Source organism: Pocillopora verrucosa, chromosome 12 (assembly GCF_036669915.1).
Source record: "Pocillopora verrucosa isolate sample1 chromosome 12, ASM3666991v2, whole genome shotgun sequence".
In the NCBI taxonomy this organism is placed as follows: domain Eukaryota; kingdom Metazoa; phylum Cnidaria; class Anthozoa; order Scleractinia; family Pocilloporidae; genus Pocillopora; species Pocillopora verrucosa.
The window spans coordinates 5,397,423-5,467,616 of NC_089323.1; the positions used below are offsets into that span (position 1 = coordinate 5,397,423).

General features: G+C 37.9%; 8 protein-coding genes across 8 annotated transcripts; 3 read left to right on the top strand and 5 right to left on the bottom strand.

The window, feature by feature from the left end:
• Positions 1-13,069: 13,069 nt before the first annotated feature.
• On the bottom strand, positions 13,070-14,314 carry LOC131769547 (adenosine receptor A2b-like). The gene has a single exon (XM_059085266.2). It carries the CDS (start codon positions 14,312-14,314, stop codon positions 13,070-13,072), a length of 1,245 nt encoding a protein of 414 aa, XP_058941249.2.
• A 4,204-nt stretch (positions 14,315-18,518) lies between these two features.
• LOC131769546 (adenosine receptor A1-like) lies at positions 18,519-19,784 on the bottom strand. Its single transcript, XM_059085265.2, has one exon. The coding sequence runs from the start codon at positions 19,782-19,784 to the stop codon at positions 18,519-18,521; it is 1,266 nt and encodes a 421-aa protein (XP_058941248.2).
• An 11,271-nt stretch (positions 19,785-31,055) lies between these two features.
• LOC131769544 (rhodopsin, GQ-coupled-like) lies at positions 31,056-32,063 on the top strand. Its single transcript, XM_059085263.2, has one exon. The coding sequence runs from the start codon at positions 31,056-31,058 to the stop codon at positions 32,061-32,063; it is 1,008 nt and encodes a 335-aa protein (XP_058941246.2).
• Positions 32,064-35,581: 3,518 nt separating this feature from the next.
• On the bottom strand, positions 35,582-36,838 carry LOC131769543 (olfactory receptor 4K1-like). Its single transcript, XM_059085262.2, has one exon. The coding sequence runs from the start codon at positions 36,836-36,838 to the stop codon at positions 35,582-35,584; it is 1,257 nt and encodes a 418-aa protein (XP_058941245.2).
• A 10,340-nt stretch (positions 36,839-47,178) lies between these two features.
• LOC131769542 (melanopsin-like) lies at positions 47,179-48,186 on the top strand. Its single transcript, XM_059085261.2, has one exon. The coding sequence runs from the start codon at positions 47,179-47,181 to the stop codon at positions 48,184-48,186; it is 1,008 nt and encodes a 335-aa protein (XP_058941244.2).
• Positions 48,187-54,345: 6,159 nt separating this feature from the next.
• LOC131769541 (melatonin receptor type 1A-like) lies at positions 54,346-55,353 on the top strand. The gene has a single exon (XM_059085259.2). It carries the CDS (start codon positions 54,346-54,348, stop codon positions 55,351-55,353), a length of 1,008 nt encoding a protein of 335 aa, XP_058941242.2.
• Positions 55,354-58,660: 3,307 nt separating this feature from the next.
• LOC131769540 (beta-2 adrenergic receptor-like) lies at positions 58,661-59,683 on the bottom strand. The gene has a single exon (XM_059085258.2). The coding sequence runs from the start codon at positions 59,681-59,683 to the stop codon at positions 58,661-58,663; it is 1,023 nt and encodes a 340-aa protein (XP_058941241.1).
• Positions 59,684-63,437: 3,754 nt separating this feature from the next.
• On the bottom strand, positions 63,438-64,424 carry LOC131769539 (melanopsin-like). Its single transcript, XM_059085257.2, has one exon. The coding sequence runs from the start codon at positions 64,422-64,424 to the stop codon at positions 63,438-63,440; it is 987 nt and encodes a 328-aa protein (XP_058941240.2).
• Between the last annotated feature and the right edge of the window lie 5,770 nt (positions 64,425-70,194).

Here is a 70,194-nt window from a genome sequence, read left to right on the forward strand (position 1 = left end):
AGGGTGTTAGTGGAGAAGGTAGGTAGGAAGAGAAGCTGTAAGAAGAGAGGGTGTTAGAGGAGAAGGAAGGTAGAAAGAGAAGCTGTAAAGAAGAGAGGGTGTTAGTGGAGAAGGTAGGTAGAAAGAGAAGATGTAAAGAAGAGAGGGTGTTAGTGGAGAAGGTAGGTAGAAAGAGAAGCTGTAAAGAAGAGAGGGTGTTAGAAGAGAAGGTAGGTAGGAAGAAAAGCTGTAAAGAAGAGAGGGTGTTAGAGGAGAAGGAAGGGAGAAAGAGAAGCTGTTAAGAAGTGAGGGTGTTTGTGGTGAAGGTAGGTAAGGAGTGAAGCTGTAAAGAAGAGAGGGTGTTAGAGGAGAAGGAAGGTAGAAAGAGAAGCTGTAAAGAAGAGAGGGTGTTAGTGGAGAAGGTAGGTAAGGAGAGAAGCTGTAAAGAAGAGAGGGTGTTAGAGGAGAAGGTAGGTAGAAAGAGAAGCTGTAAGAAGAGAGGGTGTTAGAGGGGAAGGTAGGTAGAAAGAGAAGCTGTAAAGAAAAGAGGGTGTTAGAGGAGAAGGTAGGTAGAAAGAGAAGCTGTAAAGAAGAGAGGGTGTTAGTGGAGAAGGTAGGTAAGGAGAGAAGCTGTAAAGAAGAGAGGGTGTTAGTGGAGAAGGTAGGTAGGAAGAGAAGCTGTAAGAAGAGAGGGTGTTAGAGGAGAAGGTAGGTAGGAAGAGAAGCTGTAAAGAAGAGAGGGTGTTAGAGGAGAAGGAAGGTAGAAAGAGAAGCTGTAAAGAAGAGAGGGTGTTAGTGGAGAAGGTAGGTAAGGAGAGAAGCTGTAAAGAAGAGAGGGTGTTAGAGGAGAAGGTAGGTAGAAAGAGAAGCTGTAAAGAAGAGAGGGTATTAGAAGAGAAGGTAGGTAGAAAGAGAAGCTGTAAGGAAGAGAGGGTGTTAGTGGAGAAGGTAGGTAGGAAGAAAAGCTGTAAAGAAGAGAGGGTGTTAGTGGAGAAGGTAGGTAAGGAGAGAAGCTGTAAAGAAGAGAGGGTGTTAGAGGAGAAGGTAGGTAGAAAGAGATGCTGTAAAGAAGAGAGGGTGTTAGAGGAGAAGGTAGGTAGAAAGAGAAGCTGTAAAGAAGAGAGGGTGTTAGTGGAGAAGGTAGGTAGGAAGAGAAGCTGTAAGAAGAGAGGGTGTTAGAGGAGAAGGTAGGTAGGAAGAGAAGCTGTAAAGAAGAGAGGGTGTTAGAGGAGACGGTAGGTAGAAAGAGAAGCTGTAAAGAAGAGAGGGTGTTAGTGGCGAAGGTAAGTAGGAAAGAAGCTGTAAAGAAGAGAGGGTGTTAGAGGAGAAGGTAGGTAGGAAGAGAAGCTGTAAAGAAGAGAGGGTGTTAGTGGAGAAGGTAGGTAGAAAGAGAAGCTGTAAAGAAGAGAGGGTGTTAGAGGAGAAGGTAGGTAGAAAGAGAAGCTGTAAAGAAGAGAGGGTGTTAGAGGAGAAGGAAGGTAGAAAGAGAAGCTGTAAAGAAGAGAGGGTGTTAGTGGAGAAGGTAGGTAAGGAGAGAAGCTGTAAAGAAGAGAGGGTGTTAGAGGAGAAGGAAGGTAGAAAGAGAAGCTGTAAAGAAGAGAGGGTGTTAGTGGAGAAGGTAGGTAAGGAGAGAAGCTGTAAAGAAGAGAGGGTGTTAGAGGAGAAGGAAGGTAGAAAGAGAAGCTGTAAGAAGAGAGGGTGTTAGAGGGGAAGGTAGGTAGAAAGAGAAGCTGTAAAGAAGAGAGGGTGTTAGAGGAGAAGGTAGGTAGAAAGAGAAGCTGTAAAGAAGAGAGGGTGTTAGTGGAGAAGGTAGGTAAGGAGAGAAGCTGTAAAGAAGAGAGGGTGTTAGAGGAGAAGGTAGGTAGAAAGAGAAGCTGTAAAGAAGAGAGGGTGTTAGAGGAGAAGGTAGGTAGAAAGAGAAGCTGTAAAGAAGAGAGGGTGTTAGTGGAGAAGGTAGGTAAGGAGAGAAGCTGTAAAGAAGAGAGGGTGTTAGAGGAGAAGGTAGGTAGAAAGAGAAGCTGTAAAGAAGAGAGGGTGTTAGTGGAGAAGGTAGGTAAGGAGAGAAGCTGTAAGGAAGAGAGGGTGTTAGTGGAGAAGGTAGGTAAGGAGAGAAGCTGTAAAGAAGAGAGGGTGTTAGAGGAGAAGGTAGGTAGGAAGAAAAGCTGTAAAGAAGAGAGGGTGTTAGAGGAGAAGGTAGGTAAGGAGAGAAGCTGTAAAGAAGAGAGGGTGTTAGTGGAGAAGGTAGGTAAGGAGAGAAGCTGTAAAGAAGAGAGGGTGTTAGAGGAGAAGGTAGGTAGAAAGAGAAGCTGTAAAGAAGAGAGGGTGTTAGTGGAGAAGGTAGGTAGGAAGAGAAGCTGTAAGAAGAGAGGGTGTTAGAGGAGAAGGTAGGTAGGAAGAGAAGCTGTAAAGAAGAGAGGGTGTTAGAGGAGAAGGTAGGTAGAAAGAGAAGCTGTAAAGAAGAGAGGGTGTTAGTGGAGAAGGTAGGTAGGAAGAGAAGCTGTAAGAAGAGAGGGTGTTAGAGGAGAAGGTAGGTAGGAAGAGAAGCTGTAAAGAAGAGAGGGTGTTAGAGGAGAAGGAAGGTAGAAAGAGAAGCTGTAAAGAAGAGAGGGTGTTAGTGGAGAAGGTAGGTAAGGAGAGAAGCTGTAAAGAAGAGAGGGTGTTAGAGGAGAAGGAAGGTAGAAAGAGAAGCTGTAAAGAAGAGAGGGTGTTAGTGGAGAAGGTAGGTAGAAAGAGAAGCTGTAAAGAAGAGAGGGTGTTAGAGGAGAAGGTAGGTAAGGAGAGAAGCTGTAAAGAAGAGAGGGTGTTAGAGGAGAAGGTAGGTAGAAAGAGAAGCTGTAAAGAAGAGAGGGTGTTAGAGGAGAAGGTAGGTAGAAAGAGAAGCTGTAAAGAAGAGAGGGTGTTAGTGGAGAAGGTAGGTAAGGAGAGAAGCTGTAAAGAAGAGAGGGTGTTAGAGGAGAAGGTAGGTAGAAAGAGAAGCTGTAAAGAAGAGAGGGTGTTAGAGGAGAAGGTAGGTAGAAAGATAAGCTGTAAAGAAGAGAGGGTGTTAGTGGAGAAGGTAGGTAAGGAGAGAAGCTGTAAAGAAGAGAGGGTGTTAGAGGAGAAGGTAGGTAGAAAGAGAAGCTGTAAAGAAGAGAGGGTGTTAGAGGAGAAGGTAGGTAGTAAGAGAAGCTGTAAAGAAGAGAGGGTGTTAGTGGAGAAGGTAGGTAGGAAGAGAAGCTGTAAGAAGAGAGGGTGTTAGAGGAGAAGGTAGGTAGGAAGAGAAGCTGTAAAGAAGAGAGGGTGTTAGTGGAGAAGGTAGGTAGAAAGAGAAGCTGTAAAGAAGAGAGGGTGTTAGTGGAGTTGGTAGGTAGGAAGAGAAGCTGTTAGAAGAGAGGGTGTTAGAGGAGAAGGTAGGTAGGAAGAGAAGCTGTAAAGAAGAGAGGGTGTTAGTGGAGAAGGTAGGTAGAAAGAGAAGCTGTAAAGAAGAGAGGGTGTTAGAGGAGAAGGTAGGTAGAAAGAGAAGCTGTAAAGAAGAGAGGGTGTTAGAGGAGAAGGAAGGTAGAAAGAGAAGCTGTAAAGAAGAGAGGGTGTTAGTGGAGAAGGTAGGTAAGGAGAGAAGCTGTAAAGAAGAGAGGGTGTTAGAGGAGAAGGAAGGTAGAAAGAGAAGCTGTAAAGAAGAGAGGGTGTTAGTGGAGAAGGTAGGTAAGGAGAGAAGCTGTAAAGAAGAGAGGGTGTTAGAGGAGAAGGTAGGTAGAAAGAGAAGCTGTAAAGAAGAGAGGGTGTTAGAGGAGAAGGAAGGTAGAAAGAGAAGCTGTAAAGAAGAGAGGGTGTTAGTGGAGAAGGTAGGTAAGGAGAGAAGCTGTAAAGAAGAGAGGGTGTTAGAGGAGAAGGTAGGTAGAAAGAGAAGCTGTAAAGAAGAGAGGGTGTTAGAGGAGAAGGTAGGTAGTAAGAGAAGCTGTAAAGAAGAGAGGGTGTTAGTGGAGAAGGTAGGTAGGAAGAGAAGCTGTAAGAAGAGAGGGTGTTAGAGGAGAAGGTAGGTAGGAAGAGAAGCTGTAAAGAAGAGAGGGTGTTAGTGGAGAAGGTAGGTAGAAAGAGAAGCTGTAAAGAAGAGAGGGTGTTAGTGGAGTTGGTAGGTAGGAAGAGAAGCTGTTAGAAGAGAGGGTGTTAGAGGAGAAGGTAGGTAGGAAGAGAAGCTGTAAAGAAGAGAGGGTGTTAGTGGAGAAGGTAGGTAGAAAGAGAAGCTGTAAAGAAGAGAGGGTGTTAGAGGAGAAGGTAGGTAGAAAGAGAAGCTGTAAAGAAGAGAGGGTGTTAGAGGAGAAGGTAGGTAGCAAGAGAAGCTGTAAAGAAGAGAGGGTGTTAGTGGAGAAGGTAGGTAAGGAGAGAAGCTGTAAAGAAGAGAGGGTGTTAGAGGAGAAGGAAGGTAGAAAGAGAAGCTGTAAAGAAGAGAGGGTGTTAGTGGAGAAGGTAGGTAAGGAGAGAAGCTGTAAAGAAGAGAGGGTGTTAGAGGAGAAGGTAGGTAGAAAGAGAAGCTGTAAGAAGAGAGGGTGTTAGAGGGGAAGGTAGGTAGAAAGAGAAGCTGTAAAGAAGAGAGGGTGTTAGAGGAGAAGGTAGGTAGAAAGAGAAGCTGTAAAGAAGAGAGGGTGTTAGTGGAGAAGGTAGGTAAGGAGAGAAGCTGTAAAGAAGAGAGGGTGTTAGAGGAGAAAGTAGGTAGAAAGAGAAGCTGTAAAGAAGAGAGGGTGTTAGAGGAGAAGGTAGGTAGAAAGAGAAGCTGTAAAGAAGAGAGGGTGTTAGTGGAGAAGGTAGGTAAGGAGAGAAGCTGTAAAGAAGAGAGGGTGTTAGAGGAGAAGGTAGGTAGAAAGAGAAGCTGTAAAGAAGAGAGGGTGTTAGTGGAGAAGGTAGGTAAGGAGAGAAGCTGTAAGGAAGAGAGGGTGTTAGTGGAGAAGGTAGGTAAGGAGAGAAGCTGTAAAGAAGAGAGGGTGTTAGAGGAGAAGGTAGGTAGGAAGAAAAGCTGTAAAGAAGAGAGGGTGTTAGAGGAGAAGGTAGGTAGAAAGATAAGCTGTAAAGAAGAGAGGGTGTTAGTGGAGAAGGTAGGTAAGGAGAGAAGCTGTAAAGAAGAGAGGGTGTTAGAGGAGAAGGTAGGTAGAAAGAGAAGCTGTAAAGAAGAGAGGGTGTTAGTGGAGAAGGTAGGTAGGAAGAGAAGCTGTAAGAAGAGAGGGTGTTAGAGGAGAAGGTAGGTAGAAAGAGAAGCTGTAAAGAAGAGAGGGTGTTAGAGGAGAAGGTAGGTAGAAAGAGAAGCTGTAAAGAAGAGAGGGTGTTAGAGGAGAAGGAAGGTAGAAAGAGAAGCTGTAAAGAAGAGAGGGTGTTAGTGGAGAAGGTAGGTAAGGAGAGAAGCTGTAAAGAAGAGAGGGTGTTAGAGGAGAAGGAAGGTAGAAAGAGAAGCTGTAAAGAAGAGAGGGTGTTAGTGGAGAAGGTAGGTAAGGAGAGAAGCTGTAAAGAAGAGAGGGTGTTAGAGGAGAAGGTAGGTAGAAAGAGAAGCTGTAAGAAGAGAGGGTGTTAGAGGGGAAGGTAGGTAGAAAGAGAAGCTGTAAAGAAGAGAGGGTGTTAGAGGAGAAGGTAGGTAGAAAGAGAAGCTGTAAAGAAGAGAGGGTGTTAGTGGAGAAGGTAGGTAAGGAGAGAAGCTGTAAAGAAGAGAGGGTGTTAGAGGAGAAGGTAGGTAGAAAGAGAAGCTGTAAAGAAGAGAGGGTGTTAGAGGAGAAGGTAGGTAGAAAGAGAAGCTGTAAAGAAGAGAGGGTGTTAGTGGAGAAGGTAGGTAAGGAGAGAAGCAGAAAAGAAGAGAGGGTGTTAGAGGAGAAGGTAGGTAGAAAGAGAAGCTGTAAAGAAGAGAGGGTGTTAGTGGAGAAGGTAGGTAAGGAGAGAAGCTGTAAGGAAGAGAGGGTGTTAGTGGAGAAGGTAGGTAAGGAGAGAAGCTGTAAAGAAGAGAGGGTGTTAGAGGAGAAGGTAGGTAGGAAGAAAAGCTGTAAAGAAGAGAGGGTGTTAGAGGAGAAGGTAGGTAAGGAGAGAAGCTGTAAAGAAGAGAGGGTGTTAGAGGAGAAGGTAGGTAGAAAGAGAAGCTGTAAAGAAGAGAGGGTGTTAGTGGAGAAGGTAGGTAGGAAGAGAAGCTGTAAGAAGAGAGGGTGTTAGAGGAGAAGGTAGGTAAGGAGAGAAGCTGTAAAGAAGAGAGGGTGTTAGAGGAGAAGGTAGGTAGAAAGAGAAGCTGTAAAGAAGAGAGGGTGTTAGTGGAGAAGGTAGGTAGGAAGAGAAGCTGTAAGAAGAGAGGGTGTTAGAGGAGAAGGTAGGTAGGAAGAGAAGCTGTAAAGAAGAGAGGGTGTTAGTGGAGAAGGTAGGTAGGAAGAGAAGCTGTAAGAAGAGAGGGTGTTAGAGGAGAAGGAAGGTAGAAAGAGAAGCTGTAAAGAAGAGAGGGTGTTAGTGGAGAAGGTAGGTAGAAAGAGAAGCTGTAAAGAAGAGAGGGTGTTAGTGGAGAAGGTAGGTAAGGAGAGAAGCTGTAAAGAAGAGAGGGTGTTAGAGGAGAAGGTAGGTAGAAAGAGAAGCTGTAAAGAAGAGAGGGTGTTAGTGGAGAAGGTAGGTAGGAAGAGAAGCTGTAAGAAGAGAGGGTGTTAGAGGAGAAGGTAGGTAGGAAGAGAAGCTGTAAAGAAGAGAGGGTGTTAGTGGAGAAGGTAGGTAGGAAGAGAAGCTGTAAGAAGAGAGGGTGTTAGAGGAGAAGGAAGGTAGAAAGAGAAGCTGTAAAGAAGAGAGGGTGTTAGTGGAGAAGGTAGGTAGAAAGAGAAGCTGTAAAGAAGAGAGGGTGTTAGAGGAGAAAGTAGGTAGAAAGAGAAGCTGTAAAGAAGAGATGGTGTTAGAGGAGAAGGTAGGTAGGAAGAAAAGCTGTAAAGAAGAGAGGGTGTTAGAGGAGAAGGAAGGTAGAAAGAGAAGCTGTAAAGAAGAGAGGGTGTTAGTGGAGAAGGTAGGTAAGGAGAGAAGCTGTAAAGAAGAGAGGGTGTTAGAGGAGAAGGAAGGTAGAAAGAGAAGCTGTAAAGAAGAGAGGGTGTTAGTGGAGAAGGTAGGTAAGGAGAGAAGCTGTAAAGAAGAGAGGGTGTTAGAGGAGAAGGTAGGTAGAAAGAGAAGCTGTAAGAAGAGAGGGTGTTAGAGGGGAAGGTAGGTAGAAAGAGAAGCTGTAAAGAAGAGAGGGTGTTAGAGGAGAAGGTAGGTAGAAAGAGAAGCTGTAAAGAAGAGAGGGTGGTAGTGGAGAAGGTAGGTAAGGAGAGAAGCTGTAAAGAAGAGAGGGTGTTAGTGGAGAAGGTAGGTAAGGAGAGAAGCTGTAAAGAAGAGAGGGTGTTAGTGGAGAAGGTAGGTAGGAAGAGAAGCTGTAAGAAGAGAGGGTGTTAGAGGAGAAGGTAGGTAGGAAGAGAAGCTGTAAAGAAGAGAGGGTGTTAGAGGAGAAGGAAGGTAGAAAGAGAAGCTGTAAAGAAGAGAGGGTGTTAGTGGAGAAGGTAGGTAAGGAGAGAAGCTGTAAAGAAGAGAGGGTGTTAGAGGAGAAGGAAGGTAGAAAGAGAAGCTGTAAAGAAGAGAGGGTATTAGAAGAGAAGGTAGGTAGAAAGAGAAGCTGTAAGGAAGAGAGGGTGTTAGTGGAGAAGGTAGGTAAGGAGAGAAGCTGTAAAGAAGAGAGGGTGTTAGAGGAGAAGGTAGGTAGAAAGAGAAGCTGGTAGGAAGAGAGGGTGTTAGAGGAGAAGGTAGGTAGGAAGAAAAGCTGTAAAGAAGAGAGGGTGTTAGAGGAGAAGGTAGGTAGGAAGAGAAGCTGTAAAGAAGTTCCTATCGCCTTTTTGTAGTAGACTTTGAGTTAAATTGGAAGAAGAAAATTTATGTTGATCACTACTTGGAATGAAAGGGTTAGTTTGAATTCTTTGTGACATTTGATTACGCATTATATCTTCCGCGATGTTATTAGAACTTGATCAAAAAGTTTCACTTTCAATAATGCAGTGACTGAAATGATCGTTATTTTTACCAGTCTAAGGCAGATTATGGCAATTTCACCTTCTATATCAACACTTTTGGGATCATATAATCGGATTAACTCCGCCGAAGGAATATGGAAGTTATTTTCAATGAAATACATAACTTACCTGACCAAATTCTTGCTAAATCCCTTTTACGCAAATGGATCAAATCATAAACGCTGAAAAACGAAAAGAGGAGAGGAATAGTCAAGGAAAGTCAGCAGGTTATTATTAACAACCGAAAGATGACGTTTTTAGTGTCCTGATCGAATCGTTGACAATTTAAGTTAAAACAAAAAAGCCGAAATAAATTGATACACGCCAAACAAAAATAAATCCTAATGTCTATGCATAAATGCAGGCATTACAAGTCGAGCCTCGTTCATTGACTTTCCTTTATGACTAAAAAACATCGTTCAAGATTTAAGCTTAAACTTGTTTAAACACTCCAACTAGTATTTGCTCTTTTATATTTTTTTGAATAGGCGAAACATTTTTGCCAAAATTTGGTAACTACCTGTTAAACTTGCTACGCAATAATGCTGCAGGAGAAATGTAATGAAATGTTTGCCTGATCTTTAAGGAACTAATAAAAAGCAAATTGAACAAAAAATACTAGTCGACGAGTCATCTTCTTGGAAGTTACAATGCAGTGATCATGAATTCCAAAGCAGTCGGTGAATCCAAATAATGTTTCTTTTCCAAGAGTGATATTTTTAGAACACAGTTTGAAACAAGTAGTACAAACTTATAATGTGGTATTGTTATATGAAAAATTGATCGAGTTTTGATTCTTTTGATGATGCGAACATAAAAAAATATATATCATTCGATCCTTTTCATAATAAAGGCCTAAAAAAATATTAGCCAGCGATTTGTCATTCACCCTAAGTTAATCACAGATTTCATTGTTCAGTGAATCTGATTTCAGGTCACACTCAACATCAATATGTTACATGTTGGTCTTGCAGATGGGCTTTACTGTGTAAGTAATATGCGCGGATCAAAAAAAGATATTTGGCTATGTAGAGCCGTCAGTTTATATTTGAGGACAGAAGAGTGCCGTCGTTTCCAGGGTCATGAAAGTATGAGCAATGAAAACAAAAGGAAGAATCTGAAGCAAAGCTAGTCACATCTTTAAATAAATAAATTCAAATGATACGTTGAGGACTCAGCAAAACCTCGATTAGACAAATTTGCAACAAGACTCGAGATCAGTTGTATAAAATTTATGTGACCGACAAACTACTTTTTAAGTGTAAGGCTATCCCTTTTTAAACCAGTATTTACTGAATTAAGATTCTTGGCAATGCGTGACGTTTGAGCTCGTGTTTGGTAAACAAGTCAATCACCTGGCCATGCCACAATGCTGCGTGACAAATTGACGAATTTTGGTCTTAACTCTTTCGAAATAAAACAATTCTTAACTGTAATCATAGCCGTCATTGAAAAATTAAATCCCGGTCTTCTTAGAGATTCCTTAGAGTCTTCTTTTTAGATGAGTTTAACGAGAAATTTTTCCCTAACGCGCCAAGACACCTGCTTTGTTGATGTGATACATACGCTTTCGCGAGCGCGTGATAAACTCACATCAGAATAAACATTTTTTTGTTTACGCTACGTGCACATTACACTTCTGAACTAAACGTGCTGTTGAAGAATTTTTTAACAACTTTTAGTCAATATGAATCTAGAAAAAAAAACCGATTTCATCAAGAACTTCGCTCAAAATCAAATTTGTGAGCGAACGACTGAAACAATTTTGCTCCACCAGGTTCTTTAGATTTTATCTTTTATATTTCGGCTACTGTAGCTTCTTTGGTATAAAGATGGGGACTGAGTCATTTAATTTCTAGTGGAGGGTGTACGAAGATGTCGGATTGACTTTGCTAAACACTCCTTTACTGAGAAATTGACTTTGAATTGCGTGAATCAAGTTTCGAATCCGAATACGCCAAATGACTGTAAATTCTTGAATTTGCGAATCCTTTCCTTCTCCACTTCAGCTACTATTTATTTTTTTTGTAAAATAGAAAAGAAAATCAGGAATTGAACTTACCACGAAACTCCTTTGAAATGTCCTCGCACAAGTGAATCGAATCTTAGCTTTTAAAAACCATCAGGGATGAACATCTGAAATTTCTGGATGTAAAAACATACCGTTGTGTTGTAAATTTGATTTTATGACTGATGAAACTGAAAGGACGAAACTGAAATAACATTTTCCCCGCAAAACAAAGGTAATGCAAATAGCAACCGAGATTAAGGAGAAAACTGATTAAAAGAGAAACAGAGATGAAGGTTTGATTAGAATCAGTTCTCCTCGCATGAAATAATTTCGTCATTAACTTTCCGTTCATGTTAGAAACGTATGTTTTTTAAACTCGTCTCCTAATGTAATGTTTTTCACTACGGAGGAAATATTTCATTTTCAAGCTCCCCCTTTTGACTCTAGAGGTGAAATTTGCGTCCGTTACTCTGTTGACTAGCTCTTCCTGAATTGGGTCAGCAATGTAGCTGTTCTTTTTTCTTTAGTGAATGCTCGAAGCTCTACGGAGCACAAAAGCTATAAGGATTTCGGTGTTTTTCGTTTCAGGCTCAGAATTTCGTTTCAGCTAAAGTGTCCCCTTCACCTTCGCCGGGCTTGATATATTTGCTCTGTTGTAATTTAAGTCCACCACTAAAGGCGCTTTGATGTTTGCCTGGAGAGTGAGAGTACTGGTATCTAGTGAAGGTTGTTGTAAAGTGCCCAGTTAAGTTCAAAAAACGTCACTTAACAAAGGCTTTGATTTAACCTTGAAGTCTAAAGTAGTTCGAATTTGGCTCAGAGCTACTTATGGAGGGTATGTTTGTAGAGCCCGCTGACTGCTAAGCGCTGATTATCAATTTTCCATTCCACTTGCTACAAATATCTCTATAAACTATGTCGGAGAATTTGGTTTGAAATAAAGATTACGCTTCCAAGCTGATAGATTTAACTCGTAGGATTTTGTCTTAACACGGAAGAGAGTTTAAAATATAAACAATATTATTATATTCCAACTGCACTAAGTAAGGTGAAAATTCCTCGTGAATCGAGAACGGGTTTTTGGACTGTTGATTCTTTTTAAGTGAAAAAAAAAACTGTTTCACAGATTGGCTACGCTTGTACGGATTGTTTTGTTCGCTTTTCCCGCCTTATGTGAAATGCATATAAATGAAGTTCGCGACCTACCTTTCAACCGATCAAAAATAAAACTGAATATAATCGCTGCTTGCTTCTCACTGATCTTGGATCTAAAACTCTCTGTTAACGTTATAAAAGTTTATTTATATTTACACAGTCAAAACGCAAGAACTTTAACTTTTGCTAGTGTGATAAATCCTGCTGGGATTTAGGCTTGTCAGTTTAGAAATAGATCTATGGTAACTCCTAAAATGTTTAGTTTAGTAAGTTATCTGCTGACGGTTAAGGGTTCTTGATACTAAAAATGAAGAGCAAGCACCCGTCGCCGTCCGTCGCCATTTAGGGAAATAATCAGTAGAACCCACTGAAAATCTTAAATTCTGTATAAAATTCAAATATAAGAAACTTGACGTACTGGACATCTGTTAAAGCTGAGAAGAGGAAATCACTTGCAATCAGTGGGTTAGCAGATTTCAGATCAATTAGCGATAGCAAGATGGACACAGATGTAAAGACAAACTATATACAATACAAATCTGGAGGACTTCACGAAAGCGATCGATCTTCTTTTGAGAAGTCTGTTTTATTTTATTCAGAGAATACTTCAGGTACTTCGTCAAAAATTCACGTAATCAGTGAAAAATCCACACAGTTGTGTTTCTACATACGATCTTTGCCTTTTTCGTGAATGCGATTCCGTCGATCCTTAGGTTACTGTTATCAGAGTGATCTATAAATGGAGGCGACGTTATCTCCAAGCAAGAGAGCATAGCTCTTTTTCTGAACTGACACCAAACTAGCAGAGTATCAAATTCTACTTGACAGTGTTGTTAATACTTGAAAATGAGTATCCCAGTTTAGGCTCACAAGTAAATCGCGCGCTGCTTTCACAAGACAACTAAACATTTCATGACATGTATGCAAGACAAAGCGATCACAAACTTACTGCCACCGAAAAAGGAATGAATTTTGTTTTATAAATTTCAGAGGTTCGCCTTTCAATTTGAAAAACCATTTTTGTGCTAGTTTTATTTTTTTAGTATTAATGAAAACGCTGTAAATTCGAAGCTTCTTCAGAATGAAAAGCGGCCGTGATTTAGACGTTTGGGCAAAAAATGGTCCGGAAATTAAGATCGATCTTAAGGCAAAACCCTATAGGTTTCCTACATCTTGATACTCAGTGATTTACAGACGCTAGCGTAAGTTTCCCATGAATATTGTGTAGCTTGCAAAATGCATAGGCCTGAAATTTGGAAAAGTATCATTTTCATTTATCTCTTACAGTGCAAACATTTGCGTACTTTGAAGAGGTTTCATGCTTTCGCCACATGAAAATTAAGTATAAAAAAAATATCAAGGTCCCATCGTTTTTACTTCAAAATATAAACTTTATGGATGAGAATTCCAACTGATGAACTTGAAAAAAATTATTAGAGAAAAGTTATAGTTTGAAATGTTATTTAACACAAGATGACTTGTTTCCAGAGTTTATCTTGATTGCTTCTCTTAGTTTTTCAGGTTCATTGCCCGCAGCTTTTAGAGAAATTTTCAAATGAGGGTTAAAGTTAGGGATTAATTAGGTTTTCTATCTTTTCGCTGTGAAATTTCTTCAGAAAACTCATCACTTTTTTTTTTTTTAAATGTGTCACCGCCTCCCTGTACTTTATCTTACTGTTACCACGAGCCGTTGAGATTAAATTTATACAGATTGTATGACGCTAAGTCTTAAGACATTTTTTAACATTTTTATTGGATATTTTTTTCTGGAAGCACTCTTAATCGTTAGAACTCATATGGCCGGATTTGCATATCTGAGACCTAACTTTAGCTTATTTGTGCCGATTGCTTGTGGAAAAAGAAAGGTGTTTTCTTTGAAAGACTTTTCTCTCGCTACTATGCAGCTGAAGGAGTTCTAATCTTGTTTTTGCTTCTCTTTTCTGGGTGTAAGTTCAATCTGTACTGTGATAGTTTGTGTAACAGGTTGAATCACCCCACGCAAGTTTCCATAGCTTAGTACGGGTGGACATGAAAATCTTCGCTCCATTGCTGACTTATTCTGCATTCCGGGCATGATACTCAAGCGTCCATGTGTATCCGCTGCCCAAGACTGTGAGCGTGAGAGACATTGAGTTCTTTCAGTGTCACAAACGTATTTTTCATCTACAGGTACAAAGGTATCTCGACGCCACCTTGTACAAGGACTCACTGACTGAGTTTGCAAAGGCATTCGGAATCTTAGCAGTTTAAGTGCAGCTTTTCTGTATCGCCTGTTTCTATAGAAATAGAGCACAGGATTTAAAAGAGAGTTTAAGTAAAGGGGAACTTCTGACCATCGGAAAACTGAATTAGCGCGAAGAATGGGCCAAAATTGCACTGTAGCGACAACAACGGGGATAGGAAGGCTAAAAATGAAAACGGCAGCGGTTAACAGAAACGCTGTAAACGCAATTCTGTTTTGGATCTTGGCAGTTCTTTGGCTGATTTGGCTTCGGCTCTGTTTTCGTGCTTTGCTATAAACCATACTGTAAAAATACACCAACGCCATAAAGCCGATGAGCCAAACAACACCTTCAATAAAGTATAGAGCGAATAACAATTCATGAGGAAGAGCGATGGCTTGTAATGTCATCACCAACACGTAGCCTATAATAATTGTAATCCAGACTATTCCTGAATACCTCTTCATCCTTCCTTTTCTCACCAAAACTTTGTACTTCATAGGTTTTGCAATCGCAATATACCTCTCCCAACCCATTAGAATTAAATGCATATATGAAGCGCTGTAAGCAATGTACTGCACAAATGCTGCACTGTGATTTATTTTGCATACAATACTCTCTGGTACAGTTCCTCGAAGAATTAATGCATCTACTGTGATGATCAGAGGCGTTGAAACTGCACCAACCAACAGATCAGTAATGGCTAAACTAGAGATCAGAATGTTGGAGTTTGTCTGTAACTGTCTTGTTTTCTGGATGGTGACGATGACTAATGTGTTCAAAAAAGTGGTAAAAGGAGCAGCGATTGCAGTGATGGCGATTGCCAGCTGAAGGGATACTTTGTTCTCCAAGTCCCAAATAAATAGTGGATCCCTTGGACAAAAGAACACTGCTTTGGAGGAGGTAACAAACGAGTCCCCACTGTTACTCACACTCATGTTGACAACTGTGACCTGCAAAGGCGATGGCTCTTTCAGCGCAAACCAAATAGCACGTTCCTTATAAGATATTCTAGGAAAATAAGTTTTAAGTGCTTCTCATCTTGAATAAATTCTTGAAGAGATTGATTTGCGATTACGATAACAACTTTCCGGACGATAATGAAAGGTCTTGACGCGTTTTAATAAGTGTTCCATCAAAGAAATGTTAAAAGATAGTTTTTCGTCTCGTGGGGAGCGTTGGACAAAGAAAATATTCTGAGTTCCCATAAGGATTCTGAATCCTGATGGGGACTCAGAAATTTTTCTTGTTCCACGCTCGTGAAGAGACGAAAAAATTATCTCTCATTGTTTCTTTACCTAGCTCTAAACTTACCATCTTTCGTGTTCTATTTACAAAGAAATGTTGTTTTGTTGCTGTGAAAAAGCGATTTAATTTTGAAATACTGAGTGAGGTTGTATACAGTTTCATTGATCTCTTTCGAAAGCTTTTAATTTTCTATGAGATTTAATTTAGATGCAATTAGTGAATTATTAACGCTAAAGTTTCTATTAGTGATGAGGAAAAAGGCCTCGATTTTGGCAATGATATATCTGAAAAAGAAATCTGAAAAGCTGATTTTCGAAGAATATTCCACTTAATCAAATCAATTAGTAAACTATTTACTTTTTTCGGCGAATTTCGTTTTTGTTTTATTCAGATAGCTTAATGTGTCGCTAAATAGCCATTATCAAATTGGTTTGCAAATTGAGACGTCAAGAACTCGCAGCTAATGAAGGGAAGATAACAGAAACTCAGAACCAGACGGTTAATAGCCTTTAGTTATCTCTTCTTTTCCGATGATGTTTTCAAACAAATCTAGTTAGTGCTCGACATTCGCACGACCTAAAATTTAAAGTGCCTACAACACGAAAAATTTTTTTTGCTTAAATACATAGCTTATCATATGTAGAAATTAATTCCGATAGAAGAAAAATTTTCAAAACATTTGAAACTCCGTTTTTTGGGGCCTAGAGTGACATTATTTTGTCTCAAAAGTGTCCTCTAGACTGATAACGAGTTAGCGGGTGATGACGTAGAAAACTGTGGAAACTCTCAGTTGACAACTTACAAATCTCTCATATCTCTTGTAATTTTGTATCAGTCAGCGTTGAGATACTCTTGAAGTAATATATGATAGCGATACGTACCCACTTTCGTCAACCTCTACCGAGAGTTGTGAAAGATCGTACTCAAGTTGTAAAGAAGAAATAGAAGTTGCGAGGTAGGTAGGTAGAAAGAGAAGCTGTAAAGAAGAGAGGGTGTCATAGGAATGTTGATAAATACTCGAAGCTTTACGGAGTATAAAAGCTTAAGAATTTGGGCCTTTTTCGTTTTAGCTCCAAAACTTCTTTCTAGCTTTCGCCAGGCTTGATTTATTTGCTCTGTTGTAATTTAAGTCCACCATCCGAGGTGCTTTGTCGTTTGCCTGTAGAGTGAGAGAACCGATATCTAGTGAAGGTTGTCGTAAGGTGCCCAGATAAGTTCAAAGAACGTTACTTAACAAAGACTTTGATTTAAGATTCAAGTTCAAAGTAGTTCGAATTTGGCTCAGAGTCTAATTATGTAGGGTATGTTTGTACAGCCCGATGACTGCTAAGCACTCTTTATCAATTTTCCCTTCCACTTGCCACAAATATCTCTATAAACTATGTCGGAGAATTTGGTTTTACATATAAAGATTACACTTCCAAGCCGATAGATTTAACTCTCAGGATTTTGTCTTAACACGAGACTGAGAGTTTAAAATATAAACAATATCATTTTATTCTAACTGCAGTAAGTAGAGTGAAAATTCCATGTCAATCGAGTACGGGATCTGACAGATGATTATTTTTAAATTAAAAAAAAATGTTTGACAGATTAGCTAAGCTTGAGTGAATTGCCTTGTTCACTTCTCCCGCCTTAAAAGAAATGCGTGTTCTTATGACCTCCCTTCAACTAATCAAAAATGAAACTGAAACTAATCACCGCTTGGTCACTCTCATTTTCCTGCGCTTCATTTGACTATGAGCTCTCATTGATCACGTGTGATAACTCTCTGTGCACTGATTGGCTGTTGCTTATACTATAACTAGTCTTGGATCTCAACTCTCTGTTAACGTTAAAAAAGTTTATTCCTATTTACACAGTCAAACGCAAGAACCTTAACTTTTTCTAGTGTGATAAATTTTGCTGGGATTTAAGCTTGTCAGTTCGGAAATATATCTATGGTAACTCCTACAATGTTTAGTTTAGTTAGTTATCTGCTGACAGTTAAAAGGTTCTTGACACTAAAAATGAGAAGCAAACACTCGTCGCCGTCCGTTGCGATTTAAGGAAATAATTAGGAGAACCACAAGTATATCTTTAATTTTGATAAAACTCGAATCTAAGAAACTTGACGTACTGGACATCTGTTAAAGCTAAGAGGAGGAAATCACTTGCAATCAGTGGGTTAGCAGATTTCAGATCAATTAGCGATAGCAAGATGGACACAGATGTAAAAATAAACTATTTACAATACTTCACGAAAGCGATCGATCTTCTTTTGAGAAGTCTGTTTTACTTTATTCAGACAATACTTCAGGTACTTGATCAAAAATTCGCGTAAGCAGTGAAAAATGCACACAGTTCTGTTTCTGTGTGGGATATTTGGCTTTTTCGTGAATTCGATTCCGTCGATCCTTAGGTTACTCTTATCAGAGTGATCTATGAATGGAGGCGACATTATCTCCAAGCAAGAGAGCAAAGCTCTTTTTCTGAACTGACGCCAAACTAACAGAGTATTAAATTCTACTCAACAGTGACGTTAATACATGAAAAGAAGTATCCCAGTTTAGGCTCACAAACAAATCGTGCGCTGCTCAGTTTCACGTGACAACTAAACGTTTCATGACATGTATGCAAGACAAAGCGATCAAAAACTTACAACCAGAAAAAAGAGACTGAATTTTTTTGTAAATCTCTGAGTTTCGCCTCTCAATTTTGAAAATTCATTTTGATGTTAGTTTTCCTTTGAATTATTAGTGAAAACGCTGTAAATTCGTAGATTCTTCAGAATGAAAAGCAGCCATTATTTGGACGTTTGGGTTAAAAAATGGTCCGGAAATTGAGATCGATCTTAGGGGAAAATCTTATAGGTTCCCTACATCTTGATACTCAGTGATTTTCAGATACCAGCGTAAATTTCATACTAATACTGCGTAGTTTGCAAAATGCATAGGCGTGAAATTTGGGAAAGCGTCATTTTTATTTATTTCCTACAGTGCTAACATTTGCGTACTTTGAAGAGGTTTCATGATTTCGCCACATGAAAATCTTGTATAAAGAAAAATTATGAAGGTCCCATCGCTTTTACTTCAAAATAAAAATTTATGGATGAAAATTCCAACTGATGAACTTGAAAAAAACAACTCAGAGAAAGTTATACTTTGATGAAGAAATGTAAAATGGTTTCCGTGTTTACATAGCCTGATGTAAACACGCTGGAGGTTGGGAGAACACGAGATAAGCGTAGGAAACCACGGCGCAAAGCGGAGTGGTTTCCAGCTTATCGAGTGTTCTCCCAACCTCCCAAGTGTTTACATCAGGCTATGTAAACACGGAAACCATTTTACATTTCTTTTATAAAATAACTAAGGAAAGAGGAACGAAAACCGTGTTTACATACACTCATGTAAAATGGTTTTATGGCCAATCAGAGCGCGCGTACTATTTGAATTATTTTATAAAAAGATGACTTGTTTCAAGAGTTTATTTTGAATGCTACTCTTAGTTTTCCAGGTTCATTGCCCGCATTTTTTAGACCAATATTCAAATGGTAGTTAAAGTTAGGGACTAAATAAGTTTTTTATCCTTTCGCTGTGTTATTTTTTCTAGAAAACTCATCACTTTCCTTGTTTCTTTTAATGTGTCACCGCCTCTCGGTGCTTTTTCTTACTGTTACCACGAGCCGTTGAGACTAAATTTATACCGATTGTATGACAGTAAGTCTTAAGACATCCTTTAACATTTTTGTTGGATAGTTCTTTTTTCTGGAAGCATCCTTAATCGTTAGAACTCATATGGCTGGATTGCATCTGTGAGACTTAACTTTAGCTTATTTCTACCGAGTGCTTGTGGAAAAAGAAAGGTGTTTTCTTGGAAAGACTTCTCTCTCGCTACGGTGCAGCTGTAGGAGTTCTAATCTTGTTTTTCATCACTCCTCGCCAGTTTGTTTCTGGGTGTAAGTTCAGTCTGCACTGTGATAATTTGTGTAACAGGTTGAATTACTTCATCCAAGTTACCATAGCTTAGTAAGGGTGGACATGAAAATCTTCGCTCCATTGCTGACTTATTCTGCATTCCGGGCATGATACTCAAGCGTCCGTGTGTATCCGCTGCCCAAGACTGTGAGCGTGGGAGACATTGAGTTCTTTCAGTGTCACAAACGTATTTTTCATCTACAGGCACAAAGGAATCTCGACACCATCTTGTACAAGGACCCACTGACTGAGTTTGCAAAGGCATTCGGAATCTTAGCAATTTAAGTGCAGCTTTTCTGTATCGCCTGTTTCTATAAAAATAGAGCACAGGATTTAAAAGAGAGTTTAAGAAATTGGAAACTTCTGACCATCGGAAAACTGAATTAGCGCGAAGAATGGGCCAAAATTGCACCGTAGCGACAACAACGGGGATAGGAAGGCTAAAAATGAAAACGGCAGCGGTTAACAGAAACGCCGTAAACGCAATTCTGCGTTGGATCTTTGCAGTTGTTTGGCTGATTTGACTGATTTGGCTTCGGCTCTGTTTTCGTGCTTTGCTATAAACCATACTGTAAAAATACACCAGCGTCATAAAGCCGACGAGCCAAACAACACCTTCAATAAAGTGAAGAACTAATACGAATTCATGAGGAAGAGCGATGGCTTGTAATGTCATTACCAACACGTAGAGTATGACAATTGTTATCCAAATTATTCCTGAATATCTCTTTATCCTTTGTTTTCTTACCAAAACTTTGTACTTCGTTGGTTTTGCAATCGCAATATACCTCTCCCAACCCATTAGAATTAAATGCATATATGAAGCACCGTAGGCAATGTACAGCACAAATACTGCGCTTTCATTTATACTGCATATAATGCTCTCTGGTGCAGTTCCTCGAAGAATTAATGCATCTACTGTGATGATCAGAGGCGTTGAAACTGCACCCACTAACACATCAGTAATGGCCAAACTAGAGATCAGAATGCTGGAGTTCGTCTGTAACTCTCTTGTTTTCTGGATGGTGACGATGACTAATATGTTCAAAAAAGTGGTAAAAGGAGCAGCGATTGCAGTGATGGCGATTATCAGCTGAAGGGATACTTTGTTTTCCAAGTCCCAAACAAACAGCGGATCATTTGGACAAAAGAAGACTGCTTTGGAGGAGGTAACAAACGAGTCCCCACTGTTACTCACACTCATGTTGACAACTGTGACCTGCAGAGGCGATGGCTATTTCAGCGCAAACCAAATAGCACGTTCCTTATAAGATATTCTGGGATACTACATTGTAAGTGCTTCTCATCTTGAACAACCTCTTGAAGAGATTGATTTGCGATTACGATAACAACTTTCCGGACGATAATAAAAGGTCTTGACGCGATTTTAATAAGTGTTCAATTAAAGAAATGTTGAAAGAAGGGACAAAGAAAAAATTCTGAGTTTTCATGAGGATTCTGAGTCCTCATGGGAACTCAGAAATTTTACTTTGTCTCACACTCGTTAGAAGACGAAAAAAATATTTCTCACTATTTCTTTACCGAGCTCTAAACTTACCATCTTTCTTATACTGAGTTTGGTTGTACACAGTTGTCAGTGATCTCTTTCTAAAGCTTTTAATTTTCTATGAAATTTAAATTCGAAAAATCCAAAGTCAAAATGCAATTAGTGAATTATTAACGCTAAAGTTTCTATTAGTGATGAGGAAAAAGGCCTCGATTTTGGCAATGATATATCTGAAATAGAAATCTGAAAGGCTGATTTTTCGACGAATATTCCACATAATCAAATCAATTAATAAGATTTATTTTTTTCAGTGTATTTCGTTTTTGTTTTATTCAGGTAACTAAATGTGTCCCCAAATAGCCATTATCAAATAGGTTTGCAAAGTTGAGACGCCAAGAGCTCGCAGCTAATGAAGGGAAGATAACACAAACTCAGAACCAGACGGTTAATAGCCCTCAGTTTCCTCGTCTTTTTCGATGATGTTTTAAAACAAATCTATTTATTGCTCGACATTCGCACGACCTGCAGTTTAAAGTGCCTACAACACGAAATTTTCTTTTGCGTAAATATATAGCTTATTATATGTAGAAACCCATTCCGATAGAAGAAAAATTTCGAAACATTTGAAACTCAGTTTTCTGGTGCATAGAGTGACCTTACTTTGTCTTAAAAGTTTCCCGTAGAATGGTAACGAATTAGTGGGTGATGACGTAGAAAACTGTAAAAACACTCAGTTAACACTCACAAATCTCTTATATCTCTTGTAATTATATATCAGTCAGCATTTGCAAATCTTTTCATTCTCCACTTCAGCCACCTTAAATCGCCTTGTGAAATAGTGAAGAAAATGTGGTTTTAAACTTACCGCAAAACTCCTTTGAAATGCCCTCGTACAAATGAATCGAATCGTTATGAAAGTTAATGAGGAAGAGCCCTAGCTTTTAAAAACCATCAAGGATGAACATCTGAAATTTCTGGATATAGAAACATACCATTGTGTTTTAAATTTGATTTTATGATTAATAAAGCTGAAAGAACGAGACTGAAATGACATTTTCCCCGCAAAACAAAGGTAATGCAAATAGCAAGATTGAGGAGATAACTGAAGCTGATACGGATTAAAACAGAAACAGAGATGAAGGTTTGATTCAAATCGGGTCGCCTTGCATGAAATAATTTCATCATTAACCTTCCGTTCGTGTTTTCAGGGTATATTTTCTAAACTCGTCTCCTAGAGAAATGTGTTTCACTAAAGAGGAAATATTTCATTTTCCAGCTTCCCTATTTAACATAAGAAGTGAAATTTGTGTCCGTTATTCTACAAACTAGTTCTTCCTGAATTAGGTCAGCAATGTAGCTGTTCTTTTTTTCCTTTAGTAAATGCTCTCAGCTCTACGGAGCATAAAAGCCATAAGGATTTCGGTGTTTTTCGTTTGAGGTATATATTTGCTCTACGGAGCCCTGTAAGTGCCATACGTGTGTGCGTACAGCATCATACATGTGTACGTACAGCATCATATTCTGGCGCACACTTTCTTACCTGCGGCGCAACTTTATTTTTGCTGGCGTGACTTTTTTTTCTCGCGCGACTTTTATTTTGCTGGCGCAACTTTTTTTTTGCTGGCGCGACTTTTTTTCGCTGGCACGACTTTTTTTTTTTTGCTGGCGCGAATTGTTTTTTTAGTGCTCATTTGTAGACCGCTGCTAGTTTTATTGCGGGCTCAAAGTACGAGCACGTGTTGTCGTAAGCAAGATGGCTGACTCGTCTGACTCCGATCTAGAGAAGGTAAGTAGTATTTAATTTAGTTCTGAATACTGTCGTATTCGTTAACGAATTGAGAAAATGAATAGAGGGAAGGTAGCTAGTTTTATTGTTTCGCTTTTTTTCTGTGTTGACAGTGTAAATTATCCGTCGAAAAACACAAAACCAGGCTATGCTCGAAAACCACAACACACAGAACAAGCTTGGTCCTTACTTTATTTTACACCGACAAGAAAATTCAAGTATAGTAATACTCTTAAAAAATCGTTTTTCATTTCAAGTTGTAAACGCGAAAAAAAGCTAAATCAGGAGGAGGATCTCTCAAGATCTTACCTAATCAGTGCGAAATCTTGTTAGTAATGTACATTATAAGATCTCGGAAGATCTTAGTGAGATGTTCAACCTTAGGCCAGTTGATTTCTGGTGGGCGCATGAATAGCGATTATATAAAAAATAATATTTTCATGAAATGCAGTCTGTTTTAAACAATACCAAGCTGTACTTTAGTTTTTATCTAATGATGTTGTTGATGCATTTACAGGTTTGTAACTTTCTACGACAACGAGGAGTGGAGGAAAGTGTAGTTGAGAAATTTGAGGAAGAAAAGGTTAGCATTTGGTCGTTTCATACCTAGCACCCCTCCAGGCCAGGTTCTGTGGTATTTGAGGGTGCATTGAAACTAACTCCTAAGCAGGTGCCTATGAGTTGTCATAGCAAGCCAAAATCACTGGCTAGTAAATTAACTTTAGCTGGCTACCTTTGTGTCATTTTACCATCAACAGCAACATGTTTACAGAAAACCATTGTTTAAATCATCACGACCCCTTACTATTTCTTATCAGCCTTCCACTTCAAAGTTGTGCACTGATCAATAATATTGATATCTCAATCTCCCCTCCCCCTCACAAAGAGAAGGTAAGTAGTATTTAATTTAGTTCTGAATACTGTCGTATTCGTTAACGAATTGAGAAAATGAATAGAGGGAAGGTAGCTAGTTTTATTGTTTCGCTTTTTTTCTGTGTTGACAGTGTAAATTATCCGTCGAAAAACACAAAACCAGGCTATGCTCGAAAACCACAACACACAGAACAAGCTTGGTCCTTACTTTATTTTACACCGACAAGAAAATTCAAGTATAGTAATACTCTTAAAAAATCGTTTTTCATTTCAAGTTGTAAACGCGAAAAAAAGCTAAATCAGGAGGAGGATCTCTCAAGATCTTACCTAATCAGTGCGAAATCTTGTTAGTAATGTACATTATAAGATCTCGGAAGATCTTAGTGAGATGTTCAACCTTAGGCCAGTTGATTTCTGGTGGGCGCATGAATAGCGATTATATAAAAAATAATATTTTCATGAAATGCAGTCTGTTTTAAACAATACCAAGCTGTACTTTAGTTTTTATCTAATGATGTTGTTGATGCATTTACAGGTTTGTAACTTTCTACGACAACGAGGAGTGGAGGAAAGTGTAGTTGAGAAATTTGAGGAAGAAAAGGTTAGCATTTGGTCGTTTCATACCTAGCACCCCTCCAGGCCAGGTTCTGTGGTATTTGAGGGTGCATTGAAACTAACTCCTAAGCAGGTGCCTATGAGTTGTCATAGCAAGCCAAAATCACTGGCTAGTAAATTAACTTTAGCTGGCTACCTTTGTGTCATTTTACCATCAACAGCAACATGTTTACAGAAAACCATTGTTTAAATCATCACGACCCCTTACTATTTCTTATCAGCCTTCCACTTCAAAGTTGTGCACTGATCAATAATATTGATATCTCAATCTCCCCTCCCCCTCACAAAGATACACACACCCAGAAAAGGTAGAGATTTGACTTGACATTGTCACAAATGTTAATAAACTCCTACGCCACTGGGGCATGATAAACTTCTAACTTCATAAAGTCGCGCTGGCAAAAAAAAGAAAGTCGCGCCAGCGAAATAGATGTCACGCCCACACAAAAAAAAATCGCGCCAGCAAAAAAAAAAGTCGCGCAGGCAAAAAAAAAAAAGGGGCAGAAAAAAAGTCATGCCAGCAAAAAAAAAGTCGGGCCGCGGTTAAGAAATTGTGCGCTAGAATATGATGCTGCACGCACACATGTATGAAGCTGTACGCACACATGTATGGCACTTACAGGACTCCGTACTGCCCTGTTGCAATTTAAGTCCTCCACTAAAGGTGCTTTGACATTTGCCTGGAGACAGAGAGTACTGGTATCCAGTGCAGGTTGTTTTAGTAGGTTGTTTTAAGTTCAAAGAACTTTACTTAACAAAGACTTTGATTTAAGCTTCAAGTTCAAAGTAGTTCGAATTTGGCTTAGAGTCTAATTATGTACAGTATATTTGTACAGCCCACTAACTGCTAAGCACTGGTTAAAAAGTAAAAAGCCAGAACCTTAACTTTTTCTAGTGTGGAACGAGTGATTTTATGCCGAGGATACATGGTTTTATATTAAAAGTTTGATCTCGTTCAATTCTAATATCTTTGTCTCTCTCCTAAGCAGTTTCTATCTGAGTGCAATTTCAATCTGTAGTATGACAGATCAAGCGAAAGGTTGAAACACTTCAAGATGGTTTTCATGCCTTGTCAAGAGTGGACATGACATTCTTCTGTCCATAATTGCGACAACTGGCTCTCCAGGCATGATCAGTGTTCCAAAGACCATGTGTGTGTCCGTTGCCCAGGACTGTGACCGTGTGAGGCATTGAACTCTTACGGTATCGACACACTCATTAGCATCTACAGACGCACAGAAATCGCACTGACATCTTTCAAGGTGTATAAATGTACCAACTGCTGGTTTTGTATCAAAAGTTTAATCTCGTTCAATTCTATTATCTTTGTCTTTCTCCTAAGCAGTTTCTTTCTGGGTGCAATTTCAATCTGTAGTATGACATCTCAAAATAAAAAGCAAGTAGTTGTCGCCGTCCGTCGCGATTTCACGAAATAATCAGTTCAACTCACACAAAATCTTCAATTTTGAATAAAATTCGAATCTAAGAAACTTGACGTACTGGACATCTGTTAAAGCCGAGAGGAGGAAATCACTCGCAATCAGTAAGTTAGCAGATTTCAGATCAATTAGCGATAGCAAGATGGACACAGATGTAAAGATAAACTATTTACAATACAAATCTGGAGGACTTCACGAAAGCGATCGATCTTCTTTTGAGAAGTCTGTCTTACTTTATTCAGAGAATACTTCAGGTACTTGATCTTTTCACTTTTTCGTGAATTCGATTCCGTCGATTCTTAAGTTCGTCTTATCAGAGTGATCTATAAATTGAGGCGACATTATCTCCAAGAAAGAGAGCATACTGCTCTTTTTCTGAACTGACGCCAAACTAGTAGAGTATCAAGTTCTACTTAACAGTGCTGTTAATATATGAAAATAAGTATCCCAGTTTAGGCTCACAAGCAAATCGTGCGCTGCTCAGTTTCACATGACAACTAAACGTTTCATGACATGTATGCAAGACAAAGCGATCACAAACTTAAAACCACCAAAAAAGGAATGAATTTTCCTTTTTTACAAATCTCTTAATTTCGCCTCTCAATTTTGAAAAATCATTTTGATGTTAGTTTTGTTGCGAAATAGTAATGAAATCGCTATAAATGCGTAGATTCTCCAGAATGAAAAGCTGCCGTGATTTGGTCGTTTGGGCAAAATACGGGCCGGAAATTGAGATCGATCTTAAGGCAAAATCCTATAGGTTCCCTACATCTTGATAATCAGCGATTTCCGGACGCTAGCGTAAGTTTCCTATGAATATTGTGTAGTTTGCAAAATGTATAAGCCTGAAATTTGGAAAAGTGTCATTTTCATTCATCTCCTACAGTACTAAGATTTGCGTACTTTGAAGAGGTTTCATGCTTTGGCTACATAAAAATCAAGTATAAAGAAAAATTATCAGGAGCGAAGATGCACATACCTAGTGTCCCATCGTTTTTACTTCAAAATACAAACTTTTGGACGAGGATTCCAACTGATGTACTTGAAAAAAATTACCTAGAGAAAGTTATAGTTTGAATTGTTATTAAACACTAGATGAAATGTCCTGCCGCGATTTTAATAGCTGTTCACTCAAAGAAATGTTGTTTTGTTGCTGTTAAAAAAGGGGAAAGAAAACAAAAAAGCGATTGTATTTTTAAAAATTTTAAAAAACTGAGTTTGGTTGTACACAGCTGCTAGTGATCTCTCTTGAAAGCTTCTTTTCTTTGAAATTCAAACGTGAAAAATTCGAAGTCAAGTTGCAATCAGTAAATTATTAACGCTAAAATTTCTATAAGTGATGAGAAAAGAGGCCTCGATTTTGGCAATGATACATTTGAAATACAAATCTGAAAAGCTGATTATTTTGATGAATATTCCGTTTAATCAAATCAATAAGTAATATTTACCTTTTTCGGCAAATTTCGTTTTTGTTTTGTTCAGATTAGTTAAAGTGTTCCTAAATAGCCATCATCGATAGGTTTCCAAATTGAGACGTCAAGAGCTCGCCGCTGATGAGCGGCAGTTAACAAAAAGTTAGAACCAAACTGTTCATAGCCATCAGTTTCCTCGTATTTTACGATGATGTTTTCAAACAAATCTCGTTAGTGCTGGACATTCTCACGACCTGCAATTTGAACACAGAAAAAGGTCTTTCTCTTTTGAAATATTACCGAAGATCGTTAAAAAAAACTTAGGAAACTGAGTGCTATGAATTCTCTAATTATAGGCTCATGTTATCTTGAAACTCGCTCTATGAGTGAAGGTTTCAGATCACTTTAAAATTTCATTGCTTGGATGAAGTAAGCAGTAATTTTCTTAAAAAATGGATCGCTTTTCCGGCCAAATTTGTCCTAGTGATATTTGTTGTCAAAGTGACTGTGACACTAGTTTTTGCGTTTTCTAGTTGATGGCTGTATTTAAGATTTGAAATAATCGACCTCACCGCCTAGCAAGTTTCCTTGACCATTTTTCGTGCATTGAAAGTACGATTTTGCTGTCTAAAAGTGACCCCTTTAAGCTCGCGCTCCTATGAGCAATAGCAAGATTTTCAATGGAGTGACAAAATTGATCCAGTATTACATTAGTTTTACTTTAGCACGCTCTGTGATTGGGCGCCCACGTTTTCCCGCTTCTTTGGTTCTACTTCGAGCTCTCATTGGCTCTTGATGACATTTTCTTTTCTTCGGATCGGCCTTTGTGTTACTTTGGTTTTGATTTTTCGAAATTCAATCGAAAACCGCTCTAAATCTCAAATTGCAATTTATCACTTTGGCTTTATTTCACAGTTGAATCAACGTGATAGAGATGTCATGTTTAACGTATCTTGGGATTGTTTCACCATGTAGGTTCCACCAGACAAGAAACTTTTTTTCACGAAAGAGGTTGCAACCTTCAAAGCTTATTTATATGTCTGAATCGCCTTGCCATGATCCTCTAGGTCTTGATCGTCGAGCTAAAATTGATGTCGAAGTGACTATGGCCATCACCATTTGTCTCGCAGCCACATTCATAATCTGGCACTGACTGATATACTTTGCATGCACTGGCAACGATAGGCATGCCATTCTGGATAGCGAGCCTGTATACGGGAACTTAGAATTTCGCGGAGTGGGGTGTCCGGTGACAGGTTCAGTTATGTTCATTGTGGCTTATGCATCTCTCTTTACGCTGGCATTGATAGCCTTTAATCGTCAAATTAAGGTTTTAAAACGCAGCCTGTATAGAAAAGTATTCCCACAAAAAAGAGCAGCTCGGCTGTATCGTGTTCTCGTTTGGATGGTTGCCATTTGTTTGTTTATACTCTTACTGGGTGGGTAAGGGCGTCATATCATCCGAAATTTGGCTTTTTGTGACCGACTTATACACCTTAATGTTTGCGGGAGTTCTTGTCACGGAATCATGATCATAATATTTTATCGAGACAAATTTTGTCGGCGGTATACGTTTGAAAATTTGTCCGCTTCAGCCAAAATTTGTCAAGTCGCGACGAACCATCCGTACTTGTAAAATGCTTGTGATGCCAGAAAAATTTGTCTAAATAAATAACTTTGTGGCTAGTGCAGAAAGATCCTAAGTCGACATTTAGAAAACAAAACTAATATTCAGGGCTGCATTCCGAGAAACAAGCAGTGTGGCTTTATGTTATTTGGGCTTCAGTTTTCAGGTCAACAACTTGGAGCCGTACTGGCAACGAAAACTCGACAAATAATTTCGTTCTTCTTATACATAGTGTAACATATGAACTTTAAATCTCTATTTAGCATTAAATGAAGAGAAAATAATTACACGATAAGAAGGAACAAGATTAACTACAAGATATAAAAGCCCAAGAGCAAAAGGCTCGAATGGGACACTGACTCATACAAGACGCCCACCCAAGAGAATTGACGTTAAAAAAATATACAAATACACAGATATAAAAAAGCTAGGAAATAAAATTGACGAATGTGACATAAACATATATGAATTTTAACTCCCATTCGACATTTGTTCCCGTACATTGCCTCTTTCGAGAAGGAAACTGTTTTACTTCTTAATTCATAATCAGCTACTTGGAGAGCTTTGATTATTAGTTTTTAATACTGATGCAGCGCACGGAACATAAATCTTTTCATATCGACAGTTTCATTAGCCCCATTTGGACCTTTTAATGTTGTTCCGTGAGACTTTCCCATTGCAAAAACAACCAAACGCTTTATGATCCTATAATCGACGATTAAGATGCACACGACCTAGAGGTCTCTATACTTAACCAACATCTCACCAATGAAATGGGTATTAAATCCTAAAGACAAAATTAAATTATATATGAAAGGAAGTGGAAGTGCTGGAGAGAAGTGAGGTGACGTAGATAGTTTTAATAACCGAACGCAATAAAGAAATCTAGTGACCATCATTTGATTGATGAAGTTAGGAAATTGCGAAATGTAAGTGCATTTCTTTTACCTTGGATCTTCGTTCTAGAGTTTCCCGCAAAATGTAAGGGGTTTGTCTGGCAAGGTCCTATTCGTTGCGTTCTGTTACCTCCAACCGATACCAGGGAAAATGACAACCTTGCATTTACTTGATTGATTTCCCAAATGGTAGCCGATGATAAGATGTCGCCGTAAAATTGCATGCATTTCCAGACAATTTGGAAACAAAAGTCTGTCAAATTTGTAATTCTGATATTTTTTATCGGTAAGTTTTATGTCCCTTTTCTTATCACTAATGAAGATACTAACGTTAGTAATTCACCAAATTGAAGTGGTCTCTGTCATCCTTGACAGATGTTCTTAAATGTTGTGAATTTTGCAATTAATTTTTATAGAAAATTAAGGATTTGATTAGGATTTTTACTGGTTACTTCCTCAATTTATCACTTTCGCTGAACAGAACCAAAATTCGATCATTTTCGATAACAACAAAAGAAAAATTTGCTAATTGAGAGTTTAAAAGAACGGCAAGATGAGCCATTATAATCAAGACAGGTTATTGTCTTAACGACAAATTAAATTAGTCTCCTAAAGTGAGCATTTCAAGACGAGAAACCTATTTCCTAGCCATTCATGCAAGATACAATTTTTCAGGATGCACCAAACAGAACAAAACACAGCCATCACCACTGGATGTTGGTTTACACGAATGTGAGTATCTGGGAAGAATCGTTTTTTAAATTTTCCCCCAAATTTATTTTTTTTTCAGAGTGATCGGTAGTTTATCTAAGACGTAAAAACAGAATTCCTTCGGGTATAAGATTGATCCTGTGGGTGTAAGAGTGATCATGAAAATAAGGGAAAAGAGGAGAATAACGAAAAAACTCTAAGATACTGATCACTAGTCTGGTACAATTAGAGTATAGGTCCTTAACAATCATAGAAAATAAAATTTGTACCAGTTGCAAAGAATTTCTTGATGAAAAACGAAAAGACTTCGCTGATTTTCTTATTTTACGTCAACGAATTCAAAGTGGCTCACTCTGTGACAGATACAGAAAAAGTATCTCTTTTTTTACAGTACAAGAAAAACAACAAATCTTATATTTGGGTTCATCGAGATTAAAATATTTGTGGACATTTTATTTATGAATGAATTTATGAGTGCTGCAACTCGTAACATTTCCAATTTGTTGCGCCGGATTTGCATAATATTTCCTGTTTGTGGTTTTTTTTTTGCTGTTCACACCCCAATTTGAGCGTGGTTTGTACTGTAAACGTCCAGTATACTAGTGGTTCAATTTTGTTCATCTTGTCGAATCCCTGATGAAGTATGTGTGATCAGACGAAACAAAACTTTGTTTAAAAATATCATAATCGCGGGCGCGAGACCTACGTATTTCCAAAAGAGCTACCTTGACAAAAATCCTTATTTAGAATCTAAATAAGCGTGTAATCCTTCAAAACTTGCACAGTCCATTTCGTTTTGTGTTTGGGGATTTTCGTCTCTGCTCGCGTTTAAATAACGTCAATTACGGTGCTGGGCATGGTTACAAACATTTGCTTGGTTCTTCTGTTGCTAGTTGCCTGCTTGTTTAAGCTTGTTCGAAATTACAAAATAGAAAATGGCGTGACGGCTTTAGCTGACCTCCGTTTTTGGTACTCTAATAGAGCATGCTCTTTCAACCAATGACAACGCGGGTAATATCCGAACTTTATAATAACTGGTTTTAAATTAACATTTAAATAGATTTTTGAAGTCCAATAAGGAAATCCTGAGAAACATTAAAGGCCAAGTGCTGCGACATTACTAAAGTGCAATTTTGTATGGTACTCAAAACTTAAAAAAATATAAAAAATGAGTTAATATATAAAATGAGTTTTCGAAAATATAGCCTCAATAGAAAGAGATTAATATATATTACACCGAAATATCATTAAAAAAAGAAATTTTTTTGGTGTTTTTAAAAAGTAACTGAAGGTGACAGTCTTTTAAATAAACAGAGGTTTATCAGCGATACATTTGCTGCATTTTTATGAGAGGGAAATTGCTTTGCTTTTCCTCCACCACGTTCTAGAGAATTCGGGTTAATTCATTGACCACTGAAATGCGACACCATAATCAATCTGAACTTGACTTCAAATCTGAATCTACTACAATCCTACTCTCGCTTAACTTAAGAGTTGAATCACCATGATGCAAATGCTACATATAACAAAGGTTGTCTGTCATTATTTACCTAGGTTTTACTGGACACTTTTCTTTCCAAACCGAATGTAACCTTGCAAGCTGAAAAACATGTCTGAATCACCTCTACATGATCCTCTTGGTCGCTCCAGAACTGAAATTAAAGTGGAAGTGGCAGTGGCAGCTCTCGTCCTGCTCTTAGCTATGTCTGGTAACATGCTGGTTGTTTATGTTATCTACAGAGATTCCAGGCTCCACAAGGTGACTTACATGTTTATTCATAATCTAGCATTGACTGACATCGCCATGGCAATGGCAAGTATGCCATTCTGGATAGCGAGTCTGTCTACGGGAACTTGGAAATTCGGCCAAGTTTGGTGTCGGGTGGCAGGATCAACATCACATATTTTGGCATGTGCATCTATATTCACGATAGCATTGATAGCATTCAATAGATACATAAAAGTCGTAAAACCCACCCTGTACAGAAAAGTATTTCCCAGCAAAAGAGCAGCTCGGTTGTATTGTGTTTTGGTTTGGCTGATTTCCATTTTTCTGGCAATGCCTTTTCTTTTTGGATGGTTAGGTGTATCATTTCATGAGAAACTTGTTATTTGTGTCCCAGAGAACAATGTATACAAAAACACTAGTACAGGAGTGATTGTCAACGGACTTACGATCATGATATTTTATTGTAACTTCAAAATCTATAAAGCTGTCAGAGAAAGCACGAGAAATTTAAACGCTCACGCTGAAGGAAACGGAGTCCGCTCCGCAAATGATTCACACCGCTCCAATATGACTGACGTGAGTGTTTTAAAGACATGTTTCACCGTAGCCTGTTTCTTTGTGGTAACATGGTCTCCAATCTCCATTATCGCCGTCATTTGGACCTTTGGGTTTGATATTCCTCCAAAATTTTATACAACAAGTGTTTACTTGGCGTTCTCCGGTAGCCTGGTAAATCCAATTATATATGGATTTATTAATCCGCAGTTCAAAGTGGCTTTCAAAAAGGCACTGAGTTTTAGTCGCTTTGGTAGCGTGAACACAGATCAGAATCACTCAAGGAATGGAGTAAGACACGAGGTTGCAAAACGATTAGGGACTGCGGCATAATGGAGATTTTTTTTATTTTCTAACCTGAACCGCACTCGCAGCTTCCATTTCTTCTTTACTACTTCAGTACCATGTATCACAGGTCTCGGTAAAGCTTTCTTGAGGCAGGTATACATCGCTATCGGAATTTATTTTAAGAGCTTTTTAACGTTGACTGCAACAAAATTACAAGAGATGTGAGAGATTTGTTGGTGTCAATTGAGGGATTTCACAGTATCCCACGTCATCAGCAGGCAACTCGTTACCAGTCTAACTCATTAAGACAAAATAAGGGAACTATAGGGCCTGAAAAAAAACCGGGTTTTGATATTTTTTAAAATTTTTATTCTGTCGGAATTGGTTTGTTCATATGATAAGGTGAATAAATACGAAAAAAAAAAAGTTCATGTCATAGGCACATTAAGTTAGAAGTCATTTTTCCTATCAATAGTAGAGCTTCTTATTATTGGGATAACACGCAGACGTTTTTAATTTAGGATATGAATGTAAGTTGATAGTTGATAGTTGTCTGCAGAATTAAAATGGAGCAAGAAGCAAACATGTGATTTTTGAATTCTTATTTCCTTTCCTAAAGTTTTCTTTTTTTATCATCATTATTCAAATATTTATAAAGCTCGTGAAACAAAATCTTAAAAAAAACAACTTACCTCGGTTACTCTCATGCATGCTATGTTAAATTTTAAAAGTTCTTTCGTGTAATCGATAGATTTGTTCAGCCAGTAAATATTTACAACAGTTAAAATATACGAATATAAAAAAACCTTTGTTTTTCCAGGCGATGAAGCTCATTAAGAAACTATGTGGTTATTGGGGAAAGATATTTTTGGTCTTGTCACAGACATAGGAAAAAAAAAATATTCTGAGTCCCCACAAGGAATCGAACCTCAGAGCATCGATTCTTTACCATTGAGCCACAAAGACTCTATGGTGAGCGAGGTCTATTATGAAGTTCGTAAGACACGCGTCTCACATACTGCTAAGATCACCAATGTCGATAGCTTCCTGTTTGTAAATAGAATGAGAGAGATGGAAAGTTTTGAGCTTGGCACAGAAATAGAGAAAGATCTTTCTCTATTTCTTTCGTCTTGTCACGAGACAAGACAAAAAACATGTTTTAACAGTGTTAACAACTGAGTTGAAAACGTAAATTGGCCACCGAGAAGAGTAAAAAAAGCTGACGTTTCGAGCGTTAGCCCCTCGTGAGAGCGATTGGAGGAATTGTGGGTTATGCAAAAAGTGGAGCTGCGCTATTGGTGGGAGTATGGTGACGAGAAAACGAGAAAAATTAGCTGAATGAAAAGCGCTCGTTGATACCGAGGGAATTAAGTGCCGATTTGGAAGATAAATATTTTTTTAGTGTTTTGTGGCCTTCCGAACTGCCTCGATGTTAGGAAAGGCCGCAAACTGTAGGTTTGTAGTAAAACACTTGTGCTTAAACCGTTGCCTTCAATTGAAATCTTGATGTCTAGAAAAGCGACTCTAAAGAAGAGTCGGAAATTTCCCAGGGATATTTAAGAGCCGGGTGAAAGGAATTGATGGCGGTTATACATTGAGTGAGCTCCTCTCTGGCAGAGGAGGTAGCGCCGATGCAGTCGTCAATGTAACGGCCGTTGAGTTCAGGTTTGGGGGCCGTGGTATTGACTAAAATACTGATGTTCGATAAAACCAACGAAAAGATTTGCGTAGCTGGGTCCCATTTTAGTACCCATGGCCACGCCATTAGTTTGTTTGTATTAGTTACCACTGAATGAAAAGCAATTGAGTGTAAGTACTAGTTCGGTCAAACGGAGTAGTGTTTGAGAGCTAGGTTCCTCAACAGTGCGATGATCGAAAAAATGTCTGAGGGCCAGGAGACCTTCATCGTTGGGAATGACAGTATGAAGATATTCAATATCCATTGTGAAAATAAGTTTGTTTTGGTCAAGGAAATTAAAGTCACGGAAATTTCAAGTGCGTGTTGGCTGTCCTTAATGTAAGATGGTAAAGTTTTGACGATAGGTGCCATAGTTTTGTCGAAATAGCTGGAAATAAGTTCGGTGGGACAACTGCAGGCGGAGACGATGGGTCGAATTGGGTTGTTAGGTTTGTGGATTTTAGGTAGAAAGTAATAACACGAAGCTCTTGGAGTGGTGATGGTGAGATTTTTAGCAGTGGCCGGCAATTCATGTTTAGCTATGAGATGATTAATTGCATTTTTGACAATGTTTTGGTTATTAAAGTGAGATCTTTGTCTACTTTAGCATAAAAGGAGGTGCCAGAAAGTTGCCGCAAAGCTTCTTTTTGACAGAGGTCGGCCCGCCAAACAACAACTGCGCCGCTTTTGTCGGCCGCTTTAATGACTATGTCTTTGTGTTTTTCCAAGTCATTCTCAACAACATATGGAAGTTTGCGGCCTTTCCTTACATCTAGGCAATTCCGAAAGCCGCAAAACACAAGAAAAAAAATTTATCTTCCAAATCGGCACTCTTAATCCCCACGGTATAAACGAGCGCTTTTCATTCAACTAATTTATTCTTGTTTTCTCGTCACCATACTCCCACCAACAGCAGAGCTCCACTTTCTCATATAAACTCACACACAACCCGCAATTCCTCCAATCGCTCTGACGAAGGGCTAATGCTCGAAACGTCATTTTTTTTCGCTCTTCACGGTGGCGAATTTGCTTCTGCAACTCAGTTGTTTACACCAAATTACCTGCTATAATCTCCCACCGACGCAGCAGCACAGTTTCTTTAGAAACTTAGCCCCCACATTCATTTAGCATCAAACCATGTCTGATTGTCCACCTGGTTGCCATGTGAACTTTAATATAGAATATTGTGTAGTTTGCGAAATGCAAAAGCCTGAAATTTGGAAAAGTGTCATTTTCATTCATCTCCTGCAGTGCAAATATTTGAGTGCTTTGAAGAGGTTGCGTACTTTCGCCACATGAAAATGAAGTGTAAACAAAAATTATCAAGGTCCTATCGTTTTTACTTCAAAATATTAACTGTATGGATGACAATGCCAACTGATAAACTTCAAAAAAAATTACCCAGTAAAAGTCATAGTTTCAAATGCTATTTAACACTAGATGACTTGTTTCCAGAGTTTATCTGGAATGCTACCCTTTCTTTTTCAGGTTCACCGGCCGCAGCTTCTAGAGCAATTTTCAAATGAGAGTCAAAGTTAGCGATTAATTAGGTTTTCTATTCTTTCGCTCTGTAATTTCTTCAGAAAACTCATCACTTTTCTTTCTTTTTTTTTTAATGCGTCATCGCCTCCCTGTGCTTTTTCTTACTGTTACCACGAGCCGTTGTGATTAAATATATACAGATTGTACGACAATGAGTCTTAAGACTTACTTTAGATTTTATTGGATATTTTTTTCTGGAAGCTCTCTTTATCGTTAGAACTCATGAGGCTGGATTGTATCTCTGAGACTTAACTTAAGCTAATTTCTGACGTCCGCTTTTGGATAAAAGAAACGGTTTTTCTTCGAAATACTTTTCTCTCGCTATGCTGCAGCTGTAGGAGTTCTAATCTTGTTTTCCATCACTCCTTGCCAGTTTGTTTTCGGGCGTAAGTTCAGTCTGCACTGTGATAGTTCGTGTAATAGGTTGGATCAACTCAGGAAAGTTTCCATGGCTTACTAAAGGTGGACATGAAAATCTTCGCTTCATTGCTGGCTTATTTCGCATTCCAGGCATGATACTCAAGCGTCCATATGTATTCGCTGCCCAAGACCGTGACCGTGAGAGACATTGAGTTCTTTCATTGTCATCAACGCATTTTTCATCTACAGGTACAAAGAAATCTCTATGCCATCTTGCAGAAGGAGCTACTGACTGATTTTGCAAAGGCATTCGGAATCTTAGCAGTTTAAGTGCAGCTTTTCTGTATCGCCTGTTTCTATAAAAATACAGGACAGGATTTAAAAGAGAGTTTAAGTAAAGGGGAACTTCTAAACATCGGAAAACTGAATTAGCGCGAAGAATGGGCAAAAATTGCACTGTACCGACAAAAACGGCCATAGGAAGGGTACAAATGAAAACGGCAGCGGTTAACAGAAACGCCGTAAACGCAATTCTGCTTTGGATCTTCGCAGTTATTTGGCTGATTTGGCTTTGGCTCTGTTTTCGTGCTTTGCTATAAACCATACTGTAAAAATACACCAGCGCCATAAAGCTGATGAGCCAAAAAACACCCTCAATGAGGTGTAAAACTAAAAAGAATTTATGAGGAAGAGCGATGGCTTGTAATGTCGTTTGCAACGCGATGGCTGTGACAACTGTTATCCAAACTACTCCTGAATACCTCTTTATCCTTCCTTTTCTCACCAAAACGTTGTACTTCATAGGTTTTGCAATCGCAACATACCTCTCCCAACCCATTAGAATTAAATGCATATATGAAGCACTGTAAGCAATGTACAGCACAAATGCTGCGCTTTCATTTATGTTGCATACAATGCTCTCTGATACAGTTCCTTGAAGAATTAATGCATCTACTGTGATGATCAGAGGCGTTGAAACTGCACCCACGAACAGATCAGTAATGGCCAAACTAGAGATCAGAATGCTGGAGTTCGTCTGTAACTCTCTTGTTTTCTGGATGGTGACGATGACTAATGTGTTCAAAAAAGTGGTAAAAGGAGCAGCGATTGTAGTGATGGCGATTACCAGCTGAAGGGATACTTCGTTCTCCAAGTCCCAAACAAACATCGGATCCCGTGGACAAAAGAACACTGCTTTGGAGGAGTTTACAAGCGAGTCCCCACTGTTACTCACACTCATGTTGACTCTTTTCACTCTTTGGCTCTTTTCAGCGCAAACCAAATGACACGTCTCTTATAAGAATCTTTGGGAAACTTAGTTTGTAATGTTTCTTATCGCGAACAACTTCTTGAAGAGATAATTTGCGATTGCGACAACAACTTTTCCGGACGATAATGAAAGGTCTTGCTGCGATTCTAATAGCTGTTCACTCAAAGAAATGTTGTCTTGTTGCTGTTAAAAAAAAAGAAACAAGTGATTAAATTTTATAAAAAATGAGATTGGTTGTAGACAGCTGCCAGTGATCTCTGTCGAAAGCTTTTAATTTTTTTTGAAATTCAAATGTGAAAAATTCGAAGTCAAGTTCCAATCAATAAATTATTAACGCCAAAATTTCTTTTAGTGATGATATATTTGAAATACAAATCTGAAAAGTTGGTTTTTTTTATAAATATTCCGTCTAATCAAATCAGCTAGTAATATTTACCTTTTTCGGCAAATTTCCTTTTTGTTTTGTTCAGATAACTTAATGTGTACCCAATTAACCATTATCAAATAGGATCGCAAATTGAGACGTCAAGAGCTCGCCGCTGATGAGCGGAAGTTAACAAAAACTTAGAACCAAACTGTTCGTAGCCATCAGTTTCTTCGTATTTTGATGTTTTCAAACAAATCTCGCCAGTGCTGGACATTCGCACGACCTGGAATTTAAACACAGCAAAAGTTTTTTTTTTCCTAAATGTTTGAAATATTACGAAGATCGTTAAAAAAACTAAGGAAACTGAGTGCTATGAATTTTCTAATTATAGGCTTGTATTATCTTGAAGTTCGCTCTGTGAGTGAAGGTTTCAGATCACCTTACACTTTCATCGCTTGGATGAAGTAAGCTGTAATTTTCTTAAAAAATCGATCGCTTTTCCGGCCAAATTTGTCCTAGTGATATTCGTTATCAAAGTGACTATTAGGCGAGTGTTTCTGCGTTTTCTGGTTGATGGCTGTATTTAAAATTTGAAATAATCGACCTCAGCGCCTAACAAGTTTCCTTGACCATTTTTCGCGCATTGAAAATACGATTTGGCGGTCTAAATGTGATCCCTTTAACTCGCGCTCCTATGAGCGATAGCAAGATTTTCAATGGAGTAACAAAATTGATCCAGTATTACATTAGTTTTACTTTAGCACGCTCTGTGATTGGGCGCCCATGTTTTCCCGCTTGTTTGGTTCTACTTCGAGTTCTCATTGGCTCTTAGTGGTATTTTCTTTCCGTCGGATTGGCCTTTGTGATTACTTTGGTTTTGATTTTTCGAAATTCAATCGAAAACCGCTCTAAATCTCAAATTGCAATTTATCACTTTGGCTTTATTTCATAGTTGAATCAGCGTGATAGAGATGTTACATTTAACATGGATTGGGATTGTTTCATCACGTAGTTTCCACAAGACAAGAAACTTTTTTTCACGAAAGAGGTTGCAACCTTCAAAGCTGATTAATATGTCTGAATCGCCTTGCCATGATCCTCTAGGTCTTGATCGTCGAGCTGAAATTGATGTCGAAGTGACTATGACCATCACCATTTGTCACGCAGCCACATTAATAATCTGGCATTGACTGATATATATTGCATGCCCTGGCAACGATGGACATGCCATTCTGGATAGCGAGCCTGTATACGGGAACTTGGAATTTCGCCCGAGTGAGGTGTCGGGTGACAGGTTCAGTGATGTCCATTGTGGCTTATGCATCTCTCTTTACGCTGGCATTGATAGACTTTAATCGTTATATTAAGGTTTTAAAACGCAGCCTGTATAGAAAACTATTCCCACAAAAAGAGCAGCTCAGCTGTATCGTGTTCTCGTTCGAATGGTTGCCATTTGTTTGTCCAAAATTTTACTGGGTGGGTGAGTAAGGGTCTCATATCATCCGAAATTTGGCATTTGGTCTTTTGAGACCGACTTATACACCTTACTGTTTGCGGGAGTTCTCGTCAACGGAATCGTGATCATAATATTTTACTGAGACAAGTTTTGTCGGCAGTATACCAGTTGCAAAGAATTCCTTGATGAAAAACGAAAAGACTTCGCTGATTTTCTTATTTTACGTCAAAACAACAAAACTTGTATTTGGGTTCATCGAGATGAAATATTTGTGTACACTTTATTTATGAATGAATTTATGAGTGCTGCGTTTAGACCAAAACCGCGCGAGCAAAAATATTTGAATATTTGATGGATATTTAATTTTTAAATCAAATATCCAATTTTTTTTAATACAATTTTTTAAAAATTTTTTTTAAATAATTTTTTTTTAAAAATTAAAAACTAGTGAGCAGCACACAGCAAGAATTCTTGTCAACTTAGTTTACAATCCGACCGGTTTCATCAGATCACACAGACTTCATCAGGGATTTAACAAGATGAACAAAACAGAACTACTAATATACTGGACGTTTACAGTACAAATCACGTTCAAATTGGGGTGTGAACAGCAATTTGACGTTAAATCGAGAGCCCCAAAAATAAAAAGTAAAAATAAACATTGCTAAATTTGTTACGCTGGATTTGCGTAACATTTCCAATTTGCTGCGCTGGATTTGCGTAACATTTCCTGTTTGTGGGTGTTTTTTGTTGTTCATACCCCAATTTGAACGTGGTTTGTAATGTAAACGTTCAGTATATTAGAGGTTCAATTTTGTTCATCTTGTCGAATCCCTGATAACGTATGTGTGATCAGACGAAACAAAACTTTAAAATATCATAATCGCATAATAGTCACTTTGATAACGTTTAAAAATATCATAATCGCGTTTTGGAAGTATTTTCTAGACTGAACCGTACTCGCAACTTCCACTTTTTCTCTTTATTACTTGAGTACGATGTGTCACAAGTCTTGGTAAAGCCTCCTTAAGGTAGGTATACATCACTATCATCAAGAGCATTTCAACGCTAACTGATAGAAAATTACAGAGATATGAAAGACTTGTTGGTGTCAACTGAGAGATTTCTCAGTTTTCAACGTTATCACCCGGCAACTCGATACCAGTCTTCAGGACACTTTAAAGACAAAATAAGAGGACTCTAGGGCACGAAAAAGGGGTGAGTTTTGATATTTTTAAAATTTATCTTCTATCGGAATTGGTTTGTTCATATGATAAGTTAATTAAATACGCAAAACAAATTCGTGTCATAGCCACATTAAGTTGGAAATTCTTGTTTCCTATCAGTAACAGAGATTCTCAATTTTTATTAGATAGTGCAGTCTATTCCTTTAAAATTGTATCAATTTTCTCTGGATTTACCTATGCAATAAACAATGATTATTTTACCAGTCAGGGTGCTCGTTTTTATTTTCAGTTATTTTATATAATTATAAGCTAATAATTTCCTTATTACAATCTCTTTCCGTATTTTTCGTAGCCAGAATATATTTTTGTAGATGTCGGAAGTTTTATATGTGTATTTTTCAATAATATAGTCGATGTTGTGTATTTGAACGTTTTAAATGATTAATTCCTTGTTTTTCACCGTCGCCGACTTGAAACCAAAATTCAGTCATTTCAAAATGACAGAAAAGCACTAAAAGTTAGTAAAGATCTCTCATTATCACCCAAATAAGAAGCTCATTGCATTGTTATCGCTACTGTATGTCTTAAAAATAGTTTCTCAAAACGAAACACAAGTATTTCTAAATCATTCTAGTTAGCGACGAGTCGTTCAGGATGCATTGAAACAAGCGTAACACAGCCATCACCACTGGATGTTCGTTGAGATGAGTGGGAGATCTGTGAACAGTTTTTATCTTTAATTCCTCCAAATCAGAGTTCGTTTCCCCAAGGGACCTGCACTATGAGTTCTCATTGGCTCTTAAAGGTATTTTCCTTTCTTCTGATTGGCTGATTGGCTGTTGTGATTACATTGATTTCGATATTTCAAAACTCAAACTCTCTAAATTATAATTTGAAAATTAACACTTCCGCTTTATTTTACAATTGAATCAACATGATTGAAGTGTTATATTTAACGGAACTTGGGAATGTCTCATCACATAGGTTCCACGAGGCAAATTTTTTCCGATAGAGGTTGCAACCTCACAGGCTGATTAACTTTTCTGAACCGCCTTCCCATGATCCTTTCAGTCGCTCCCGAGCTGAAATTGATGTCGAAGAAACTATGACCATCTTCGTTTGCCTCGCAGCCAAGTCCGGTAAGTGGCTCGTTGCTCATGTTATAAACAGAGATCCCAGGCTTCATAGCGTCGCCAATATGTTCATCAATAATCTGGCACTAACTAAAATCGCTATGGCAACGATAGACGTGCCTCTTTGGATAGCGAGCCTGTATGCGAGAACTTGGAATCTCGCCTAAGGAGGTTGGGGTGATAGGTCAATTATGTCTTCCCAGTTGTGGTCGCTATGGTAACGGAAAATTCAGACAAAAACCACTCAGGGAATAGAGTAAGACACTAGAAGTAAGTAAGATGTTGCATGAGGAGTAGAGAAAACATTTCTATCATAAATAAGGCGGCATTTAGAAAGCAAAACTAATCTGCAAGGCTGCATGCGAAAAAACAATCATTGTGGCTTCAAGTTATTTACTTGTAAACGCAGCATCAGGAATTGTCTAGAAACGGGCCCTGGAAAAGGCATTCATCACATGACAGACTAAAACTGGAAAAAAGAAAAAACGCAGAAGACACTATCTTAGATTATGGTCAGTACTTAAATTTCAGCGAAACCGAATAAGCATAACTCATATACTTATTTCATTAAGATGTTCTGAGGTTACAAGTCCAAATGTTCAACCTGACAAATTTTTTAAACGCTATAGTCAACCAATACCGCTCCAATAAAATGGGTATTGAATCCTTAAGTCGAATTAAACTTTATATGAAAGGATGTGGAAGTGCTGGAGAGAAGTAAGGTGTCGTTGGTAGTTTTAATAACCGTAACCAACAAAGAAATATATCGAGCGTCATTTGACTGAAGAAGCCAGTAAATTACGAAAGTTAAATGCATTTCTACTGACTTGGATCTTCTTTCTAGTGTTTCCCGCAAAATGCAAAAGGTTTGTTTGGCAACGTCCTATTCGTTGCGTTCTGTTACCTCCAACTAGTAGATGAGGGAGTATCTGGGAAGAATCGTTCTTAAATTCCCCCAAAATTTATTATTTTTTCAAAGTGATCCGTAGTTTATCTAAGACGTAAAGATAAAAGTCTGTCGGGTATAAGATTGATCCTGTGGGTGTAGGAGTGATCAAGAAAATTAGGGAAAAGAGGAGAATGACGGACAAACTAACATTCTGATCACTAGTCAGGTACAGTCAGAGTCCAGATCCCTAATAGTTATTGAAAATAAAATTTGTATCAGTTGCAAAGAATTTCTTAATGAAAAACGAAAGGATATCTCGGATTTACATATTTTACGTCAACGAATTCAAACTAGCTCAATATGTGAGAGATACAGGAAAAGTGTCTCTTTTTTACAACAAAAGAAAAACAACGAAACGTGTATTTGGGTTCATGGAGGTTAAAAAAGTATTTTTGGACATTTTATTTATGAAAAGAGTGAGTGGACCAGTTGCAAATATTAACCAATTTCATATGATACATTAATAATAGCCTAATAAAAACGCATATTTTTCCATGGATATTATCTCTTCCAAATTGTCTTTCCTTGTTCAAAACGCTAATATCAATAAGAGAGCAAACGTTAGTCTTACTTAGCTCCCTGAGAGTTTATTTCAAGTCTCTGCTACACGACCACTAGACTTAGCTGCTCAATTCTTGGAGGAAATACCATCTCGTATTTCGTTGGCAAACCTGTAAACCTCCGAAAATTGAACAAACATGGACAACAGCAGTTACCATTTGTATGACTCTTCCGCTTCAGCTGCGCATTGAAGAGAAGAGCAACGGCAACGGTTATCAGAAATACCTTAAAGGTAATTCTGCTTTCGATCTCGGTGGTTATACGGTTGATCTGACGTCGGCTCTGTTTTCGTTTTTTTCTGTAAACCATGCTATAAAAAAAAACCCGCAGGGTAAAGTCGATGAGCCAAACGACACCGTCAATGCACTGTAGAACTATAAACTTTTCACGAGGAAGAGCGGCGACTTTTAGTGCCGTTTCCAACACGTTGACTGTAAACACTGTTATACAAACTATTCCTGAAAAACTCAATAAGCCTGTATCATCTCCGCCCTACGAGTAAAAGGTTCAGATCATAGAATTACCGCCAAACTGTAAAGAAGAGGATTGAATAAAGGTGGTAGGTTTCTAAAGAAACCTTGTTGCAGCGTCGGTGGGAGAGTGTCACAGGGTAATTTAGTATTATCAACTGAGTTGATGACATAAATTGGCTACCGCTAAGAGGCTAACCTCAGCCTTTAAACTCTTTACGGTAGCCAATTTACGTTATCAACTCAGTTGATAACACTAAATTAACCTGCAAAGAAGAGGGTTTTTTTTACAATATCTTCAACGCTTGAAACAATTCTCGTTAGTGCTTGGTATTCCTACGATCTAAAAGTACACGATGAAACTGGAAAACAGACTCTGAGCGCTCGACTGAGAATCACATCTATATTTGCAAATCCTTTTGTCAAAGTTAATTTTGAAACACATCCTTATCGAGATAACAGAGCCAGAATATAATCTTCGAAAAAGGCAATCACAAGCATTTTACAAATTTCATTGCTTGGATGAAGTAAACTGTAATTTTCTGAAAAAGTCGATCGCTTTTCCGGTCAAAGTTGTCTTTGTTATATTTATCATTAAGTTAAAAGTCCTTTTTTCCTATTACTCATAGAAATTTTAATTATTTGGAGAACACGACAAAAGTTTTTTAATTACTAGCCGGGGAATATTGATATAAAAACTTCTCAAGTGTTCTCTCAACATCCCACATAAGTTATTACCCCTAAAAACTGATAGAAAGTGTGGTATATTTCTTTTAAACTAATTCAATTTTCTATGGATTTACCGATGCAATAAACGATTGTTATTTTACCAGTCAGGGTGCTCGTATTTTTGTTTTTCAGTTACTCTGTAAAAGCTAATAATTTCCATACTGCAATCGGTTTCCGAATTGTTGGGAGCCAGAACAGATGTTTGTAGATGTTGGAGGCTTAATATGTGTATTTTCAAGAATAAAATGTACCAAAAGGTATTTTGTGATCAATTCCTCGATTGTTTGCCGTCGCCGACTTAAAACCAAAAATATCTATCATTATCAGCCAAATAAGTGGCTGATGGTATCGTCGTCGCTGATGAGTGTCTTAAAGAGAGTCTTTCAAGACGATAAACACCTATTTTAAAATCATTCTGGTTAGCGACGAGTCGTTCAGGATGCACTGAAACGAGCATGACACAGCCGTATCCACTGGATGTTCGTTTACATGAGTGTGAGTACCTCTGAATAATTTTTTTTAAGATTTGAATCCCCACGATTTTCTTAATGGAAAATGAAAAGAATTCTCTGATTTTCTTATTTTACGAGAAGGAATTCAAACCGGCTCATTCTGCGAGAGACACAGAAAAAGTAACTTTTTTCCCATAATCAATGAAAAACCACATAACTTGTATCTGGGTTGATCGGAGTTAACAAAATATTTTTGAACATTTCATTTATGAAAAGAGTAAGTGGACCAGTTGCGAATATTACCCTATTTCACATGTTACATAAACAATAGCCACTATTTGGCGCAAAAATATATATATGTTATTTGCCGGCTGGGAGGTTTGTATGGTGAAAAACTGTGACCGAGGTCTTGAAAATACTGATGAGGCCGTAGGCCGAGGGCAGCATTTTCAAGACCGAGGTCACAGTTTTTCACCATACGGACCGACCCTTAGCCGGTAAATAACATATTTATTGTTTTTAAACTTGACGAAATTCTTTCCGAAAGAACCCGAATGATTTATGGCCGTAAATACGGCAAGATCTTCCATAAGCTGAAAAATTTTTGAGTGAGTAAATAGTAGTTAAAATAGAGGTGATGCAAATTTAAGAGAGATGCCTCAGCGAAACATTTTCATTTCCGTAACGATAAAGGTGATTTAAAAGGCTTCCAAACAAACTTTGAAATATTATTTTTACAAGTATCTGTCACAATCTGACACCTGTCAATTAGAGAGCGCGCAAGAAAAAAAAAAGCGTAGGAACATTTGAAAACCAACAGAACTAGTTTGGCAAGGACTGTCACGACAATGTTTTCCTCAAAATCAGTTAATGATCTAACGGAAAGTATTATTCACTCTCATCGACCATTTGTTCATGTACGAAGATTTACCTCTGTTCATTAAGTAAACGGCGAGGAAAGTAATTGTGAGTAAATTCAATTTTTTTATTTTGAAGTTGTGAGAGTTTGCTCGTTTGTTTGCTGTAATGGCGTGTTTAACTCTGATCTTTCCTTCACAAAAACTAAATTCGAACGGCACACTCCGACGAGACCCAAGGGAATATATTGCGGCCTTTTATCAAAAAATTCCTTCAATTTCTGTTGTGCAATTTAAGGTACAAATGTCCAAATTGAACGGAATTGGAAAGACTCACCAGGAGCGTATATTTGTTGTAGAACTTAAATTAAAACTTCGCTCGCTCTTTCACTATGAACAAATTGCTCGAGAAAATTCAGATATTAAATGAATGAAAGTTCCATCTTTCAGTTTAACTGTAACCAAATACCTCACGTTTCAACTTTCTGGGTATTTTTTGTGAACGATTAAAATTAATTGCAGACGGTTTTTAGGCCGCTTGTCAACCAACGTAATGACACTATCGTTTATACAAATTCATTCTGAAAGCAATATTTTTCTGTCAACCAAAGTGATTTGATAGAGAGAAAAGAGAGGATTCATAAGTTATTTATCGGCTTGAGGTAGTGACCGACGTGTTTGCTTAAAAATACTGCCCAGCCGGAAAACGAGGTATATTTATGAAAAATGACAACGAAAGTTGGGATGTACTCGGCGACTCACGAAAGCGTTACCGTGGCCCGTGGGCAGAGATAGGAAAATACTGACCGGGTAAAGAACCAATCAGATTGCAAGATTCGTTACCGTGCCCTCTAAAAAAACAATAATTACGGATATTTTACCGCGGACATTATCTGTTCCAAGATGCAAACAATTTTCTGAGAGTGAAATGTCCGGTGAAATCGAGCCAAGTTTTTCCAAATGACAAATTGTAAACAAACTGCTCGAGGCTTGTGTTTTATGAATGAACCAAAGCCGAGAAGATTGCTCAGGATGACAGCGCCGTAAAACTCGGCTGGTGTGATTGATGTGGCCTTCGACCCAAAGCGTCGGAAAGGATATCAGAGCAAGCTGTTAGTTGTTCACTCGAGGGGTGACCGATGTAACTTCTGAGGCTTGCTTCACTGCGATGACGGGAGATCGCCATGATGAGCTAGCCGCGATGGTTCTCAGCAAGATTCGTATTCCATCTGACACCGTCATGATTTGTATGAATTTTAACAGTTACGCCAGTTTGGTTATATTTTCATCATTCATGTTTTTTTTTTTCTGTTTTATTTTTGAACACGAAACTATATATATATATATTTATACGATTGTTAGTTAATATCGCAAGTAAGCTTAGAATCTAACTGAGCGTGAAAACCTTCAAAACTCGGACTGTCCATTTAATTCGTTTTCTCTTTAGGGATTTTCGTCTCTGCTCACGTTATAATGACGCTAATTACGCCGCTTGGTGGTAGTTTGGCTCTTCTGTTGCTACTTGTAGGCTTGCTTGATCCAAAATTTCAACTTCAATTAACGAATAAAAGTTAGAGAGAGGTCCCGGAAAAGGTTGGACATAATACAACTTGGTTGATGGCGTGACAGTTTTACCTCAGCTCTATGCTTTGAAGTCTGATAGAGCATGCTCTTTTAACCAAGGACAGCGCGCGTCACATCCGAACATTATTATAAAATCTGTTCATTGAATTTCCTATGTCTAATAGGTAGATTTTACATAGAAGGTTCACGCATATAAAAATTAACTGAGGATGACAGTCTTCTGGATTATTGTGGGGAAATTTCGCAATGAGAAAAGAGGTTTATCAGTGACATATTTGTTCGATTTTTAGGAAAGGGAAATTGCATTGCTTTTCCTTGACCATGTTCGCTGATGAGTCTAGAGAATTCGAGCTGGTCCATCGACCACCAAAATGCGAAACCATAATCAATCTGAACTTGTCTTTAAATCTGAGTCTACTATTTGCCTTCACCCTTAACTTTAGAGTTGAATCACAATGATGTAAATGCTACATATATAACATAGTTTGCCTGTCATTTTTTTACCTAGGTTTTACTGGTCAAGTTTTTTTTTCCAAACCGAACGTAACCTTACAAGCTGAAAAACATGTCTGAATTACCTCTACATGATCCTCTTGGTCGCTCCAGAACTGAAATTAAAGTTGAAATGACAATGGCAGCTATCGTCCTGCTCTCAGCTATGTCTGGTAACATGCTGGTTGTTTATGTTATCTACAGAGATTCCAGGCTCCACAAGGTGACTAACATGTTTATTCATAATCTAGCATTGACTGACATCGCCATGGCGATGACAAGTATGCCATTCTGGATAGCGAGTCTGTCCACGAATACCTGGAAACTCGGTCAAGTTTGGTGTCAGGTAGTAGGATCAACATCACATATTTTGGCATCTGCATCTATATTCACGATAGCATTGATAGCATTCAATAGATACATAAAAGTCGTAAAACCCACCCTGTACAGAAAAGTATTTCCCAGCAAAAGAGCAGCTCGGCTGTATTGTGTTTTCGTGTGGCTGGTTTCCATTTTTCTGGCAACGCCTTATCTTTTTGGATGGTCAGCGGTATCATACCATAAGAAACTTGCCATCTGTATCCCAGAGAACAATGTATACAAAATAACTAGCGCAGGTGGGATTCTTATCGGACTCACGATCATAATATTTTATTGTAACTTCAAAGTCTACAAAGCTGTCAGAGAAAGCACGAGAAATTTAACCGCGCACGCTGAAGGAAACGGAGTCCGCTGTGCAAATGATTCTTGCCGTTCCAATATGGCCGACGTAAGTGTTTTAAAGACATGTGTCACCGTGGCCTGTTTTTTTGTGTTAACATGGTCTCCAATCTCCATTATCACCGTCATTTGGACTCTTGGGTTTGATATTCCTCAAACGTTCCATACAACAAGTGCTTACCTGGCGTTCTCCAGTAGCCTAGTAAATCCAATTATATACGGATTTATTAATCCGCAGTTCAAAGTGGCTTTCAAAAAGGCACTGAGTTGTAGTCGTTTTGGAAACGGCAACACAGATCAGAATCACTCAAGGAATGGAGTAAGACGGGAGGTTGCAAGAGGATTAGAGACTGCGGCATAATAGACATTTGTTTTATGTTCAAGACTGAACCGTACTCGCAACTTCCATTTGTTCTTTACTACTTCAGTACAATGTATCACAAGCCTCGGTAGAACTTGCTAAAGGCAGTTACACATCGTTATCGGAATTTATTTTAAGAGCATTTTAACGTTGAATGCAACAAAATTACCAGAGATGTGAGAGATTTGTTAGTGTCAATTGAGGGTTTTCACAGTTTCCCACTTCATCACCTCATTAAGACAAAATAAGAAGGCTGTAGGGCCTGAAAAAAACCGAGTTTTGATATTTTTTGAATTTTTGTTCTCTCGGAATTGGTTTGTTCATATGATAAGGTAAATAAATACGCAAAGAAAAAAGTTCATATCATAAGCTTATTAAGTTAGAAGTCCTTTTTTTTCTATCGATAATAGAGATTCTAATTATTGGGACAACACGACAGACGTTTTTAGTTTACTTTATGAATGAATCCATTTGATAGTTGTCTGGGGATTAAAGTGAAGCTAGAGGCAAACATGAATTTTTTAATTTGTATTACCTTTCCTTAAGTTTTTTTGTATCATCAGCTTTAATTAAATATTTATAAAGCTCGAGTAACAAATCTAAAAAAAAAAAAAAGAAAAAACTTGCCTTCGTTACTCTCATGCATGCTTGTCATTTATACAAGTTCTTCTGTGTAAGGGATAGATTTGTTTGGCCAATAAATGATTACAGCAATTAATACAAATGAATATAAAAAATGTTTGTTTTTCTAGGCGATGATGCTCATTTGGAAACTATGTGGTTTTTGGAGAAAGATATTTTTCGTCTTGTCACAAGCGTAGGACAAAAAAAAATTCTGAGTCCCCACGAGGAATCTAACCTCAGACCATCGATGCTCTGCCATAGAGCCACAGAGACTCTTCGGTGAGCGAGGTCTATTACGAAGTTCATATGACACGCGTCCCACATACTGCTAGGATCACCAATAGTCGATGGCGTCCTGTTTGGAAATAGAATAAGAGCTCGGTAAAGAAATAGAGAAAGATGTTTTTCGTCTTGTCTAGTGACAAGACGAATGACGTATTTCTCTATTTCTTTCGTCTTGTCTTGTAACAAGACGAAAAACATTTATCTGTATTTCTTTACCGAGCTCAAAACTTACATTCTCTCTTATTATATGTTTACCTATAATCTGGCATCGATTGATATTGCCACGGCAGCGATGAACATGCCATTCTGGATAGCGAGCCTATATACAGGAACTTGGAATTTCGGCCAAGTGTGGTGTCAGTTGTGCGGATCTGTTTTTCTATTTTGGTTCATGCCTCCATATTTACGATGAGATTGATAGTCTTTAATCGATGCATAAAAGTCGTAAAACCCAGCTTGTACAAAAGGGTATTCCCCAGTAAAAAAGCAGTTCGGCTGTTCTGTGCTCTCGTTTGGCTGTTTTCTATTTTTCTCGCCACACCTTATCTTAGCGGATGGGCAAGGGTATCATATCATACGAAATTTGCCATTTGAAACCAAGAGCCCGATGGAGCGAAACGCGAGATTGGACGGAGATTAGAGACTGCGGAGAATGCGGAGACGACATTTACGCATGAAAACTAATCATCAGTGCTGCTTGCTAGACTAGAGACTACGGCAAAACTGACATTCCTTTTTTTTTAACAAGATTAAATTAAGACAACAAAACTGATTATTAGGACTACATAGGCAGTAGCTGTAAGTTATTCCAGTTTCAGTATTCAAATCAAAAATTAAAGCTGAAAGTGTTTTTCTGCTTTGTTGCTGCAAAGAAAATGCTATGAATGATTTCGACTTTGTGGTACATAGTGTGAGAAAAGCCTGTCAGCTTACTTTCCATAGCTTTTATTTGTTTTGAGGCTGCAAACATTTTAATCTCTAAAGTTGTAGTCCCTTTCTAGAAGTGCTATGTTTATTATTATTTAAATATTTACGCAGAGCGCGGGAAGGAATATTTACAAACAATTTACGAAACTTACACGTGTCGCAGTCGAATACTTTCATATCAAATCGTTGCTTAATGGTAGCATATTACTAGTTTTTCACATATCCCGTGCCAAAAAAAATAAATAAATAAAAAAAAAAAAGATTTATATATATATATATATATATATATGTATATATATATATATATATATATATATATATATATAACTTATCGCCATAAAACGCTTCCGAAATATAATGTCTTTCCAGCCACTTTTGGCTTCAAAATGGTTGCAAAAACCGATTAAATATGACCGAAATTATTTTGGGGTAATTTAGTGTTATCAACTGAGTTGATAACGTAAGTTGGCCACCGTAAAGAGTTAAAAGGCTCACGTTTTGAGCGTTAGCCCTTTCGATCAATCGCCCTGACGAAGGGCTAACCCTCGAAATGTCAGCCTAAATTACCCTGTTATACTCTCCCACCTACGCAGCACCACAGTTTATTTAGAAACTTACCCCCGAAATTATTTTGGATAACTGGCTAGGGATTTCTATCAAGATGATCCTTGATCAGTGTTATGGAAAATGTTTTTGTACATCTTCACTGTTGTGCATATAGTTAAAGATTAATTTAACCGCTCGTTTCAAGTCAGTAGAGTTTCCCAGACGAGCTACTTTCAGTTGAGTGTCAAAAGTCATTCACGTTTGCAGTGTACACACGATGATTGGTCTGAAGAATTGTCACCAACATCTCGATCAACAGAGTGTAAAAACCAAAATCAATTGCATTCAAAGTCAATCTACCATTCCTTCCTTTAGTTTAACCTAAGAGTTGAATCATCATGATACGCTCAAACTTACATGATAAGTTTGAGCGTAACCCTACAAGCTGACGAACAAGTCTGAATCACTTCCTATGATCCTCTTGGTCATTCGGAGCTGAAACTGATGTCGAAGTCAATATGGCCATTCTCTTTTGCCTCACAGCCATCTTCGGTAACTTGCTCGTCGTTAGTGTCATTATCACAGAACCCAGAGATTCCAGGGTCCAAAACGTCACCGTGGCGTGGATCTTAATTAAAAAAGAGTACAATTTGTTTGTTTGTTTGTTCTGATATATTTCTTTTACAACGAATAATAAATGCAGGTTAGTTAAGTTCGCAAATCAAATGCGTATTGAAAACTTAAAGGTTAAAATATCATATTACATAAATTGGCGGTGAAGTGCTGTAGACAAGTGGATGCACGGGGGTGTCGCAGATGGTTTTTATTACCATACGAAACAAAAAAATTGGGACTTGAAGTTAGGAAATCGAGAAAAATTTATATAGTATCTCAGACTTCGGATCTTCATCGAAACGTTTACCGCACGAGGTGAGAGGTTTGTGACACCGTCACATTAAAATATCTCCGTGCTACTTTACCTCCAGCGAATACCAGAAAAGTGTTGAAAAACCTTGAACTTACTTAATTGAAAATCAAATTTAAAGAGAAGAAGAGGGTTTCGTCGTAAGAATTTTCCTGAATTTAATTAACCAAAAATCCACGTGCAATTGCGGAAAAATTATGTTTCTAAAGCGGGAACTTTTATAAAATTTTATTTGTAACTTTTTTTAACGACAACATAGCTGAAAAAATAATCCAACATAAGCCAAAGGCGAATGTTAAATGTTCATAAGCCTCTTTGTGAAAGTAAGGCGGAAATTCTGCGATAATTTTGTCGTGCACATCCTAAGAAACATTTAATTTTAGTAATTCCGTGAACCCAGCGCACACTTTGCTAATGCAGCAAAGATATTCAAAGACTTGAGTCAGACAGCTCAGAACACTCGCTTTTGTTAAGTTTTTTTCTATAATGTTTTTAACGCATCAAAAAAACCTCAGTTTTTGATTGGAAAATTTAGTAAACAAACTGTGATCCCCGACTGAGAATAACATTGCCTACATTTGCAAACCTTTTGTTGTTATTAAGTAGGGATACTTTAAGATATCTAAGTAGTCTTTGAAAAACCCCTAACATCTGTCCAGAGTCTAGTTTCTTTTATATTAAATTTTATGGAAAATTAAAGATTTTAAGAGGGTTTTACCAATCATTTCTTCGATCTCTAACAGTCGCAGGCGAGTGAACCACCACTCAATCCTTTTTCAAAGGTAAGAAAAAAAGTATTGTGAAATGTCAACCTTTCAGCCTTGAGAAGCTGAAAGGATGGCAATATAAGTCATTGTCGCAAGGATAAGATGCAGTTTTCAGTGTAAATCAGTCTCTCGAAGATATTTTTCCCTGAGATAACTTACGAGGATTTTACTAAAAACTTCTTCAATCGTTAACCTGCCGAGTGGAACCACAATTCAACATTTTTCTAAGGTAACGAAAGATAATCTCTTGAATTTTAAAGTTAATCACAGTGCTCTATGAGCAAACTCGTGAATTGACACATGATTTTTTGGATTATGTTTAATGTTATCTGGTTTAGGGAATTTTGTGGTTGATTGTCGTATCTAGAGTACAAGCAGTAGTTCAGCGTTCGCTAATGTAGCAAAGAAACAAAGTAACGTCGGGATAAGAAGGCATTACAATTGAAATGGTCATGCTAGTACATTTGACAAGGGTGGATGATGCCATGTGTTTTAAACGTATATCATTTTTGTTTCTGGTTCAAAAGAAAAGGTTGGAAGTAAATGTGGGTGAAAAGTGAAATTTACTGTCTATCATTGCAAATATTAGAAAATCAAGGCAATACTGTCTTAGGTTTTAGTCACGTGCTAGGCAACTTATAATCGATAACAAGATAGAATTTCATTTCAGGTCTATTCAATTTTGTGGTGTATAACTTTCGCATTTTAGTACGTAATACGTAATTTGAATCTTCGAATTGTCTTAAAAATTAAAAGAAAATTGTTCGTTGAAAATTCACTGAAAATCGGTAGCTAAAATTGTTTGTTTTAGTGTTATTTGATTTTCGTGTTAACTTGTAATTTCGTCAGTCGCCGGCATCTTTTGTTGCTTCCCACAGGAAAAACTCACGATACGAAAGGTAATGATCGATTTTGTCCTCAATCTCACGCTATAACAGAAAAAGCTTTTGAACATCTGTAAACTCTGTGCACTTCGCAGTAAGTGATATTTTCAATGAATCTTCGGATTGTTTTCAAGTTCAAGGATTGTGAATTACAATTTTATGAAAAACGAAGGTTGTTCTGTTATTTCAGTGTGAATCCTTGCATGCCTGCCAGTCGCTAGCGCCGCTTGTTGAAACTAAAACGAAAAAAAAAACACTCTTTTAAGATTATCATTGGCTTCTTTTTCACCCCACCACTATTCTTAGCAACAAAGGTCGCCATTTCGTTTGTTTATTGCTCGCCAAAAACTATCAAATGCACTCAAAAGCCTAAAATCGAAAAAAAGTTTACAGGAATCGACCAATCGAGCGAGCGAGCGCTATTCCCTACATCGTATCTATAACTCGTTCTTGCGCATGCGTGCAATTCACGAGTTAGAAAGGGGGAAGGATAAGTCATTATAGTCCTCTTAAGTTTCAGTTTCCAATGCAAATCAGTTGCTCGAAGAGATCTTTTTTCACAAGCTGGCAGCAAACCACGAGTTCTTATAAATATTCTGAAAAGCTTAAGAGCAAATAATGCGATCACCGCTAAATATCCTATACAGAATCGTTTGTTAACTCCTGATACGACAACAATTCGTGAGTAACTACGGTATTTACACTAGATGGAAATGTACTCTCTTTAAATCATTTATCTTAAACATATTTTGTGCTAATTCATGTCCATAGCGTCCACGAAAACAATTCACTGATGTTGCAAAAAATGTAAAGACTTCACTTAAATGAAGTTTTGTTTGCTGGCTTGTAAAAACTTTAAAACTTCAACCTTCTCTTCGATTCGAGGCAATTGGTTATCATCTTTTCCTGAAGGTAAAATATGAAAAAAGAAAAAAAATGAAAATGAGATTATTGTTCAGAAAATTACCTGCATAGACTTTGTACAAAGATCCTAATTGAATAGCCGATCGTAAGGTGCCTGAACAGCGCCTTGGATTTAATTTTATATAATTCTCTGCTTTCGCTCAATTTTAGAGGTGAATCATGTTTCAAAACAAATATTTCACATAGTTTGGCGTTTTATTTCCTAGATTACACAATGCCAAGTTGTTTGTTTCAAAAGGAGATTTCTAACCGAGGATAACCTCACTAGATGACGAACATGTCTGAATCAACTTCTCATGATCCTGTCGGTCGCTCAAGGACTGAAATTAGCGTCGAAGTGACTATGGCCACTCTTGTTTGCTTCTCAGCCATGTTCGGGAACTTACTCGTTGTGTTTGTCATCAAAAGAGACTCCAAGCTCCATAATGTCACCAACATGTTCATTCACAGTTTGGCATTAACAGACATTGCCATGGCAACGATGTACATGCCATTCTGGATAGCGAGCCTATATACGGGAACTTGGAATTTCAGCCAAGTATGTTGTCAGGTGGCAGGATCAATTTTGCTCATTCTGGCTTATGCTTCCATGTTAACGGTGGGATTAATAGCCCTAAATCGATACATTCAAGTCGTAAAACCCAATTTGTACAAAAAGTTATTTCCCAGTAAAAGAGCAGCTAGGTTGTATTGTGTTCTCGTTTGGCTGGTTGCCATTCTTCTCGCTATACCTTTTCTTGGCGGATGGGTGGGGATAACATATTATACAAGAAGTAGCATTTGTAGTGTAGAGTCCAGTGTTTACATATTATTGATTGTGGGCGTAGTTATAACCGGAATCATGATCGCAATATTTTACTGCTACTTCAAAATCTACAAGGCCGTGAGAGAAAGCAAGGATATTTTAAAGGCACACGCTGATGGAAACAGAGTCCGCCCATCAAATGATTCTCGCCGTTCAGACATCACCGACGTGAAAGTTTTAAAGGCGTGCTTTACTGTGGCTTGTTTCTATGTTGTAACATGGACTCCAATTTCCATTATCGCCATTACGTGGAATGCAGGATTTGACTTTGGACAGCAGCTCAGCACAGCAAGTGCTTTCCTAATGTTCTCGAGTAGTTTTGTTAATCCCTTCATCTACGGAATTATGAATCCGCAGTTCAAACTAGCTTTCAAGATGGCACTTAAATGTGGCTGCTATGGCAGGGGGAAAAAAAATCAGAGTCAAACAGGAAACAGTGTAAGACGCGTGGTTGTAACAGGATTAGAGACTGCATTATAACTGACATTACTTTCATAAGGAACATCACATTTATACAATAAAACTGATGATCAGGATTGTACGATTACGAAATGTTTGAATACAATTAATTATTCTACTTTAATGTCGCCAAAGTAAATGATGTATCGGATGTTTGAATTGTAAATAGTACGTAATAAAGAATCGCGTCTCGCTCTCTAAAATTTCTAGGAAAGTTGACATTCCTCGCAGCCAGTTGCAAAATTCATTATGACCTTTCTTCAATCTTGACTTAGTTCTACGTCCTCTATGGTATGTCGTATAGGTCTACAGTTATTTCGGATTCACACATATCGACCCAAACTGTTACGCCTTTTTTGACCAAGACCCTTCCATCAACTTTTACTTTTCAAAACAAGGCTTTAACACTGGGTTATTTGGTACTCATGGGCTCTGTTTAAGACCTAAGTGTAATATTCGATGTAAATACAACTCGCCGTAAACACACTGAAACTTCATGAGCTAGTGACATGGATAACATTTCTCAAGTGCTATTGAAATACTTTTCACGTGCCTTTCACATGAATGTCATAAAATTTACATGAGCAGAAAAAGTATACGAGGCAACCCAATAACTGTGATAGAAATTCGTATAAGTGTTGCAAGCTAGTACTTTCCTTCTTGAAACATTACATAATGGTACAATATTTACACAGAATTCAGGCACCCTGGGTGCTTGAATTCTGTATTCTGTATTTAGCGGTCGATCGTCAAAGCCTGGAAATTCATTCTCCTTAAACACAGTAATTTCCATCTCTATTAAGCGATTACCTTTATTAAGCGGTCGTAATCACCCTTTTCTGAGTCCCAGAGGCCTGTTTCTATCGTCTTCTACCTGTATTGAACGGTCACTTAAAGCAGAAATACTCAAATAAAACTACGAAAAGCTTTCGAGTATATTTAATCCATAATTATCCCCTAGAATCAATGCTAATGATATTTTTGAGCGGGTTTTCCTACATAAAACTAATTCAATCTCTATTAAGCGGCCACCGCGCCATTCCCCGCGGGTGACTGCTGAATATGGGTTCGGAGGTAGCTTTACAATTCATTACCACTAGTCAAGAGGAATTCGAGTACAGCCTGCTAAAAAGCCCCAGAGGAGTGAGCATGGGCAAACGATGGTCTTCTTTCTTCCTTTTTTGGTTAGAAAACTTTAGTTTTTCTTTCTTATTGATGTTCTCAAGGCTAATGGAACAGGAATACTCGGAGGAGAGAAAAAGGAAAAGCACTTAACAAGCCCTCAACATTTTTTCACTGCAAAACACTGAAAACTAACAAAATACGATTTGAGTTCTGCTAACGACCCTGGGCTACATGGCTGTTCTCTTCAAACTACCAATACAGCGCAACACAACCATAAATATTATAGTATACCAAGAAAGCATACCAACTCTTGATCAAGACATCAAGTTCTTGAAATATTTCGCATAGTTTTAGCAGCAGGAAGCCGCTACTAAGGCTTAAAAAATCGATTGGTTTATCTTAAATCTAAAGCCCGCGTAATTAAAACCGCTGTGCTTGTTTTTGGAAACAGAAATGATGATGAGTTCTGTTAACTTTGGGTAAATGTTGTTTTATTCAGATGGCTGTTGCTATTTACACTGGGGCTTTTTAATTTTTTTCAAGCTCACGTCTCACTCCATTTCTTATTCGATTCTGATTCGTGTCCCGGGTATCATAGTAACCGCATTCAAGTGCATTCTTAAAGGTCAGTTTGAACTGTAGATTCATAGTCCCATCGATACATGGACTTACCAGACTGCTCGAGAACATCAGAAAAATGCTTGCTGTACAGACCTTTTGTGCAACATCAAAGCCGGCTCTCTGTGTGACGGCAATAATGGAGATTTCAGTCCACGTTACAATATAAAAAAGGCACAGAGAAGCATGTCTTTGAAACTTTTACGTCAGTGGTATTTGAACCGCGAGAATCATTTGAGGAGCAGACTCTATTTTCTTTAAAATGGGCGCCGCGATTTTTCGTATTTTCTTTACAGCTTTGTAAATTTTGTAGTAGCAATAGAATATCACGATCATGACACCGATAAAAACTACGCTTACATTTAATGATATGAATACAGTGAACTCCGCAATAAAAATGCCAGTTCTTGTGCGATATGATATCCCTACTTATCCACAAGGAAAAGTAATGGCGAGCAGAATGGCAACCATCCACATAAGCCGAGCCGAGCTGCAATACAGCCTAGCCTTTGCACAGGGAAGGTTTGACGACTTGTTTGCATCGATTAAGGGCTATCAATCTCATCGTTAACATGGAGGCATAACTAAAATGAGGGAAGCTGATACAGCCACTTGACAACACACTTGACTGGAATCCCAGTATTTGCGCACAATTTTTTGAAGTATCAGGAGTAAAGAGACGCCTATCTTAATGCACCCCCAGTGTTTCCCATTTTAAAATTCTTCTTCTTCAAGAGAGAATTACGATAAAGACAATAATTTTTCTTTATATCCTTTTAGCTCCTCAATTATGTTGCCGTCGAAAAGGGATTGAGTTATGGTTCCACTAACCAACAGTTGCAATGATCAGTAAAATCCTCTCAAGTGCTTTTATCTTCATAGCAATTTGATTAAAAAAGACACTAAACCCTTCTAGAAAGGTGTTAATTCTGTCTGAGACTGTTCATGCATCCCTACTTAAGATCAAAAAAGGGTTTCCAATTATATTATATTATTCTCAGTCGAGCGATCACAGGTCATTTTTTAACCTTTTGCGTTCGGCAAATGGGCTTTGTTTGATGGGTTGAAAATATCTGGGAAAAATATAAGGAGAATAAAGTTTAATAACTCTCCCATTCTACTCTTTCGTTATCTTCGTGTCATAAGCAAAGTTTGCGCTACCTTCACAAATTGATGAACGTTTCGTAGAATTGACGAGTTTCCGTCAAATTAACATGACGTGGCTTAAGGAAAATTAACATACGCTTCCGGCTGGATACTCCCTTTTGGCTCTTTATCGTTAATCGTTAAAAAATAAAGGCTACAAAAGTTTACACCTTTAAAAGATAAACTTTTACGTGAATACGATTTGATTTTGGTTCATGAAATAGTCCAGAAAATGCGTCTTTTTTCGACTAGACCTTTCTTATCTGTTATCATCTCGTTATCGTTCATTTCAACTTCAAATCTAAATCAGTTTCTTTATTTACAATACGCTCAATACAAAGTGTATGATATTCGGAAATTGATTGTGTACCATCAACTATTAAAATGAAATATCAGTTTAAATAATTAGATTCACAAAGGCATTTCTATCGCTAGATGATCAATTATGATGTGTAAATATTGTCCAATTTCTACCTGTCATCTCAACTACTGCAACTCGATTCCTTGACAGATTCTGATTTGGGTCTGAGTTACCATAGCGACCAAAACTGAGTGCCCTCTTGAAAGCCACTTTGAACAGCGGGTTCACAATGCCGTAGATAAATGGATTTACCATGCTACCCGAGAACTTCAGGAAAATGCTTGCTATATGGACCGTTTGAGGTACATCAAACCTAAAATTCCAAGTAACGATAATAATGTAGACTGGAATGTACGTTATCACAAAAAAACAAGCCACAGTGAAGCATGCATTTAAAACTCTTATCTCAGTGATATTAAAACGGCCAGTATCATTTAGAGAGCGGATCCCGTTTCCTTCAGCGTGTGCGTTTAAATTTTCCGTGCTTTGTCTTACAGCTTTGTAGATTCTAAAGTGACAATAAAATATCATAATCATGACTCCGTTAATAATCACCCCTGCACTAGCTAATCCGTATGCAGTGTGCTCAGAGGAACATATCAAAAGTCGCATGTGAAATTTTATTCCTGCCCATCCACTCAGATAAGTTATGGCCATTAAAACTGCAACCAGCCAAATAAGAACACAATACATCTGAGCTGCTTTTTTATTGGGGAATACTTTTTTATACAGGGTGGGTTTTACGACTTTCATGTATCGATTGAAGGCTATCAATCCCATCATCAGTATGGAGGCACACCCCAAAAAATTAAAAGTTGATCCTGCCACCTGACACCACACTTGGCCAAAATTCCAAGTTCCCGTATATAGGCTCGTTATCCAGAATGGCATGTCTATCGTTGCCGAGACGATGTCAGTCAACGCCAAATGATGAATGAACAGGTTGGTGACGTTGCGGAGCCTGGAATCTCTGTTGACAACATAAAGAACCAGCAAGTTACCGAACACTGCTGTGAGGCAAATGAGAATAGCCACAGTGACTTCGACCTCTATCTCGGTTCTGGAACGACCAAGAGGATCATGGGAAGTTGTTTTAGACATCCTTGTCAGTTTGAAAGGCTATGCACTGTTGAAAAAAAATGTTTTAGGAAAGAACTTGTCATGTGGAACCTCGATAAAGAAATACAGCCAACCTACGATAAATGTAGCATTTGTATCATGATGACTCAACTCTTAGGTTTACCAAAAGCGAGAAATTGCAGACTCAGATTTGAAGACAAACTCAGAAACAAACCTTGCGACTGGTTTTGTTTGGCCTCTTGATAGTCGATAGAATGCATGGTGCAAATTCTCTAGACCAATCAAAGATTGAATTGAAACAATATATCTTAATTTGACACTACAATCAATTAAAATTTCCTCTCTCAACGGAAATGATCGAGGATTTTGTAGATAAATTTGGCTGTACATACAACTATTCCATTTTATGATATTTCTGTGTAATGGATTTTAAATTCACTTTAGCCCTATCATTAGTACCTTCTGTATTTTTGAAAAAAATATAACCTTTCGATATCTGGAATTCGATTATACATTGTTATAGAATATGCACCAGGTATACACCCAATGAGAGATCTGCCGGACTAGGGATCAGATTGTCAGAGTTCCTCCTTAACTCCATTGATTTATGGAGTGTCACGATTACTAAGATGCTCTAAGTGGACCAACGATTGTTGAGATGGCGATTACGTTCTCAAGCTTGCCGGTTTTTCTTGTCTTTTACGTCCTAAATAAACCGAAACCGAAACCGATAAATATTCTCATTTCAGAAGCTGGTTGTAACGATGGACGACGAAAAAGAATAAGATCATTCACCAGGCAAGATTCATGGTGATCTGGAAACCTCTGAAACAATTCATGTTTAATTTATCAGGAGTTAACAAAATATTATTCAAAGATACTCACACTTATTTTGACGCACATCTATCGGAGATCATAACTTTAAGCACTTTTCAAGGCATCCCGAATATCCAGTGGCTTACTGAGATGGTTTCTCTTATCTTGGAAAAAAACAATTTGTGATGAAGACAACAACTTTTCTGGGCGGCAATGACTTACCTTGCTGTTCTTTCAGCTTTTTATTTAGAGAAATATTCTTTTGTTGCCGGCGTTTCAAAGTGATTGAATTGTGGTACCACTCTAGAACCAAGGTAGTAAATTGAGGAAGAGATCAGTAAAAACCTTTTAAAATCTTTCATTTTCTATGAAATTTTATTAAGAAACATTTGACCCTTATGAACAGCTGTTGAGGGTCTCTGAGACTACTTCCAATCGGTGAATCTCACCGAAAATGAAAAAACAAGGGACCTTACCTTAATAAATAAGCCGGCAAGGCCATCGATCTTTTGGCGATAACTTTAGTTTATTACAATGAAGCAATGGAAATTTACCAAATATTTGTAATTGGCTTTTTTTCATGAATTTCAGTTACCTTCTATTTAGATATGCTAATGATCCGTACTTGATATCACCAAAAGGTTTGCATATAAAGGCGGTTGATTAAGTCGGGTGGTTACAGCTGTTTTCTTTATAATTTTTTGCAGGGTTTGTCTAATGTATGAAGAAGATCACAAGAAGTCAGGACGAAAGCGAGTGTAATGAATCTCCTGACGCATTCGAAAACACATGAATACTAAATCAAGTTTTATACCATATAGTAGGAGAGATCTGCGGTGTTATCTTTTAAGGACCAATTTGGGTGCAAGCAGCTTGAAGTTGCTGCTATGAAATGGTCTTTGCCATATTCTTTTCAAGCGAGTGATCCTAACAAATAAAGAACGAAATAATTTTAAAATTTAGGTTTTCCTTGTCGAAGGCGGTTCGTGGATGGATATTTCGAAAAAGTTCCTCTATCTGGTCGGCGGCACTATAAACTGCACCCACTAAAAGATCTACTTCCTCGAGATTACGTCGATGTAGAATGAAAAAAAAAAACTGGTAAATCGGCTAACGAAAATTGTATTTTTTTGAGTCTCAGGTGAACTTCAGATCTCCTTGGACAAAACAACACTGACTTGCGTGAATAGACACACGAGTCTTCAAAAATACTCACCCTCATGTTAACGAATATCCATTGGCAATGGGTATGTTATACCCTTTTCAGCACATCCTAAAGAACTCGTAACCGGCAGGAAGCTTTAGGAAAAAGATATTGCTTATCTTAAAATAGCTCTAAACGAGATTTACTTACGATGGCGGTGTTGTTGTAGAGGAATTATATTATGCTTTTATTCAGAGACGGTACCAAATTGGGAATACAATCACTAAATCCTTCAAAAAATATTTTGTTTTTGCCGCGGGAAATCTAAATGCAAAACACCTGCAATCAAAAGAATCATAAGCTTCTATTTTTGATAGAAAATATTACTTCGAATTTAACGATAAATCATTAGAAATTCAGTTTGACCAGTCAAGCGAATGATATCTTTACGATAACAATTTATTAATTGCCTTTTTCGTAAATTTCATTCTGTTGTATCCCGGTCACGTCGTTCTTAAGACCGTAAATTAGCTCTAAAAAAAGGGTCTGAAAATCTGGGCGATGTGATTCAGTCGAGCGCTATTCGCTGAGTTTTCTTTTTCTTTAACTCATAGGTAGCGCGAATGTTTCACATAAACGGGTTTGTATGATGTGGAAATACATCACAGAAAGTAAATCTTCTTAGCGCAAATGTTTCGCAAAAACGGGTTTGTATGATGTGGAAATTCTTCACAGAAAATAAATCTCCTTCTTCTTGATGGTAATTTTTTAAATTATTTTTTTCCTGTACATCCTCAAAAGATGTTTAGAAATTCAATGAACCCAGCCCAAGCTCTGCTAATAAAGCAAAGATGACACAAGCCTAGATTTCCAGAGTTCATGGCACTGAGTTTCTATTTCATTTATTTTTTTTCATTTTTACAATTTTTTTAATTCTCTAAACATATGCTATAAGAACTGTACATTCGCTATCGCTTCGAAACACTATTCCGCATATGTATTTCCAATATATATGCGCCGGTTAAAATGAATTCAAAGTCCCTTTTTACATCACTTGAAGAGATTTTAGCGCCAATAATTCACTAATTACATCTTGAATTTTAGAGAAAATGAAAAGCTTTCGAGAAATTTTACTTATAACGATCTTAATTTAAAGCCGACCCTGTGTATAATCTAATTCCCTTTCAAAGCTTTCAATCGATTTTCAACTGGTAGAAAATATTATTCCTCAAGCTGAAAGACCTGTTATCGCAATCCCAGGTCAATGTCTTCCGTAGGGTTTTCAAACTGAAAATACTTCGGCGATTTTTCCAGAGTTTTTGTTTTCTCCTAAGCGCTAAACTGACAGAAGTCACATTATTTCTGGTAGTGAGGGTTGAGGTTTAGATCCATCTTATGGGAGTTGGGACGATTATTATTCATTTAAATTTCAAATTAAAGCAAAAATCAATACTTTTTTCGCTCTGATATTGAAAAGAAAAACCAACGAAAAATGAGTTTTCAGCTGAAGTTTCACTAATCGAAAAATCACAACCAAACAAACAAAAATAATACAGAAATTGAAATTTCTGCATCACCATATAATTGGAAGAGCATAGCTACCATTTTTTTCTTCAATTGCTGATGAAACTTTTTACAAAGCACGCTATTTACATTAAGCAGCAAGAAGACTGACTTCACTGCAGTTTAAACCTCAGCACCTAGATATGTTTCTTATCATTTAGACTGCTGATAAATATTGTTACCGCCGCGTAACTATTCTTTTCATATGACTATTGTCATCGACGCTGCTCATTGTGATTCTACCAGACGCTATTATCCTACTCTATTCCTTGAGTGACTCTGATCTGTATTTTCGTTACCATACCAACCACAGCTGAGTATTCTTTTAAAGGCCTGTTTGAATTGCGGATTCATAAACCCATAGATAAATGGATTTACCACACTACCCGATAACATCAAGTAAACACTTACTTTAGAGAACTTTTGTCCAATAGCAAACCTTGAAATGCCGGTGCCCGCGAAAATGGAGACTGGGCACCATGTTATCACATAAAAACAAGCTACGGTGAAGCATACTTTTGAAACTTTGACGTCGGTGATGTTGGAACGGCGAGAATCATTTGAAGAGTGGGCTCCATTCCCCTCAGCATGTGCATTCAAATTATCCGTGCTTTCTTTCACAGCTTTGTAGATTTTGTAGTAGCAGTAAAATATTGCGATCATAACTCCGCAAGTAAACACAGGCCCAGTAAATGTTGGGTATGCATATGACATGAGCTTACATTGATTAAGTTTCTCATCATATGAAAATCTTACCCAACTAGTAATAAGAGGTATATCGAGAAGGATGGAAAACAGCCAAACGAGAAAACAATACATCCGAGCTGCTCTTTTGCTGGGGAATAATTTTCTGTAAAGGGTCGGTTTTAGGACCTTTATGTATCGATTAAAAGCTATCAATCCCATCGTGAATATGGAAGTATAAGCCAAAATGAACAAAATTGATCCAGTCATCTGACACCACACTTGGCTGAAATTCCAAACTCCGGTGCACAGGTTGGCAATCTGGAATGGCATATAGATCGTCCCCATGGCGATGTCAGTCAATGCCAGATTAAGTATGAACAAGTTGGTGTCATTACGAAGCCTGGATACCTTGTTAATAACATACACAACAAGTGAGTTACCGAACGTGGCTGAAAGGGAAATGAGAATAGCCACAGTCACTTCAATGACAGCAGTTTCAGCCCGGTAGTCACCAAAAGGATCATTCGAAGTTGATTGAGACATGTTCGTCATCTTGTTGGGTTACGCTTGGCAGAATAGCGTTTCGCAATAATGATACTTAACCTAGTGGAAAAAGCAAAACAAAAAACAGTCCACCTATGTTAAAGGCAGCAAGGGCAACGTTTTTGCAAAGATTTATCATTGTAAATGGTGAGTCACTAGAGAAAAAAAAATATTAAATCACGATTCACGCGAAAAAAAATCGCCCAACCACGCTTCACGTAAAAAGAATAGTTGACTCTTTGATTAGACAAGAGGGATCTGGCGTTCAAATTTAGTCCACTCTTTGTTTATATGCTTTTCGTACTCATTCCTTGACCATCAGGCGCTGTGAAGGAGTTAATTAGAGTCGCTCAGAAAATTTGAGTCGAAGCTAGTTGAAAAACTCCAGTCAATTTTCGAATGGCCTGCCTCGTTTCCTAATGCTTTGACAAAACTTCAGCTCAATACCTTTCGGAACAAGTATGTTAGTATGCTTGCCTTTAGTATTATTACCTTTAGGCTATGCTGTTATTTTATGTCATGTGTAATATCACTGGGGCAATTCAAGTATTTTCACGATGAAAAATAAACAGCTTTTTTGAGGCAATACAACCCAAAAGGAAGCTCATTCATTGATTAAAAAATTTATTTCTCGAAAATGAAAAATTTAACAAACTGTTCTGCAGCATCTTATTTTATGATATTTCACTGTCATTATGATCTTTAAGTGATTAGACTCATTCAACTTTGGGGTTTTGTTAAAAGATTGAAATCAATTAAATAAGTCTTTAAAATCTTCTGAGAGCTTAGTTATGATGTTTGACCACAGACTCTTCTTAGAACTTTTGTCCTGTACCACATAGATTTAGCTACATTTATACCCGAACTCCTTAAAAGACATGAATAATTAAAACTATAGCTTTCATCATTCTTTACGTTCTTAATATGTAACTGTGTTAAAAGTCCTGAGATTGCAGCGATTGGGTCTAAGAGAGCATTTGTATCTTACTACAGTTATTATCATTATAGCTATTATTATTATCATCATCATTATTTTTTATCATTTTTAATTATTCATTTAATAACTTTTATCAACCGATATATGTAAAATAATGGCAAAGTCTAAATGCGTCTCAAACAATGGGTTAAATGTTGGAAATTTTAATTCTGATTACAAGTTCATCAGCGATTGCTGTGATGGCTATTTCCATCTCAGAGGAAATTTCGTTTTTGTGTCTGAGATAAACAGCGATTCCCCTAGAGGAATTAAAACTTGAAGGATTTTACCAAATAATCTTCACTGATACTTACACAAATATTGGCAAACACGTACTAGTGATCAATGTGTTAACTGCGAATCCCTTGGAGGAAGGAATGCTTATCTGGAGGAGTTAACAAACGAATCTTCACAGATTCTCTCTTTCATGCAAAGTGACATCCAGTGTGGTAATGGTTGAGATATAAGCTGTTGAACGCACCCTCAAGAACTAGTGGCCAACAAGATTGGATGGGAAATAAATATCTATCATTTTGAGCTTGTCTTCACGACAATGGCTTATCTAGGCGATAATGACAGATCTTATACCTTCTTAAGCTTTTCATCTGAAGAAATTTTCTTTTGTTTCTTTTTGCTTTTAAATATTGGTTCAACTCTGCCACCGTTATAAATTCAGGACGCCAATAGTAAAACGCCATGGAAATCTTTAATTTTCTATAAAATGTAATGAAAAGGAACTTGACATTTATTGATAGCTGTTAAGGCTATCGGATTCCACTTGCAATCAATTAGATGTTAGCTTTAACTCCTTTATTACTAATAGGAAAAAGGTCCTCGAATTTAACAATGAAATATGAGATACAAATTTTGAGGTCAAAGCGATTTATCTTTTCTAGAGTATTTCAGTTTACGCCATCTAGGAAAAACATTATGAATATCTTTCCGAAACTTTAACTGAGGTGCTATTCAGGTAAATCAGAGTGTTCATAAATCACGTGATTAAGAATATAGTCGATGTGATTCTCGATCAATCAAGTGCTTTGAGTTCCAATATTTTAGATCGTCGTTTAGAGAAATTTCCACCACTTACTGGATTTATGTCTGTCGCGTTACAAATATCATAACACATAACACCATTAACAAAGCGTGGGTTCCTAGCAATTACCACCAAATTCTAATAATAATAAAAAATAAAAAAACTCAATGCAGCTGGGTTGCCTTTTTTACTGGGAAATACTTTTCTATAAAAGCTGGCTATTACGACTTGTATTTTTCTATCGAAGGGTATCAATCCCTTAGTTATATTGTGTCCATATGAAATGGACACAATTGATAATGACGCCTGACACCGCACTTGGCCGCAATTTTAAAGTCAGCTTGTAAGTTTACACCCGATCTAAAAAATATCTCCTGGAGAATAACTTGTTGTATGAAATCTAGATATATAGAAACCCAGGCAAACTATCTTAACGGTTCCGTTTGTATCATAATGATTCAACTTGAAAGAATGAAAGCAAGCAATCGTAGATTCATAGTTAAAATCGAGACTGGTTATGGTTTTGCATTGTGTTCGTTGATGGATTGGTGCGAATTTTCTAGACAAATCTGCGAGCGTGGTGCCGATTGGGTGCAAGCGTAGTGATTGATTTTTACTCAATTGAGAATTGGTGTCCCAGGGAAACGATCAAGGATTATGTTGATGAGATAATCTTCTTATTGGGAAATTTCCGGCCAGTCATTGCACAAATGAAGCATGGATCTGAGAGCAACGAATGCGTCGTGTAAGAACTTGTTTTTTTTTTCTTTTTTAAGTCCAGGATAAACTGTGGATCCCCTGAACAGAATAATACTGAGCTGAAGGAATTAACAAACAAGTCTTCACAAAATGATAATCACACTAATGTAAACAAACACCTTGTGGTGATGACTGTGATATAACATTTTTAGCCCATTCTTAAGAACTCTTCTCTGACGAGACGAGTTCTTCATGATTAGGAAATAGGTGTTACGGACTTTTAAATCTTCGTTGAAGAAATAAATTTGCGTTGCGGAAAAACTTAATGCTAATCGGTGAAAATGACAGCGCTTCACTAACTTTAGTCTCTTGCTGCTGTATAGATACTATTGTAAATAATTAAATCTTTTCTTTTCGGAAAAATCCATATGGGAACCCTCGATGTCCTTATACAGCCCTCAAGGCTTTCAAAAATTCGGAAACCACTCGCAATTAGTGAATGAAAAGCTTTAAAATCTCGATTAGAGATGGGAAAATCGACTGAAATAAGGTTTGAAAAGGGAAGCCATCATCTTTTTAAGACAATTTAAGTGTTCCAAGAGAGGATCTTCTCTTACGAGCAATTCATACAAGAATAAAAATTCACAAATTTTCCAATTTCCTTTTTGGTAAATTATGTTCCTTGGGGATGAGTTTATGTTCCGTAGATTAGCACTAATAAGAAGATATGTCAATTAAGCCAATGCGATTCGCAGTCAAGCGTTCACAACTTTTTTTGTTGTTGTTATTTTTGTTGTTATTATTATAATTATTATGATTAAAATTATTATCTTTCTGACACGGTTAGATGCTTCTTTGGCTTAAATATTTAGCGAATGTAACCGCGAAGTTACGATTCAATTTCGACACTCCTGTCTGGTGACAGTTAGTAAACCAGCTTCCCTGAGTCAGTTGTTGAAAGTAGTTGGTGCTGTAGGTTAGGCATTGCGCAGCGTCCCAGTCAATAGTGTGGTTCGTAAGTCGGTGATGTTCAGCAATGTGATTGTTGACATCGCCCTTCCTCGTCGCTCGTTTGTGTTCAGTCAGTCTAGTTGTGAGGTTTCTGCCAGTCTCACCGATGTAGGTAACGTGGCAGTCGGAGCAATTGATCTTATAAACTGCTCCTTGTCATTTCCTCGGTTCGTCTTGGTCTTTGACGTTAGTCAGCAACTGACGTAGTGTGGTAATGGGTTTGTGAGCGACGCGGATATTGAATGGCTGTAGGATGCGCGAAACGTTCTCAGATATACTCTTTATAAGCGGTAGAGTTGCTGTAGTCGTGGGAGTTGCGTTGTCGTTAGCTTCGGTAGTAGTAATAGGTCTGTGAGTGTTTCGTCGGATGAAGTCTTCGTTATAATTGAAAAACACGGTCAAGGTACTTGTTCTCGTCGGATAAGCTGTCTGTGGTGTTGCACACTAGTTGCGTTCGTCGCGTGAGAGTCCTTATAGTTGTGGCTTGGTTGGGTTGTAGGATGACTCGTCCAGTAATCTGTCGGTATGTGCCGCTTTCCTGTAAACTGTTGTCCGTAGTGAGTTGTCGTCACGGCTTACCAGGCAGTCTAGAAAAGTTAGTTAACCATTTTCTTCTACCTCTCTGGTAAACTGTATGTCAGTGTTTTGTGGTGGTGGAAAGCCTCGATTTCGTCGAGTGGTACGGCGGTGAGAGTATCGTCAACGTAGCGTAACCAAAGAGGTAATTTAGTGTTAACAACTGAGTTGAAAACGTAAATTAGCCACCGTAAAAAAAAACTGACGTTTCGAGCGTTAGCCCTTCGTCAGAGCGATTGTAAAGAGGTATTGTCTGTCAGAAAGTCGAAAGAGCGCTTTCCTCGATGTTCTGCATCACAATTTCTGCAACAACAACAGAAACTGGAGACCTCATGGCTGTACCGTGTAACTGTTTGTAGTGTCTACTGTAGTACTGAAAGTAAGTTGGCGTAAGGCGCAGGTTAAGTAAGTCCATAATGTCCTCTGTCGGTAGCGGTAGAGGATCGGTAGATTGCTGGATTGTAGTCTCAGTACATTGTAGTGTCAGTTAAAGTGGAATACTTGTAAAAAGCGATTTCACATCAAACGACACCAGTTTGTAGTCGTCTAATATCTGTAAAGTCTTGGTGGCGCTAACTAAAAGTATTTGTTTGATTTGTTTTTATCCTCAATTTATTAGCAAAGACTGCACTATGTTCATAGAATAACTAAACGTTTCATCAGGATGTGCACGACAAATACTTCATATCAGTACAGCCAAAATTTAAAAGAGGAAGTTTAAGGACATTTAGTTTAGTTTTCGCTTTTAGCTAATTTTTCCGGTCATTCATACACGTTTGCTTTAGGCGCCTCATGTGAATTTCGCTTCACTGTACCACATTCCTTGTTTCTCGCGTTAATATTGCAGAGAAAAGAAAAAAAGAAAGGTTTTCAGCTACTTTTCAGTCATCAAAAACAATATTCCATGAAACAAAAAGAATTAAAAACCAAACGAAATTAAAATACAGAAAATGAAGGTTCCGCAGACGGCCATAGAAGTGTTATTTTTGAAACGCTTTATTTGTATAATTTGAAGTAACTTGGCTAGTTAATGATTATCACATAATACTTTTCTTATATTTAGTCGATGTAAGTCTATGTGCACGTGAAGAGATTAGTTTTCATTACTTGCTATCAGTATTTCCTGTACCAGCTACACAGTATCAATTTCATGTCATCATAATTTTGGATTGATCAGCTGTCGTAGGACCTAGATCATAGTTAGTTTTCCTTTTGTTTTATATTATCCATTATTATATATGGTTACCGGTTACCTCGCCACCAGGGAGACTCGCCACCGGCGAACTCGCCACCAAGGAACGATCTCGCCACCAACGTACTCGCCACCAAGCGAAGTCTTCTCGCCACCAACCACCAATAAAGAGATAAACTAGAATAAAGTAGTCGAGGAGAGTAGGATGTTCGAACGAGCACAATTCAAATCGGCCGATACGTTTGTGCGCTTGTCTGTATTTAAATTATGACCTTCAGCGACGTGTTAG

What these genes read in the sequence shown, in the direction of transcription:
- LOC131769547 (XM_059085266.2), bottom strand. Translation starts at nt 14,314, where the DNA reads ATGAGTGTGAGTAACAGTGGGGACTCGTTTGTTACCTCCTCCAAAGCA.
- LOC131769546 (XM_059085265.2), bottom strand. Translation starts at nt 19,784, where the DNA reads ATGAGTGTGAGTAACAGTGGGGACTCGTTTGTTACCTCCTCCAAAGCA.
- LOC131769544 (XM_059085263.2), top strand. Translation starts at nt 31,056, where the DNA reads ATGTCTGAATCACCTCTACATGATCCTCTTGGTCGCTCCAGAACTGAA.
- LOC131769543 (XM_059085262.2), bottom strand. Translation starts at nt 36,838, where the DNA reads ATGAGTGTGAGTAACAGTGGGGACTCGCTTGTAAACTCCTCCAAAGCA.
- LOC131769542 (XM_059085261.2), top strand. Translation starts at nt 47,179, where the DNA reads ATGTCTGAATTACCTCTACATGATCCTCTTGGTCGCTCCAGAACTGAA.
- LOC131769541 (XM_059085259.2), top strand. Translation starts at nt 54,346, where the DNA reads ATGTCTGAATCAACTTCTCATGATCCTGTCGGTCGCTCAAGGACTGAA.
- LOC131769540 (XM_059085258.2), bottom strand. Translation starts at nt 59,683, where the DNA reads ATGTCTAAAACAACTTCCCATGATCCTCTTGGTCGTTCCAGAACCGAG.
- LOC131769539 (XM_059085257.2), bottom strand. Translation starts at nt 64,424, where the DNA reads ATGACGAACATGTCTCAATCAACTTCGAATGATCCTTTTGGTGACTAC.